Source organism: Rosa rugosa, chromosome 4 (genome assembly GCF_958449725.1).
Source record: "Rosa rugosa chromosome 4, drRosRugo1.1, whole genome shotgun sequence".
Lineage (NCBI taxonomy): Eukaryota > Viridiplantae > Streptophyta > Magnoliopsida > Rosales > Rosaceae > Rosa > Rosa rugosa.
The window spans coordinates 29,528,818-29,600,906 of NC_084823.1; the positions used below are offsets into that span (position 1 = coordinate 29,528,818).

The 72,089-nt window shown below is 43.4% G+C and overlaps 2 protein-coding genes across 8 annotated transcripts; one reads left to right on the forward strand and one right to left on the reverse strand.

The window, feature by feature from the left end:
- Positions 1–14,809: 14,809 nt before the first annotated feature.
- On the reverse strand, positions 14,810–20,662 carry LOC133707126 (DEAD-box ATP-dependent RNA helicase 42-like). 5 transcript variants are annotated; one of them, XM_062132667.1, is made up of 4 exons: positions 20,475–20,662; positions 19,632–19,720; positions 15,679–19,070; positions 14,810–15,091 (listed from the first exon to the last, which is right to left on the reverse strand). In XM_062132667.1, exon 3 carries the CDS (start codon positions 19,059–19,061, stop codon positions 15,705–15,707), a length of 3,357 nt encoding a protein of 1,118 aa, XP_061988651.1. In that variant the 5' UTR covers positions 19,062–19,070; positions 19,632–19,720; positions 20,475–20,662; the 3' UTR covers positions 14,810–15,091; positions 15,679–15,704. The 5 variants fall into 5 exon arrangements, with proteins under 5 accessions (XP_061988651.1, XP_061988650.1, XP_061988649.1 ...); XM_062132666.1 differs by having other exon boundaries at positions 19,599–19,720; XM_062132665.1 differs by lacking the exon at positions 19,632–19,720.
- An 8,131-nt stretch (positions 20,663–28,793) lies between these two features.
- Positions 28,794–38,009, forward strand: LOC133745463 (AT-rich interactive domain-containing protein 6-like). 3 transcript variants are annotated; one of them, XM_062173537.1, is made up of 14 exons: positions 28,794–29,248; positions 29,684–30,040; positions 30,235–30,365; positions 30,462–30,501; positions 32,987–33,039; positions 33,215–33,260; positions 34,191–34,283; positions 34,484–34,606; positions 34,722–34,773; positions 34,857–34,929; positions 35,574–35,640; positions 35,753–35,803; positions 36,885–36,977; positions 37,714–38,009. In XM_062173537.1, the coding sequence occupies exons 2-14, from the start codon at positions 29,714–29,716 to the stop codon at positions 37,816–37,818; spliced, it is 1,254 nt and encodes a 417-aa protein (XP_062029521.1). In that variant the 5' UTR covers positions 28,794–29,248; positions 29,684–29,713; the 3' UTR covers positions 37,819–38,009. The 3 variants fall into 3 exon arrangements, with proteins under 3 accessions (XP_062029521.1, XP_062029524.1, XP_062029523.1); XM_062173540.1 differs by having other exon boundaries at positions 29,691–30,040; XM_062173539.1 differs by having other exon boundaries at positions 28,794–29,243.
- Positions 38,010–72,089: the final 34,080 nt, after the last annotated feature.

Below are 72,089 nucleotides of genomic sequence, written 5' to 3' on the forward strand. Positions count from 1 at the left end.
TACACCACCACAATGTTACAAAAAATAACTAAACTACCGACAACTCTACTCCTGAGCATCCTCATCAACATGGGAGGAGGAACCTGGAACACGATCACTGCGACGACGCTTCTGAACAGGTTGTCGAACAGTTCCCTTCCTCTTCTCAGCTTTACTTGTCTGCGTCGGAGACTCAAGATTACCATGGGACCTGACGTCATCCTCCCCAAAAGAACCACTTCATCCACCACCATCAGAGGACCCTGCTTTTGAGGATTCGTTATCCCCGGACTCCTCAACATCTTCACCCTCAAAGGGACTTGGCAGAGCTCGGTCAGCGACAATCTTGTCAAAATTCAAATACCCACTCTCCTCAACTCCTTATAGTTGGCGGCGGCACCTTGCCTACCGGCATTTGTCAAAAGCTACGTGAACTCGCAGACTTTTTGAAGGCCTCCACTGCTTCCAAACCAACCTTTGTTTTCTCATCCTCCACCATATTCGCCACCTCATTCTGCCTAGCAGACTGGAAGTCCGCCAACACCTTTTCTTTGGCGGTCTTGCATTTGGGAGATGGTATCCTCCCTATCAACTTTCTCCGCTTTCAGGGCCGCCAACTCGAAGTTCAGGTTGGCGATGGTAGTGGTATCGACGATAGTTTTGTCAACCGCATGCTTGAACTTTTCCTTAACGTCAAGAAAGGCACCATCGAGCTTTGCAATGTTCCCCTCAGTTATTTTATTTTTCTCCCTCTCTCTCTGTCGCCAAGTCATATTGAGCTTGTAGAACCTCTTGCTTCAACTTGCGCTCCTTCGACGAACCCTGATAGAGGTAAAGCTCTTGGGCATCCTTCAAAATAAGATCCAAGGATGTTTCCAACTTCGACGCCGCCACAGGCCGAGAAAATCTCCCCTCACCACCAAAACCAAGTCACTCGCACACCTTGTATAGAAAACCATGTTGGCCAGCGAGCGTACTCTGCACCAATCCAAGAACAGGATAGTCAGAAACAAACCTGTCTCCCCCGAAACCTTAACTACCGCTAGCTGCCATATTCTTTTTAGTAACCTTGACCCTTTTCGCATGGTCAAGGGGAACGGTCGAGGCACAAACTTTCCTCTTCTGCAGAATAGATGATTACCCTTCAGACTCACCAATGGCGCTACCGCCAAAACCCAAAACCTCGACAACACTTTCACGAGCGTCTTTCCCATCATGTTTGGTCCCTTCTTTTTCCGCCGTAATCTTCTTTTTCTTCTCTTTCTCAACATCCTTCTTCATCTTTGCCTCCTTTTTACCGTCTTCATCCGCCACATCCTGTTCTTCAACGATAGTTGTAGTCTTTTCCTAAGGCTTACCTGCAGGAACTTCCAGAACCAACCCAATCTGCTCATTTTCTTGCTCAGCCTCATCCGCCACATCTTTCTCTTTGCGACCAATTTTCTTCTTCTCCAACTTTGCGCGATTAGAATGTAGGGGAGCTTCCAAAGTCTTCATCGTTACCACCCTTGTCTTAGGGTCGACCGTCTTCTTGCGCACCTTGGCAGACTCGTTAATCATGAAGTTAACATAATCTTTAATCCCGCCAAGGTCCGCCATCGCTTTCTTCATAACTTCGTTGGTCCTCTTGTTCGTTTGAATTCCGCTACAACAAGTAAAACATCACAATTCCGGCAACAGCAACAACGCAACAAAGTACAAAGGTCCAGTGACAAGCGTCGCTTATCGGCTCACGAGTAAGAGTCAAGCGAATTTGCAATGACCAGTGTGACAGAATACGAAGATCAAGGCAGTTCTTGTTCGTCTAGCAGTAGTGCACACGACACACCCGCTGTTGTTCGATGTCTGTCAACTTCGGTCTCCAACCCTCTGCAAACATACAGGCAAGTAATCAAATAACGAGGCAAACACAGTAGTTAAAGGTGACGGCAGATTCAACAACAAACACAAAAGAGACACTCAATGCAAAATTATATCCCAAGCTATCAAACAACAACCTTTTATCACTTGAAACTTCGACGGAACCCTGAATCGTCGAGCCTTGGCCCCTTTTGGCCTCATGTCGTATTCCCAACCTTCAGTGGCAACGCACACGGCGGCCCACCAAGTGGTAGAGGAGTCAAGAGTGTGTTCTAGAGCCACGCCGATGAGTTAGTTTCACGGTGCAAAAACCTCTGCCACTGTAGGAAATTCGCACCCCGACAATTCCCATAAGGCAGTCATAGCCAACAATATCTTCAACATATTTATAGAAACCTGGCCAACCGCAATATTTAGCTCCTACAGTAGGTATTACATACTCGGGAGCAACGTTAATTTCACACAATGGTAGAGGATGGCTTTGTGAATGGCGGCACAACCCTCTACTAAGTTTGTAGCCTTCTCATCCTTTTGTAATGGCCACAGCTTCATAGTGCCTGGTAGCCGAAACCGTTCTCTCATCTTATTTATTTTCCGCCACGGCATAGTAGAAGTGGGCTCTTCCACCCCGGTGCCGTCACTAAGGGTCCAGGAGAAGTTGGTAGGCCGAGAACCTTGCACCCCGCTTCGACGTCACTTCTTCATCGCTTTGGCCCGAAACACCGACACTATCCTCACTAATGTCCGTCGATGTTACGTCCTCTCTCTGCCGAACAGCCTCGTGTTCTTCACTTCGCAGCTACGCCATTCATGGCGGAGAGATTGTTTGCAATGGAATTAAATCTAGCGGCTCTTCAAACCTACCCCCTGCAGAACGATGCAATGAGTCAATAAATCCCCTCTCTGACGGTTTAAGTGATGACACATCATATGCCGAGTCTTTGCTACTTGAAATATTAAGGATTAATTTCAGTTTACCCCCCTGAGGTTTGGGGGTGTCATCATTTCACCCCCTGTACTTTCAATTTTGAATTTTTACCCCCTAAACTTTCCAATTTCAATCAGCCGTGTCCAATTTCTACTATTCCGTCCAAATTGGACGTTAAGTTTGACTTTTGAGGGCTAAAATGGTCATTTCAACATAAAAAAATTTTAAAAAAAATTATTTTTTTCTGTTTTTTAGTTTTTTTTTTTTCGGTTTCTTCACTTTTTTTTTTTGTTTCTTCGTTTTTTTTTTTTTTTTTTTTTTTTTTTCTGTTTCTTCGTTTTATTTATTTATTTATTTTTTTTTTGTCTTCAACCTATACACCACAAGTTATAATAGGTTTATGAAAACAAAAAAATACTCTAGGTAGTTGAAAGCCGCTCGCTGGTCTACGATATTTGTGACATATCTCCGATAAAGTGAAGAATTTAGGATATATCCCCAATAAAGTGAAGAAATATCTGTAAAAAATAATTTTACACTTTATCTGTAAATAAATATCTGTAAAAAATGATTTTACACAAATATTTCTTCACTTTATTGGGGATATACAGATATTTATAGATAAAGTGTAAAATCATTTTTTACAGATATTTCTTCACTTTATTGGGGATATACTGATATTTATTTACAGATAAAGTGTAAAATTATTTTTTACAAATATTTCTTCACTTTATTGGGGATATATCCTAAAATTCTTCACTTTATCAGAGATATATCACAAATATCATAGACCAGCGAGCGGCTTTCAACCACGTAGAGTATTTTTTTTGTTTTTATAAACCTATTATATCTTGTGGTGTATAGGTTGAAGACAAAATATTAAAAAAAAAATTATAAAAAAAAAATGAAGAAACAGAAAAAAAAAAAAAACAGAAAAAAATAAATAACTTTTTTTTTATGTTGAAATGACCATTTTAGCCCTCAAAAGTCAAACTTAACGTCTAATTTAGACGGAATAGTAGAAATTGGACACGGTTGATTGAAATTGGAAAGTTTAGGGGGTAAAAATTCAAAATTGAAAGTACAGGGGGTGAAATGATGACACCCCCAAACCTCAGGGGGGTAAACTGAAATTAATCCTAATATTAATAATGGTCGGCAAGCCCCACAAACGCTCTAACCTAAAAATTAGCGGTCAAGTTATATCTAAACCTACCCTATGCTATTAGTCACAAGAACTCACTTAATAACACAATCGTTCAAAACTCAGGGAAAAAACAAAAACAAAAAAACCCAACAAAATCCCAGAAAAACCAAAATTCTTAGACACAACACACATCAAACCACAAACATATCTGTACGACCCCTACAAAGCACATACATTCGCAAAGAAGGAAATTTAGCTAGAAACACAAAATCTTAGAAAAAGAAAGCATACCTCAACTTTGCCAAAACGAAGACTGAAAAACAACATAACAATGCAAGCAAAAACGATCTCTGCCTCTCCACTCGATCTTAGCTTCTCCTCTCGATCTCTGCTTTTCCACTCTCGATCTCTGTTACTCTAACTCATTCTCTGGTTCTCCCCCACTAGTCTCTCTCAACGAAGAAGACGAAGAAGAGTTTTGCAGAATAGGGAAAAGTGAGGAAAACTCGCCCAGGTTTCCCCCTTAAATAGGAATTCCCTTGCAGAATAGTAACCGCCCTGCAAGATCGCGCCACGTATCCCCACTAACCGAGACGTCGCCTCGGTAAAACCCACAAAGTCATAAATGCCGCATTTATGGCGAAACGACAATGGATGTGAAGTGACGCACCCACGCACTCCATCCCAGTCAAAAATCCCCACGTGTCACCTACCTTGTCAGAAGATCACTCCGAATCTTAGTGCAAACTCAAAATTCAAAATGCCACTGCCAGTCAAGGCTGCTTGCAGCTAATAAGCATCATTTTCTGACAACAACACTATCTCTCCACTAAAGTTACCCAATGAAAGTCCACCTTTAAGAAGCCAATATTCCAGAAAACTAGGCTCACCGCCGACATCCTTGTTTCATCACTAACATCCTAGTTCACCGCTAACATCCTTTTTTCAGCACTAACATCCTAGTTTCACCGCTAACATCCTGTTTTCACCAACAACCTTTGAACCGCCAACACAATTGTTTGTTGACTACGGACCTCCTCGCAGTAAACCAATTTCATTCCTAGTTCACACCCTGTTAACCGCTAATGAACCTTGTTTCCCGACATCATCACTCTATCCTCCAAAAGGGAACATAGTCGTTGTAACTGACATAATCCATACTTAACTGGGGGGTATCCAGCAATTGACACCCCCACTTATTATCAGTACACCAACTTCTACCTGCCGCCTCACGCTGTCAAGCAGCTCCCCTCACTAAACAATCACCCGAACAAACAGAGGTCTTTCTTAGCCGGGGAGTGGGAGACTCCTTGGAGGGCCTAGCAGGGGCCCACCCAAAAAGGCAAAAGCGCTCGCTCAGACGAAGTTCATGGTTGACGACGCACGCGCACTAATTACGCCTGACATGTAACCTAAGGTTCCTCCTTAGCAGTAATAACTCTCCAACCAAAAAATCCCTCCTTGACTGGGGACTTGGGGAACTTGTACATACATGGTACCTGCCGGCCATAATGATCAGCACTCATACCAGACCACCTCACTTTGTTGAATTGGCCTTGGCAGTGTGACCCCCGGGAACACAGCAAGCCAACCTTCACCGACAAACCAGTTCTAGGCCTAAACACGCCTCGACGCACCGCCACGCGTCACCCAAAGTCATCCCTGCAGAAAGGACCAAAAGTCATCAGACTGAAGCATATCAATCCCATATCGAAAACAAGACTGAGGTAACTCAGTATTCCACCTATAAAAGGTCCACTTCTCTCTCCTCATTCATTACGCATTTAATAGCTACCAACCGCTACTCTGTCGATATAAATACATTGTCTCGGAAGACTGGATAGCATCTGGAGTGCTCAGCTTTGAAGATATCCGCACAACGTTATACATGTAAGCAAATTTGATGAACCCGACATTGTATAGAACCTAAGTATATATTCATATATGATTTAGTTTTGAATTCAAATGTCAAGTATAAGTTAAGGACTTAAGAAAATCATTTTGGTCCAACTTATCACGTCTGTTAGAATTTGAAATTCGTAAATACAGTTATGAGTTTATCTGGTTATTTGAAAAAGCAGTTAGGAGGAAGAAACTGACAATATATACAATGCTTTATACAAAAGGTGAAATCAGAAGAAGACTAAGATGGAAAACTCAAGTTCTTCAAGTAAGTATGTTCTGTCTGTTTTCTGGTATTTATGTATTCTACAGATACAGGATTGATATAACAACTTCAATCCCAAGCCTAAATGCAGAATCTGATGATGCATGGTGATTTCATTTAAATTGCTTTACACATCATACAGTTCATACAATATGCATACATAGGATAAATACGATATTTCAATCCTATATGCTAATTACAATCACTGCTGCACTCCTACATAAATTTTCATAGAAATGTTTATTTACATGTATTCATGCTAAGATAGTTTTACAGCAATAGAACTGAGAGTAAGTTCTAACAATACACATATGTCCATCGATAAATGGCTCCTCTCTGAAGAAGTAAAACAAGTTTATTATGAAAATTAAAGACAGTTGAACAAGGTAGAATGTATTAAAAGAAAACAAAAACAGACATCATATCAAGAGAATTGAATCATAAGGGAAACTGTATGCACAGATCATATATGCTTGTCCAGAATTAGAGTTCTATACGTTTTTTCTTCTAATAAACACAGCACACACAATTAAGATTGAATAACAATTGGGTAATTGCAATTTTTATGTTGATTTGGGTTATACAGTAGGACTGAAAAAAGTTTCATTAACCCATTTAAGAGATTCTCATAATGTGGGAAAAATCCTCAAATGGTACCTGAACTATGATCCAATGCACATTTTGGTACCTAAACTTTCAAAACTACACTCGTAGTACCTGAACTATTGCTCCGTTTCTCCATATAGTACTTCCATCCGATCTGCCGTTAACTTTGCCTATTAATTTTTTTTTTTTTTTTTTTTTTTTTTGAGATGAATGTCATCCTATAAGAATGAGCCACGTAGGCAAAGTTAACGGCAGATTGGATGGAAGTACCGTATGGAGAAACGGAGCAATAGTTTAGGTACCATCAGGGTAGTTTTGAAAGTTTAGGTGCCAAAATGTGCATTAGACAATAGTCCAGGTACCCTATGAGGATTCTTCCCTACATACATATTAGTATATTACAACACATGCACACGCACATGCAGCACTTGCTCTGCACAATCATGAGTTCAAGTCCCAATGATAATTGCAACATCTCAATTGAATATTGAATTCCACATGTGATGAGAGAATCCAGTTTAGGTTTAGTTAAACCCATAAGCTAATATTCAAGAAGCTAAATATTAAAGGAAGAAAAAGACATGTGTGCGTACCGCCATTGAAAGTGAAGCATAAGCGACTCCATAAGTATCACAGGTGTCAGCATCCCCAAAAGGGCTCCCTGATTGCTCACAAACTGCTGGGATTTTTTTTTTTTTAATTAAGGGCTGGTGCGGCTGCCCTCACGCCTTAATTAAAGAAACTGTCGAATACACAAGGGGAGGGACATTGAGCCTAAACCCCTGATTACAATAAGCATCTAGAGTATGTCCCGAAATGATATCAGGAATCTCTACATAATACATGTATTCAAAGAAGCAACAACTAGCAAAGAGTGCTCTACTAACTACTCGATTTGCTTTGACATAACGGAAAGATAACTCGATATGTAACACGATTACAACGTAGCATAATTGCCAGCTTTAGCATAGCTTTCCTACTATGTTACCGTCGGAGAGACCCGGCGACACTTAGTCTCACCCTGCCACTAGGCGGTAGCGACCATTTGACGAAGCAAAGAACTCGCCGCCTACCTAAAGCAGACAAGGCACTTAGAGTGCACACACAGGCACAAAGCCCGACTAGCCCTACACAATAATTGTATGGACTTATTGCTCGCAAATAGCGCAAACAATAATTGTAGGGTGAAGCCCCAGGCCCAAGGACAGCCAGGCCAAGAACAGGCCCACAAGACCAAGGCCCGAAGTGCCTAAGCCCTGACCCCAGCCCAAGACAACCCTTGCACAGAGAGGCCTGCCACCACCATCGGACCACCATGCCTGCCACGCCGTTGCCTTTCTCGGACCCCGACATCATCGCCGACAAGGAACTGGCAGAGATCCTTCCTCACCACCACACTCACCACCAACATCCCACACCTCGTGAGCACCATTCCAGAAAGAAGATTGACACCACTCCCTCCGTCGCCGTCCCCAATCGCACCGCTGCCCTCCCGAGGAAAGAGCCTAGCCAACGCCGCCGTCGAGCCACCTGTGACAAGGTTCAGATTCACACAGCAACCAACCACCAATGGATCTGCAACAAGATCCGAACGAATCCAATCACACATCCAGAACCCGGATCGGATTCGCATCACAGCCACAAATCTGGCCACCACCGTCAGCCGCCAAGCCCCGATCTGTGCAGAAACCACCTGCGACTGAAAGTTAGGAAAATGGGATTCTCTCAAGCCCCCTCTCCAATCACCGGAAACAACAAACTCCCGTCCGGCCGCACTCGATGCACGCCGGCGAGGCCAGAAGCCAACGCCAACGTCGACAGGCAGCCGGAAAGGCACAGTCAACCTCGGCTTTTTTCTTCTGTTTCTAGCGACTCTCCCTATCTCATCCTTTTTATGTCAAACTGCTGGGATTACAATGAGGAAAATGTTCACCAAATTTCCTATCCACATCAACCCTCAGGAAAACCTTAGAAACTTTACAGGGTGCTGGTAGAAATGAAGTTCAGATAACACTTAAAAACGTAACGGGTGCCATATTCGTATCCGAATCCTAGTTGTGTCAGGTATTAAATTATTGGATCAAATAGTCCAACATTTTATATAATCCTCGATTCAATTATATAATAGAATCTAATCTATCAATTGTAACAGTTGATTTTTAAATTTCTTAATTGATGTTTTTGTCCTTGATGATTAAGTTGTTGCTAATAATTTTTCACTCTTAGAAGGTTACTAGGAAATAAAATCAGTTATAATTAAGGGAAAATGCTCATTTACCCAATTTTAGCTTAAAATGTGCCCACTTGCCCAACTAAGAGTTTTTAAACCCCATTTACCCAAAACACTCTAAGGGATTATTTCCCCTTTACCCAATTAATTCTTTTTATTAATTTTTGGGACTTTTTTTCCCTCTCCTTCAATCTCTCTACTCTCAGTTTCTCTCTCTCTCTCTCTCCCCCTCACCGATTTCTCTCTCCTCCCCCCTCACCGATTTCTCTATCTCTCTCTCTCTCCAGAAGACGTCGGATCTCTCTCTCCCTCCCTCCATCCCTCCGGCAGGTCGCCCACGACGCCTGCTCTAGCCATCGCCGCGCCGAAACTCGTCGTCGTGCTCTCCGCTGCCAGGCTCGACGCCAAGCCGACGGTCCTCGTCGCTGAGAAGCTCGGCGAGGCCGGGGTTGACCTTCTGAAGGAATCGACGACGGACTGAAAATGGCTATCTGCTATTGTGCAGTCATAACCATAAAAGTTGTAACATTAGTGCCCCCCAGTAGACTTTGTATTGGGGGCCAATGATGACTGCTTTATTTATTGACGGACTGAAAACTGCTATTCCAAAGTAAATGTAGTGTTAAATTGCAGTAGTTGATAAATGAAAAAAATTGTGTTGTTTGTGTCAGTCTAGTGGGGGGCAGTAGACAGAATATTGACCCTCATAATGTGGGTTTTTAGACATTATCTGTTGTTTTGAGTGTGAATAACTTGTATAATCTGCGAAACATAGGAAGCGGTGTAATGTTTGATGGTCTATTGGGGGGCAGTAGACACATTAGTGCCACCCAATAATGTCTTTCTTAGGAGACAGTAATCATCTCTTGTTGATTTGTTTGTGATAAAGTGCAATACACTGTGAATCCTTGAAACTGGTGCAAGTTTTAATGGTTTAGTGGGGGGCAGTAGACACATTACTGCCCCCAAATAATGTCTTCATACGAAGTCAGAACCCTTCACTTAACTGGTGCAAGTTTTAATGGTTTAGTGGGGGGCAGTAGACACATTACTGCCCCCAAATAATGTCTTCATACGAAGTCAGAACCCTTCACAAAACTGGGGCAAGTTTTAATGGATTAGTGGGGGGCAGTAATAATGGTTTAGTGGGGGGCAGTAGACACATTACTGCCCCCAAATAATGTCTTCGTGTTAAGTTTAGGGTTTAGGGGCAGCGTTAGGGGCAGTAGACACATTGCCGATGAACTGCGACGAGGACGTTGGAGTGGCTGGATCGCCGATCAATCGAACGGCGACGAGAACGTTGGATCGCCGACTGGAGCTTCATCGTCGTGTTCAGATTTGGACTGCATCTCCGGCGCGGCGATCAGAGAGAGAGAGACAGACCGGAGGTGGAGATCATGGGGAGGAGAGAGAGAGAGAGAGAGAGAGAGAGAGAGAGAGAGAGAGAGAGAGAGAGAGAGAGAGTGGAGGTGGAGATCGGGGGGAGAGAGAGAGAGTTTGGGAAGGAGAGAGAGACTGATAAGAGATGGATGGGTTTTAATTTAATTAACAGGGGCTAAAATGTCAATAGATGTAAGATTGGGTAAATGGGGTTAAAAAACTCTTGGTGGAGTAAGTGGGCATTTTTTGGGCTAAAAATGGGTAACTGGTCACAGCCCCTATAATTAACTTGTTTTCTCCTGATAATAATATAGATAATGTGAGTACTTACCTCCAGCACCACAATCGATAATGTTAGCCATCTGCTCCGCTCGTGGAGGGAAATCTATAGCTCAACCAATTGTTCAACGTAACCAAGCATGCATTGACTTGTAAGCTGTAACCTATCGGCAGATCCATTACGTCCTTGAGCAAAATATCATACCATATGGATGGCGGCTGTATTACGAATCTACCGTACAAGCTATCGAAATAGCGTAACTGCCAAAGAACAGTTTTTTAAGGACTAAAAACTGAGTGAATCTGACAGTTGAAAATAAATGTGCACTTTTAAATTATTATAATTTCAAGCTTAAATCCACATATCTATTACAATCCCTCAAAACTATCATTTAAGTGAGCATGATTAATCAAAATAGTATCCCAATTACATATTTGTCATACGTTTTTAGCACTTGATCCATTTTTGCATTAAACGTACATGACATTAGTCATCGAAAATCAACTATCGGACCAAGTGAATGATGGTGAATTGTTGGAGTAGTTTCAACCTTTGATGGAGAGGGTAAATGAATTTCTGAAAGTTTTAATGCTCTTCACCTTCAAACTGGCAAACTATAACCGCACGCTCTCTGGTGATCCATCATTTATGGCTTCAAAGATTAATTGTACTACTGTGCATTCTGAGAACATCATCATGTTCCAACAAGTGCGACTGGTAGCGAGAATATGACTCTTACGTTGGTGGAAGATGATGGACCACACCGCCCAGCTAGGTACAAGAAATTCCATCATTCAATGCAATTATGCAAATGCATATGAAAGAAATATCCATCAATAATTGCTTTTTGAGAGCACTCACACGCTCACCAGTCAATTTTATGATAAGTAGCCTCATCTGAAATTAAACAGAAAAATTCAGTCACTGTCTCCAAACTATGCTGCTAAAGCCAATTTGATATCCGAACTCTCAAAAGTATCAATTTGATACCCAAAGATATATTTTGACATCAACGTGATGCTTCCGTCCAAAATTTGTGACGGTTCCGTTAAAAATGATCACGTGTCATACATGTGACAGATTTTTAAGGGCAAAGTCGTACTTTTACACCAATTTTGTTATATATATATATATATATGGTGGTGCTATTCGCACACTCATTTTCTCTATTCACACACCCCCTCCATTTATCTATTACTTTAATTTAATTTTTTTATTATAAATTACTATAATTACCCTCTCTTGTAATTATGTTTCTTTTTCTTTTTTCTTTTTTCTATTCGGCAAGTCAATCATGAATTAAACATCATTATACAATAAACTAATTTTTCTCGTGAATGTCATTGCTGATTAGAAAAAAAAAATGATGGGCAAGACGAAATGCAATCTGTCAAAAGTTCTGCAACTAGTGTGGCAAAGTTTAGAGCTCAGATGAAAAATTACGATGTAACTGAGTTTGGGGATTTAGGTATGTCATCATGACTGCTATACAAAACTGAAGAAAGATATAAGCATATCACCTAAAGTTTGGGGATTTAGGTATGTCATCATGACTGCTATACAAAACTGAAGAAAGATATAAGCATATCACCTAAACTAAATAGGAGGTCCAAAACCTCTCACATCTGATAACTCAAGTCAAAACCATGATTAGCAAGCAAGCCATACCAAAATCAAACTAAGATGAACAGAACGCGCCAATTTAATGCTCCTAGTCCACCAAATCGCTGAGAAATTGGTCTTTTTAGCGGAGAGCTATGGATTGAAATACACTAAATAATTTCAGTTAGAATCTTACCAGGAATAATAGATTCAAAGGGGCTCGAATGATCACTAAATTCATATTTTTCTTCCATGTCTCAATTGCAAATCAGATGTAAATTTTTTTCCAAAGATGGGTCTAACATTGCTTGTTCTATCATAATTAAACTTTAAAGTATCACGTTAGAGAAATAGAATGACTATATATGCTAGAGAAATTTTTGATGGAAAAGAAAAGAGAAAATCGTAAAGAGTTTTGAAGTTCTTTGTGTCTGCAGGAAAATAAGGGTTTAGGATTTAAGGATGATTGACTTGCCAAATAGAAAAAAAGAAAAAGAAACATAATTGCAAAGGAGGGTAGTTAGGGTAATTTATAAAAAGAATTAAATTAAAGTAATAGATAAATAGAGGGGGTGTGTGAATAGAGAAAATGGGTGTGCGAATAGCACCACCCATATATATATATATATATATATATATATATATATATATATATATATATACAGGCGTTCTTGGTTGCGGACGTCCGTACCTAAGGATTAGGTACGGATTTCCATTTTTTCCCCCCTTTCCGATCACACATTTAGATCTTAACCGTTCAGTTTTTAGGTCCTAATGTATAGATCATCTCTGCAAAATTTCAGCCAAATTGGTGATCGTTAAGGCATTCAAAACTGCAATTTACAACAATGAATACGAACGGTTCCGGTTCGACAGATTCGGAACCGTTCGTATCCATTGTTGTAAATTGCAGTTTTGAATGTCTTAACGATCACCAATTTGGCTGAAAATTTGCAGAGATGATCTATACATTAGGACCTAAAAACTGAACGGTTAAGATCTAAATGTGTGATCGGAAAGAGGGGAAAAAATGGAAATCCGTACCTTTTGCTTAGGTACGGACGTCCGCACCTGAGAATGGTTGTATATATATATATATATATATATATATATATATATATATATATATATATATATATATATATGTATGCTTTTCATCTTCAACTTAAACCGAAGAATAAGAACCCCCAAAATTTCAACCCTCTCTCTCTCTCTCAAAATTAAACTGAATAAGCCCCAAAATTTCATTCTCAAATCGGAAACCAAAATCAACCATGGCAAGTTCCGTCAGCAGCTTCGAAGATTTCGAATTCTTGCAATTCGAAGACTCCGATCAAGACTCTTTGGGAATTCATCGACCTCTCCGACGCTGACTCCGACGACAACCTCCCCACCTCAACTCCGACGCCGAACCACCACAAAACTCCGAGCTCATTGGGCCCAACACTTCATTCGACTCCCCAATCGCTTCGCCCATCGCCGACCTGATCCGAGCCCACACCCGCCGTCGTCAGACCCCTCTCGTCCGCCTTCTCGATCTACCTTTCCTGAGCCCTCTCAATTTCGATGACCGTCGTGGCCGTGATGATGATGACGTCGGCGGTGAGCGACATGTTTTGGCTGGAGAGGATGAAGAAATTGGGGAAGAGGACATTTGCTCAAAGATTGCAAGGAGGTTTCCGGATTGGGTTTTCTCATGTGAAGGTGAGAGATTGAGCTTCAAGTGGTATAATATATTGGTTTTGTGAAGGATTTTTGGAATTTGGTTGATGCTATAAAGAAAAAAGGGTTATGTATGTGAGAGGTTTAATCGTGTTTGTGAGGGTTATGTATGTGGAGCTGGGGTAGTAGTAAAGTAGGCTTAAGCATCATCGACTCTCCTGATGATGATGATGTCAAGTTTTCTGGGAAAGTTCCCAGATGAAGATGAAGAAGATGAAGAAGAAGAAGAAGAAGAAGAAGAAGATGAAGAAGAAGGAAAAAGAAAAAGAAAAAAAATGAATTAACAAAAGAAAAGGGTACATCGGTCTTTTTCTTTGTTTTTGGTCTTCATGTGCTTGCCACGTCACTTTTTTAACGGAACCGTCACAAATTTTGGACAGAAACATATGTCTTTGGGTATCACATTGATACTTTTGAGAGTCCGGATATCAAATTAGCAACATAGTTTGGAGACGGTGACTGAATTTTTCTCGAAATTAAAATGTCGAGAGAAAATCATCAGAAAGCAATAATTGTCCTTCTGATTTTTCTGGAGGATTTTTTGAGACTGCATAACAGTATCTCGTTTCTTTATTGAGTAAAAATAAAGTTAGCAACTCATTCACTAATTTAATATGCAATCAGATCTAAAGTCAAATATATGGTAAAATGACTAAAATCAAGCTTCAGTACAGATGGTTAGACTCGATATTGGTTTCCACCCCCTGTAAATGAAAAATACCAATTCACATGATTCAATTCAATTCCCTCGGTATCCTAAATCATGCCCTTCTCTCCTTAAAACTAGTAATGATTTCTTACCTGTTTCAACCTTCATAAGCATCACTAATGTTTTGTTCCATTTAACATCTCCATTGCTCAATTACAGACACAAGAAAGCATCCATTCTAAGGTCCAAAACAAGGGAGGCAAATTAGAAGTATTAATAACAATACGAATTGGTTTACTACAAAGTAAAAGACTTCAGATCATAAAAGAGTTCACAACAAATAAAAATGATGGACAATGGAATAGCAATGAAGACAGTTAGAAGCATCCGTCAACTACAGATTTGAAACAGTGACGCAGCATGCCAACAAAGCAGAAGGCGCAGGGCTAGTGATCTCTGTAATAAGGAGTTCACTGATGTAGCAAGGAAGCACGTATATATAGTAGCAGTTGCCTCCAACAAGGAATTTCCAGACAGCCTAGTAAAAAGAAAACACCGAAAAAGGATTAGTCAAATGCATGAGTGAAGTAATTACAGATCCCCCAAACTCATTGAACACAACCAAAACAGAACACGCGCTGAACACATTTGTTTAAACTGAACAATAGCATCAGGAGCAGGTGTCGCACCACGGTCGCATCTCTTGGACAGCTTTGTAATTGGAAGACCATATGCATATAACATCCCTCGCGCCAGGGGAAATGATAAGCAAAAGAAAGAAAAGAAAAGAAAATCAAAAGGTGCCGATAAATTGTGCAAATCAAAACAAATTCATAAGAACTCACAACTTGAATCTAACATTTGATTACCCATTGACATATTAAAATGACTCCCAGAACAACAACTGTAAATCAAGTTAATTCATGATTCAGTATAATGAATTTCATTATAGATTAACACCAGAGGTCAAAAGTTGAATTTAATCAATAGAGTCCAGGAGGACAGATAAGACGTGCAACACATGCAAAGCAAGTAAACTAGAATAATTCCTATAAGGCCATTACGTGACCGACCACCAATTAACAAGTAACTCAAAGTGATCAGCATACACAAATAACATCATACCTAGAGTTGGGATTAAGTTCTCACGCTTATATAACTTGATATCTGCCTTGCTGATTTCCTCCAGGGAGTGATAATGCCTGATTTGAGATCTCTTCCAAAACACCTTTTAATTCTGCTTTAGCTCTCTTGACAGACTGTTCGGTAGGGCCCTCAATAAACAAGTAGAGCTTGCGATCTCCTGGTCCTGGAACCTTCCCTGGTGGGAAATACTGACCCCTGGTAGTAATTGCAGCTCCAGTCCACTCTGATATAGGGCCCAACGTTTCCTTGTGGGTGACTTTCCATCTAGCATTCTGGGGAAAATCATTTATCTCCAACTCTGCTTCATAGTGTTCAGGCATTGCATCAGCGTGGATCTTTGCCAGGTTATGCTGTAAGTTCATGGCAGCCGCAAGTGCTGCAGCCCGAGCTGCCCCATCACTGCCAACAAGAGGCAGACCAGTCCCAGGCACAACTGCTGCTGTTCCTGGTAATGCACCTACACCACCGACACCTGGAAGAGCGACAGGCAGTCCACCGTTGGGAAGCAGTTGGGCAGCAGAAGCAGGAGTCTGCATTGCTGTAGTAGCTTTGGAGGCAGCAGCAATAGCAGCTATCTGAGCAAGAGCAGCCTGCTGAGAGATATCACCCCCTGCTTTTCGAATACCTTCATCTTCATCTTCTGAATCTGACTTGTCTTCCTCAAAACCATATTCTTTGGCCTGTGCTTTCTTTGCCGCTCTCCTTACTTCATCTTCCTCTACATTAAATTTAAAGCCACTTCCCCCATAACCAGTCCCATGGGCTTGTGCAAGTCCCTGATTTACTTTTGACATAAAATTATCAGCAAGAGATTTCAAGTCATCTGGAACAACTTGCTCAGAAAGTTCCAATGCTTTCACAAGATCTGGAGCATATCTAGCATCTTCCTCAGAGACAAAAGTTATAGCACAGCCTTTCCGGCCAGCACGGCCAGTACGTCCAACACGGTGAACATAGTCCTCATAGTGATTTGGGACATCAAAATTTATCACCAGTTCAAGCTCCTTGACATCTAGCCCTCTAGCAGCAACACTGGTTGCAATCAACAAATTACAAACATTGCTCTTAAAATCAGCTATGGTGGACTCACGATCTGTTTGATCTTTGGCCCCATGAAGTGAGAGACAAGGATATCCATGCTTAAGCAGATCTCTAAATAAAGCATCACATTTGTCCTGCGATTGTACAAATATCAAAATTTTTCCTTTTTCATACCATTCTCCAAGTAACTCTAACAATCTCAAGAACCTTTCATGTTCCTGCCTCACTTCGACCAATTGCATGATGTCCTTATTCACAACACTCCTTCCGCCAACTTGTATTTCCACAGGTTTATCTAAGACTTTACGAGCCAAAACTTCAACCTGCCGAGGGAAAGTGGCAGAAAATAATACGGTTTGGCGATCTGGACGAATATTTTGAACAATTCGAGTAATTTGAGGTTCAAAACCCATGTCAAACATTCGATCAGCTTCATCCATGACCAAATAAGTTACTCTACGCAGATTTGTAATTTTTCCTCCACTTGTGCAAAGTATGTCAATCATCCTACCAGGAGTACAGACAACAATTTCAGCACCCCGCTTCAGTTCACTAATTTGTTGTGCAACACCTGAACCTCCGTATACAGGCACACACCTGAGACCCAGAACCTTGGCAAACTTTTTGATATCACTGTGAATCTGCTGAACAAGCTCCCTGGTTGGTGCCATAATAAGCCCAATAGGCCCATCCCCAGCTACCACAGGTGGCTGGTCCTTGATATGCCTCAGCATTGGCAGTACAAATGCAAGGGTTTTGCCTGATCCAGTTTTTCCAACGCCAATGCAGTCTCGACCACTCATAATTATGGGCAGTGCCTGAGCTTGAATTGGCATTGGCTTTTCATAGTTGAGCTTCTTTATTATATCCAAGATTTTACTTGTAAGTCCAGTTTGGTGCCAGTTCTTTATGGGCTTTGGCACATCCTTACCATGTATCTTCAATTCCAATTGTTTCCGGTATGCACCAACCTCATCTGGCGTCATCCTTGAGATCTCCTTCACCTCGATATAAAAATTTTTACGGAATGGTATATAATCTATCTTCGAGTGGTCAACTAAGGAAAGTTTCTCAGCTTTCGTCTTTTTCACCCTTTTTATGAACTCATCATCATCTTCATTTTCTAAAGGATCGTCATCATTCTCAAGGTCCCCGTAATCCGAGTCAGAATCCTCCCCAGGAATTATTCTGCCAATAGATTTATTTGAACCTGCCCTCAGCTTTTCACCATTACTTGTATCAACCTTTTTCTCCTTGTTCTTGTCATCAACAATTGAGGGTTCCACAGTAGCATTCAGCTTCGCAACTTCGGGCATCACCACAGATTGCATAAAAGCTTCTAATGGATCAACTTCCTCATTCCCTGCAGCAGCTGTTGTATTAATATCTGGCACGATGGCATCTACAACTTCTCCATCAGTAAGATCATCCCCATTGACCTCCCTATCAATGTCCATACCTGTCTCTGATTTGCCTGCTTCTTCGTCATCAGATTCTCCATCAAGAGTCCAGGTCTTTCCAGACTTGGTGTCATCAACATTATCTTCCCCACGCTTCTCTCTCTCATCTTCTTCCTTCTTTCTCTTTAACTCTTGCCACTCCTGAACTCTCCTCCTCCTCTTTTCCATTTCCTCATCCAATTTCCGTTGTTCGTCCTCTAACTCCTCCTCACGGGTTGGCTTCTCCTTTTTATCTGAATCATCTTCAACACTCCTCTTTCTTGGGCTCTCAATTCCATCATCCCTATGTCTGTTTGACCTACTAATACTCCTTTCCCGATCTCTCTCCTTGTACTCGCTATCACTCTTCTTATGCCGCTTCCTACCACGCTCCCTAAGATCATCCTCAGAATCAACAGTATCAACATCCCTATGCCTCTCCCTCTCCCTTATCCTCCTCTCTCGATCTTTTTCCTTTTCCCTCTCCCTCTTCTCCCTCGCCCTCTCTTCTGCCTCCCTTTCACGTTCCCTTCTCTCCCTCTCCTTCCGCTCCCTCTTCTCCTTTTCTTTGACTCTCTCCCTCTCCCTCTCCTTGTCCCTCTCTTTATCTTTATCCCTTTTCCTATCTTTGCTTCTCTCTCGTTCATCATCTCTGCTTCGTATGCTATCAACCTCCTTATCTCGATGCTTCTCTCTCACGTACCTCTCCTCAGAATCAGAACTCTTTTCTCGCTCATATCGTCGGCTGTCACGACTCTTATCTCCTCTATCTTTTTCTCTGTGTCTATCTACTTTCTTCTCCTTCTCACGATCCCGATCCCGATCTCGATGACTCCTCTTAGCTTCCCCTTCCTTCCTAGATTTATGTTTGCTCTCTTCCATTGCTTCGTCCTGTGTCATTCACAAACCACAAAAAAAAAAAAGTCATCACTGATCCCAAAATAAATAATGGAAGCAAGGACAAACAATAGCAAAATCAAAACCACTTTATGTCTGTGGAATCACAACAAATTAGATTCCTTTCAAAAGCCTATAAAAGTTGATACACCTAAATTTTAAAATAAAAAACAAATACAAAAAAGACCTTCAATTCATTAATAATCAGACCTCATTCAAAATGAACCCAAAAAAAATGTAATTTGAAGTGTAAATTTAATATGCAACCAATTAAAAGAAATGAGACTCTTCTGCCCCACAACCTAATTGTGTGTATTTGAGGATTGCAATGCAACGTCAATAAGCGAAACAAACCAACAATGTCAATAAGCAGTACCATTATCTGAAGAAACAAGGGTCATGCATGTGTATATATTTATCATTGATCAAATGGCAAGCCTGGCTGTACCCAAACCCCAAAAGGCTAGTATGTCAGGGCTCCATTCCTTAATATCTGGTGCACCCATTCTAAATCCTACTTACAATTCACAACGCATGGTTCATCCCCATCCATACCCAGTGAACTCTCTCAGACCAATTCAAATCAGCAGACCTACTTTATTCCCAATTTTGTGAGCGCCTAAGCTTCACCTACATACCTGTACCTAAACGATGGGATTACAGAACATTAAACTGCAGACACTGAATGAACAAATCATGAAGAATACAAGATGAGATGAACATGCAAACCAAAGGTAACACCCCATTAATTCTGATACTTTACTGAAAAAAAAGGTTCATTCTACACTTGTTAGTCATGTACTATTTTGATTTCAATATCAGGATTATGATGTGTTGAATATGCTCAGTAGTACAAGACAGGGTTACATTCCAGTTGCCTGCGTTAACTCACATAACTTTATTCACACTTCAATTTTCTTTTGTTTGGTTACATAAGGTGCCTAACCCCAAAACAGAAAAGAACTAAATACATATTAATCTCGGCCAAGTAAAGCCTTCTAAAGTCCTGATCCAACACAAAGCAATTACGGAGCGACCAAAAAGTGCTAGAGCATCTGCGACTAAGTTGCACTTTCTATTTGTGTTTGCAACACCATCTTAACTTGAATCAAATTATTTCCAAGGGGCAATTACACCAATTTCCATGTTAATTTTACAACCCTAGATTTACTAACCGTCAACAATTCATGATCATGCTAGAACTTGCTGATTTCCTAAAGATTTGATCGAGAATTTTCGATAACTCTCACAATTTAACACAATCGTAAACCTAATCCTGAAACCAAGACCGCTGGAACAAAACAGAAAACCAACTCAACATATATCAAACACCCAAATCTCAATATGAAGCAGTAAACAAACAGATATCAGAGAAGAGAAGGAGAGAAGGGAGCTTACAGGAAACCCTAGAAGGGGTGTCTAATTGCAGAACGAGAAATCTGAATTGAGAGGCGCTCTTCAGAGTTGGCGCTTCTGTTCGTCGAGGATAGATCAGAACAAAAGGAATTCTTCGACGAATTGGGGTTTCGTTTTCCCCACGCTGGCGAGGACGATATCAAGTTTTTCTTGTTTGTTTTTTTTTTATTGAAATACGAAGAGAATATATAGTTTTTCTTCTGTTATCGATCTGATAGAAACAACCGACTTATTGCATAATAAATTTTAAGACTAAAGATAAATAATTTTTTTTATTTCAAAAAAAAAAAAAATTGGTTAAAAAAATTTAAATAAACGACTAAAATTTTATATAACTATATTAGCATTTCGACCTCTCAATTTTTTTAAATCCAGTTTTACCCTTAAATCAAAAACTCTAATCTGTTTCCACCTCACCCTAATCTCTTTCCACCTTTGTTTAGCACTTCTTTGTGAGTTTGTGTGGGTAAAGAATCAAAAATTAATATGTCAAGTATAAAATTAGAAATGGATAATAAAAATCAATAACTGAGGATCTGTATTTTATTTTATTTAGTAAATAAAGATTTAATTGATAATCGCAGGCCATAATAGCACTTACAAATTTCCCAGAAAACGGAAATCATGCACCATTCGCTTAAGACATTGAAGCTCACTTAAACAAGGAGTCTAACAAACTACAACATTATCCTACAAAGAGATAACATTGTGTGAAAACTTCATTTGCCAATGCGCTCAATTGCGATGCGCCAGAAGCTTCCATTATCAAGATGTAAAGAGAAACATCATTATCTGTAGGCTAAAAAAGTCAAATATAGACGTAGTTTGTTGAATGAAGTCACCGGAGTCCCAAATACGAAACCCTAGGAAACTAGAGCCCAACTGAGGATCTGTATAAATGTATATATGTGGTGGTTAATTAAGATTTTTTTTATTTTTTTTTATATTTTATTTTAGAATTTCACATTAATTTGCATTGAAAAAGGGCATGAAAACTTGATGCTATATGACGACCTCATCTTGGACAAGTTGCTGGCACTGGTACCATGTCATCTATTCAGGTTGCCATTACAAGGCAATATTTCCTTCATAGCCCGCCACACGAAAACTTTAATTCTCTTAGGTGCCCGTAGTCCAAACCTTTTGCCATATTCCCTTCATTCTCTCGTTATCAGAACCTTCCCCAACTGCTCTTTCTTGTCTTTCAGAGTCCACGACCAACTGATAACCACTAGCAACCATGTACATTTCCTTTGTTATACAGTGCCAAACCCATTTATCAACATGTTGTCTTCCTGTAAAGGAATTGATAGAATAACATCAGCATCCCCTGGAAAGAAATTAGCACGTACATTCCAACCTACGGTCGCCGTCATCAATAAACTCACTGAATGATCCATAGCCAAATGAGGTGGGGAGTGAGGCTTAAAGTTTCTAGGCCTAGGGGTCCATGTATGACAGTATATCCCGATAGTTTCCCCGTTACCAAATCGTCTACGAAGGCCCCGACTCAATAACTCTCTCTCCCACAAAAGTGATCTCCAAGTGTAGGAGGTATCTTTTCCTTTGTTCGCTGCAAGAAGACATGAACTTGGAAAATATTTGAATTTCAATACTCTATGCATCAGACTCTGCTCATCATGAACTAACCTCCATATTTGTTTAGCTAATAATGCTTGATTAAATAGACCAATATTCCTAAGACCCAAACCTCCCTGCAATTTGGGTGTACAGACAAACCTCCAATTTAACTAGTGTATCCCTTTTGAGCCCTTTGAACCGCTCAACCAAAAGTTACTCATCAAAGAATTCATCTCTTGACAAAGAGTCGTTGGCAACTTGAAAACACTCATTGTGTAAGAGGGAATGGCTTGTGCTACTGACTTCAGAAGCACAAGTTTCTTGGCCTTAGACAACAAATTTTCTTTCCACCAAGTTATTCTCTTGCCCAATTTGTCTTTAACTTTCTTGAATCCAGATTTCTTGTTTCTTCCAACAATTGTCGGTAATCCCAAATAGCTCTCATGGAATGGAACTATCGGCATTTGCAGCAAACCATTATAAAATTATTTTTCTGATTCCCCCACTTTAGAATTGAAAGCCACTGCTGACTTCTCACAACTAACCATCTGTCCTAAAACCTTCTCATACAAATTAACTAAGAATAGCTTTCAGCTTCTGACAAGCCTGTTTTGAGGCTTTTCTTAGTACCAGACTATTATCTGCAAAGAATAAGTGTGTTATAGATGGTGCACTGTATGCCACTTTGATTCCACTTATTTCCCCCATAATCTTTGCCTATTGTAAATTTGTAATAATTAAGTGAGTGAAACCCTCCGTGCATAGTAAGAAAATGTAAGGGGATAACATATCTCCCTGACGGATTCCTCCCTTGGAGTGATATGCCCTGTAGCCCTCCCTTGACATAGTATAGAGTATGATACCATTGAAATACATTCAATAATTAGAGCTGTGAATCTCCTATCAAATCCTAGTTGATCCATCATTCGCTGAATAAAGCTCTATTCTACCCTGTCATATACTTTTGCCATATCAAGTTTGATTGTCATACTCCCTTCTCCTGCTGACTAGTCATCTTCTGCCACCTAGAGGATACAGCCGACCAGGTGACGCATCGGAGGATACTGCCTACCGGAATATAAGGAGTCGATGACTAGAGGGTATTGTCATCTGCCGACTAACCATCTCATGCCATCTGGAGGATAATGCTGACCAGGTGACCCATCGGAGGGTATTGCATACCGAAATAGAAGGAGGCAATGGCTAGAGAGTACTGCCGACTGACCATCTCAGAACAACTCCAACAGCTTCCCCATATTTTAGTATTTCTCTACTTTAGGGAAAAATAAGCATTGTTTGCTCCAACAGATTCCATATATATATATAGAGGTTCTGAAGAGGACGTCCGCAACCCAGAAAAAGTGCGGACGTCCGGGATTTCTGCGCTATCAAGCTCCGACGACGGCGCGCCTCTTGCCGGACGGAGGCCAACAGCATCCCAGACCAGTTTGCAGTGAAGACGAAGGCCAAAGAGATTGAGGTCGGAGGTCTGGGCAGGGTGGTTGACTGCAAAGTGGTAGTCCGATCAAGATCAACTGGAAAGTGGTAGGCGGCGAGTCCACCCGACTGCAAACTGGTCTGGGATGTCCAGAGGGTTCGTCCGGCAACCGCAACGCAGCAATCGCCGCCTTCTCAACGCCGGAAGAGGGACGTCCGCACTTTTTTTGGGTTGCGGACGTCCTTTTCAGAACCAGCCTCTATATATATCCCTATTTTAGGGATAGTGATGAAAGAGAAAACAGAATTCTCTAAATTTACAACAATCACTAAAATTTTAGGAAAGAATATGAAATCTATAAAGTAGGAAATTTATTGAAGTTGGAGCAGAAAAATTATGGAGATTTTATTTTTGTTTTCCTATAATAGAGAAATTATAAAGAAGCTGTTGGAGTTGCTCTCATGCCATTTGGTGGATACTGCGATCAGAATTAACAGAACCCAAATCGAATTTCACATTGAAATCCGAAATGACCCTGCAGGGCCCACCTTAGAAGAAATTTCACAAAAAATTTGGCGAAACTTCTCCTAAAAGTGGACTATTCAAAACCTGTAAAAACATTTGAGCACGACTCAATAAACTTATCCATTCTCAACTCCAGGAGCATACCTGCTCCCCACAATTCATACCCAACTCTCCAACAGGAAACATAAAACAAATCTGAAACTCAAATCTTGAATATCAAATTATTTTTCTACTAACACAACTGAAATATGGTCATCAGAGCAATCTAGACAAATGAACTGGAATAAAGTACAAGTAGGTTAACATATAACCTACATGGGAGATGGAAGAGGTGCTCACTATGCCTCGATTTCTACGCAAGCTCGACCTTAACTACTTTGCAGACTGGGCACGAGAAATCGAAAAGCCCAAGGAAAAGCATTTGAAAACTGTTAGAGTGAGTGGACAAAAAATAAATGATTTCATTGGAAATAAAAGAAGATTTAATGCCTTCCTATTTTATTAACTTAAAAACCACGCATGCAGTAAGGTCTCGTGAACTTAATCTACCACTTTATTGAAATCTCAAAATGAATTCAAGTCCTCTCTAAATCATCTTAAAATCATTTCAAAACCTCTCATAAAGAAATATCTCGATCAAATCACTTTATAAGTCTCAGAAATCTCAAACATGTATCGTAAAACATCTCGAAAATCGTCTCAAATCATGCTGCAAATCTCATCTAATAAAATAACTTTAAATCATCAGTGAAATCATCTCGTAAAACTCTTGAAAATCTCATAATCTCAATAAATATTCAAATCTCAAAATAGGCTATGACTAGAGGGAACTGCCGACTAGTCATCTCATGTCACATTGAGGGGACTGCCGACTAGGGATGCATCAGAGGGTACTGCCGATTGGACGTGGAGGTGATGGCTAGAGGGTACTGCCCTCTAGCCGACTAACTATAGATAGTTAGAGGGTACTGTCGACTAACTACCTCATGCCATCTGGAGAGTACTGCCGACCAGATGACACATCGGAGGGTACTGCCGACTGGAATATTTTGGAGGGTACTACCGACAAGAATATTGTCTGGAGGGTGCTGTCAACCAAACTATTACCTAGAGGGTACTGCCGACCAGGTAATAATGCATGTATGCGCTAACATATTTACCTCCTTAAATAAACTGAAATCACTAAATCATAATATAGCTCGTGATAAATCCATACTCAAATATCATCATCAGTAAATCATCGAAACCATAAATCAAATACTCGATAAGTCAAAGCTCATAAAACTCAATATCTCAATAAATCCTCGAAAGTATAAGTCAAATACTCGATAAATCAATAAATGCTTTCAGAAAGGAAACTCAATATAAATTCAAAGCCGATAAATTCGAAGCTCATAACTCAAGATAAATTCAAGGCCGATAATAATATTTGAAAGGGAAATCAATATTAAACCTCGACCATTATCATATCAATACTCAAATCTTTTTTTTTTTTTTTTTTGAATAAATCAATACTCAAATCTTAACAAATCATTGAAAACATAAATTTCGATAAATCATAAGTAGACCATGAAACCATTATAAGTCTCAAACATTATTAACTTAAATCAACAGAAAAATGTAATAATTGAAAGTATAATACTGCATGCATAATTATTTAAAATCAAATGTCCACTCGTATAATTACGCTATGACTTCTGTCCAACAATTTCCTCCTCAAGCTCTCTCTACACGTCGTCCTGAACAAATTAATATTATAAATAACTATTTTTCGATAATCAGAATTAAATGGACGATAATAAAATCGAAACCCTAAAACCGATAACTCAACTGAAGCTCGAAATCATGTTAGAATGAGCTCAAACTTCGTACGTTATATTGACTCAATAGTTATAACAATCTATCGAAAGCTAGGGTCGATCCAAACGGTCGGATCTTCCTGAATCGAAACCCGAATTTCCGAAGTTTTGGGAATTCCGATCATTTTCAAAACTTGCACCGATTGATACAAAATCCATGTCTACACGCTCCTAACGATATGCTCGACCCAACAAACCAAAATAAGACGCTGGGAACGGCCGGACGCGCCCCCACGAGCCGCTACAGGCGGCAGCGCGTGGGGAGCCACCAGTTTCAACCTCGAATTGGGTCACCAAATTTCATCACCATGATCCTCTCATCATCCCCAACAACTTTCTCAACTATGACAAAGCTCAATTTCAAGTCTATAGATGGGAATTTACCTCAGAAACTTGAAAACCCTAGATTTTCCTCTCGCCTTTGATTCTGCTTCCTCCAATTGAATTGGAGCTACCCACTGGTTGGCTTTGAACCACGAAGAAGAGAGCTTCAAGATGTGAGTAGTGGCGAAGCCTGAGCTGGTCGGAATAACGAGATTTGGCCGGAAAACCTCAAATGACGTCATTAGAGTTCTTTGCTTGCTGTGCCTCCTACCGTCTGATTTGACGTGCGCTACCGCCACAGATAGGAAGAGGAAGTCAAGGCGGTCTAGATGGGACCAGTTTCATGGCCAGAGGTGGCCGAAATCGACGCTGGCGAGGCCAAGAAAGTTTATCGCCAAAACTACTCTCTCTCTCTCTCTCTCTCTCTCTCTCTCCGGTTTCTCTCTCTTCGACTTCCCTAAATGGAAGTCCCCAAAATAGCAAGTTTCCCCTTCGGGAAACACCTAAATATGCTTAAACCAATTTCTAAAATTTACAAAACTACCACTAAGTTTTAACCTTTATAACTTCTTCATTACAACTCCAATTTTAACGTGCCGCATGTCTACGAACTCGGTTTGTCGTGCTCTACAACTTTCTAGATAAAAGTTTCCTCAAAAACTGACCCAAACAGCAGTCAACTCTTGAAACCCCTAAAAAGTCTGAAACGAAGGTAAAAAGTAAAGATAATTATCGTTTACCATCTAAATGACTAGTAAACAGGTAAATTTAGATACGGGGAGTAATAATCTACCCACTTTATAAAAATTTCGTCCTCGAAATTTCGTGCTTGTTGACTGAAGATATAGGGAGACACGAAATGTTGAGTATATGTATCGAAGAGAAGGAACATACAAATCCTAAGAAAGAAATGAAGATGGCATAATGAAGAGAAGTGCAAGTTACCAAAGATAGAATGGAAGTATCACTTGGCTCAAGCAAAGTATAATAGTTTGTTCGGAATTAAATAATATACTCATACTAACCTTCGATGAAGGATGACTCCCCTAATGAAACATACCATGAAGTCTGGTTTGAGTTGCTGGACGTCCCCACTGACCTCTACCTCGTCTAGTGTTAGATCTGTCTGCTGTACTAGTATGGGTGCCATTGCTCGATAGACCACCAAATGCACTACCAGATGCATTACCAGAAACACCACTTGATGCCTGACTGGAGTTTTGCCCAAGTCCCGATGTATTCCTCTGAATCAACTACGGACATTCTCTCATATAGTGACCTAGCTGGCCACACTGATAACACTCTCTACTACCTGCTCGACATTGACCCTCATGGTATTTGCCACAAGTCTGACACTGCGGAAAGTAGCTGTGACTCACGTAAGTATCGTAGGGATCACTAAAGTCACTAGTGTGGTCTTGGAAGTGCCACTCATCTATCTGTTCATACCTCGTGTCATGACCACCAAAATTTAGTCTAGCTCTGGAATCAAAACTGGTAGGTCTACTGCCGCCCTCAGACTCAGATCCCAACGTACAAGCAGCTTCGACCCCCACGTGCCAAAACAAAGGGCCTAAAGGTGGCCGGAGGCGTGTCCCCCACGCGCCGCTGACTCCAACCCCGAATTGGGTACCAAAACACATGCCAAATTGTTCATTACAACAACCCCAACCATTCTTAAAACTACAACAAAGTCAAAATCGAAGCCATTTGACCAGAATTTACCTTGAAAGAAAACGGGGTCCGATTTCTTCAAATCTTCGATTGGCACTCCTTGCTTGGATTCGAACCACGCCAGTTGGAGGGTTTGCTCTACAATGAATGAGCTTCAAAACCCAATTTTTTTCTTCGCCGGAGATAGCCAGAATTGGAAGTTCCGGCTAGGTTGGCTCGTGCGAGTTGCCGAGTTGGAAATTGCTTGGAAACTCCTTCTCCAGTACAAATTGAGCCAAATCAACACCATAGACCTCAAGAGGAGGAAGAGGTGGTCCAAAACTGACCAGTGCCACCTGACGGCGGAGATCATGTCGAGTCGAGGTGCGGGTCGAGTCAAAAATCCGGGTCGTGCTAGAGAGGAACAAAAATAGGGTTTCTCTTCATACAAACTCCGATTTTTGCATGTCGTGTGTCCACGGACTGGGTTTAACGTGCTCTACAACTTTTCAGAAGGAAATTTTCTAAAAAATTGGACAGAAGAAAAAGTCAAACTTAGAGCCCTAAAAGTTTGAAATGAAAGTAAAAAAATAAAGATTTTAATTGTTTACCGTCTAAATGACCGGTAAACAGGTAAATCTAGATACGGAGCGTAACACATATTAACATATAGCTGTTTCAGAGTTGTGTTCTATTGTATAAAGACAAATTATTGGTGTAGTACACTCTCTGGTTTATTCTGCTTTACCTCTATTGTCAAGTCGGCATTGACTTTTATATGCTCCCACTTTTATTTGGTATTCCATGTTGAGTGATTTCTATCGCTGATATTTCAATGAATTATTTCTTTTTAAGACAAAATAATAATTGAGTGTAATTAACGGAGCGTATAATTTCATCCAGTAGACTTGTTTCTAAAAACAGGTTTTGTTGGTTCCAAATCCAAAAAGAAAAGAAGGGAAAACCCAACCCAAGCAACCGGGTCGGGGCGTCAGTTTTCGTCCAGGTATTCAGCTCAAGTATGAAGTGTCACTCTTTGTCGAGTCAGAAGCGCTTTTAAGTCGGAAAGGAGTGAAGAGCAGAAGACTCTGTGAGCCCCTGAGAAACCCGCCTTGGTGAACTTTTGTCTTCTTCCGTCCACCGGCGTTAAACAATTTTTTGGACTCGGCCTGACGGAGACCCGCCGCTGCCGTTTCCGAAACGGTTCAACGTTTCCATGTTTCCCGGGTAACAAATTCAGTTCCTTTCCATCTATCTCTGCGCTTCCGTTTTCGACTTTCCACCTACATTTCCAGACCCAAAGCCCTAACTCTAAAACGACGCCGTTCCCCCCTTCTAGCTTCTCCACCGGCTGCGAATTTACCCTCACAGGCAAGGCAAGCTTCACTTCACTTTTCTCATATATGCTTCGCGTCTCTCTAGTTCTTCTTGGTATTATCGTTAGTTTTGAATTTCTTTCCTATGCTTTGATCCCAATTTTTAGAACCATGTTCCATAGGAATACACCTTAAAATTTTGGCGCTATTCTGCTTCGCTTCCTGTGAAACAATGAAAATTGAGATTTTTTTTTTTTTTTTTGGTATAGTACTCACTCTATGCTGGGACCAGACTCAATGTTAGGGTTTGGATTTTCAAGAAATGATTTCTCATGAAGAGGGAAACAAAAAGAGTGTTGCTTTTTGTTTAATTTTTTTTGCTAGATCATCCATTTTGTTAATCTTTGTGTTTACTTAAGAGAGCAGTATAATAATGTAATTTATTAGTATATAGATATAGGTTGAGGTAAATTATTTGTATTTTATTTCATTCAGATTTCAGATTGTAGAAACAATATAATTTAGATGGAGGGCAAGGAAAAACTGGGCAAAGATCCGCAGAACGGTTCTGATGCTAAGGAGGAACCTACTGGGCCCAAGGAGGAGCAGCCACCTCAAACAGAAAATGATGCAGACAGTAATCCAGGTGATGACCAAATTATGAGGGACGCATTTCAGGATCACATGGCTATTGATGAGCTAAAGGTTGGTGATGTTAAAGCTAATGATCCTCTGCTTACTGAGGTGCGCATAGGAAGAAAGGGCAATGGCAGTAGTGCCAGAGTCGCAAACAAGCTCAAAACTGTAGATAAACATGTGGGGGAGTCAAAGAGTTGGTTGTCTGATTCCGAGGTACTTTACTTCCAGACACAATGTTTTATATATATATATATATATATATATATATATATATATATATATATATATATATATATGCATGATTGAATAAAATGAATACTGTCTGTCATGGACTAAATTTCTCAATTGGATTTTCCTTTTCCTTCACTTTTTATTTTTATTTTTTAATCTTTTCTCTTTTAATTTAGGGTGAGGAATCGGAAGATGGGACACCGTTGCAGCAAGCAGCTTTTATGAGGGAGCTGGAGAGTTTCTATAAGGAGAGGTCTTTGGAATTTAAGGCCCCTAAGTTTTATGGAGAACCACTAAATTGCCTCAAGTAAGTTTTTGTTGATAAGTAGTGTTTTTACTGTTGGAATTATGTGCGTTTGAAATGAGGAGTGGACTAAATTTCTGCATTCTTTTTTTGCGATAGGTTATGGAGAGCTGTCGTTAGAGCTGGTGGTTACGATGTGGTATGTATTCATACATTTTGAACTTGGTACTTGGTAAAACCAATGTTACCCCTGTTTTTGGCCGTAGTGAACATATTTACAGCATTGCAGCTTGCACTGAGTATCTTATCACAAAAAAAAAAAAAGGAGAAGAAGCTTGCATCGATTTTAAACTGAATTGAAAGTTTGCATACTTCACTGGATTATTAATAGAATTGTTCACCAAACTATGACTAACTTCTCAAAATTTTGTTGGCAATTAAAATAGTTTTCTGACATAATGCATTAAGTTGATGGCAAATGTTGTATGGTACATGAAAATGAATTCATTATTTTTTCTCCAAATTTGATCTAATCAGTTAGAGTTATATTGGTGACAGTAGGAATGTAATGTGGTCATTTATTGTATATAAAATATTGTCTAAATGTATATGTGAGGGAAACTTTGAGCAACTTTATTCAATGTTTTTGGTAAGTTTTGGTTGCTTTGAACAAATCAGGATACTATTTCATTCTTTTAACTCTCAATCATGGTTGACAAAAGAAGCATAGGAACTAGGAAGAAAGAGTAAGGAATGATTGTCCATACATTGTGGTACCTTATCTGTGTTTCTCTTTCTGGAGTCCATAGGCTTTGACTTGAAATTTTTTACTCAACTTCAAACGCTGCAAGTTAACAGGAAAAAGAAGAAGAAGAACAAACTTCTGATGTGATTCTGAGAAAAATAGAAGGGTGTAAAGTTCCAATTGGTATTGGTTTATTTTGTAGTATTGCCTTAAAGCTACATCAACCAATAAGTTAGGCTTTACATTAGAGGTTATTGATTACACTTCACAAGCATTTGCTTGAACCAAAATAACTTGAGACAACAAATATGTTTTAAGCTGATTTTTTTTATAAAGCCAGTATTTAATCTTTTAGATTGGAAAATGTTACATCCTATTTTGGGAAGCTTCCTTCAGTGTGTTTGATCCTAGAAATTGATCTTGGATGGTAATGGGGTGTGCGGTGAAGTGGGTTTTGTTGCTGTGGTGAAGTTCTTGTTATAAGTGGTGTTTGGGGTTTCAATTTTATCTTTGAGTTCTTGAGAGAATATTCTCTTAAAGTTGTTGTTACCCCTTGTCTTGGCTGTCTTTCCTGCATGGGTTTTTGATGGTGGTGGTTGGCAGTTTCCTAATTCTTTTCAAGAAAACTGGGCTCAGGTTATTACGTTCTTGTGTGTGACTGTGTGCTAAACTGCTAAAAAAAATTGAAAGTATTTGACAGATCAAATTCACCAAACAATTGCCACAAAGTTCCTTTTTTTTTTTTTTTTTTTCTGTTTGGGATGTATTACTGTGATCAGTAGGGATGGCAAAAATACTCAGCCGGGTACCAGCCAATCACCATTAATCTCTCCCTTCCCCCTCCCTATAGGGAGGAAGCAAGGTGGGGGGAAGAGAGATGTGGGTTGTGGGGGAGAGTTAAAATTCTCGTATTCTGTTTTTTGTTTCTTCCCTTAATTTGTTTGGGAAATTTCATTATTCTAGATTCTAGGTATGATGGGATTTCATTTGATTTTGGTTTCCTGTTAGACTTGGTCTGGTCTCTAGCCTTCTGGTAACTATTTAGAGAAGCTTCGGTATGCTCCCTACTGTTCCTTACTAATTCAGGGAGAAAGTTGAAAAATTCATGCTCCAGCAAGCTGCTACAGGACTCTTGTATTTACAAGAAGAGTGACTCCCTATTTTATTTCACAAACTTAAAGTATCCCATGTTAAGTTGCTTTTTTACATTATGTCAAGTAGTCTCTCCCTCCCTTCCTCCCTAGTTGCTACGTTTTGAGGTTTAAATGGTAGCAAACCCCCTCAATTTGGCCGAAAATGGCGATTTGCAACCTGGCATTCCTAAATGGTCAATTTGTAGCCTGTTCTTGGTTAAAACATGTCAATGTTCACCCTTTCCATCAATTCCAACTGTTGGAATCCTCTACTTGTCTCTTAATCTCCCTATTCTTTAAGCCAGCTGGCCCCTCAGAACGAAGTCCTGGATCCCACACTCCATTAAATATACAACATAGTGAAGTGATCTCTAATTTTGCGTTTTAAACTAGTTAGCCACACACTACATCACCTTGCCATTCAGCATTAGAGAATCTTGAGCTTAAATTCAAAAATGCTAGGCTTGTATGGAACCGAAAACCAAGCTCCTAACTCATTGTTTCACACTAAACTTGATATGGATCACATATGTCCTATTTAATTGGCCTTCTTTACAAATTTGTGCCTAGGCTTGATTACTTGACTAAACCTTGGCCTTGATGTTGCGTGAAAATGTTCTTGAATTCTGTGATTCCTTCCCTTAATTCCTCATGGAGGTGTAAAGAACTTGTCCTGTTTCCATGCATGTTATATTGATATGAACGACTACCAGGAATATATATATTTTCATCCTTTTGATAATGTGATCTTGGAGCAGATTATTCTGAATAACAATTTTTAATCGGATATCTATGGGTAAATGTAGGTGACTTCATCAAAGTTATGGCGGCAAGTAGGAGAGTCCTTTCATCCCCCCAAGTAAGGAACATATTGTGACGGTTGTTTTCTAGCAATCATTCAGAACCAGCTTTCCTCTCAATAAATTTTTTTGAACCTGCATTATTTTCTAGTAATAATTCGAAACAGAAAAGAAGTTGCAAACAACTAATGCATTGTTCCATGTTATGCACCTGTTTCTCTTTCCTTCCTTCAGGACGTGCACAACAGTATCTTGGACGTTTCGCATCTTTTATGAGAAGGTAATAATTGTTTAGGGATGAGATGATCTTGTTGGTATACTTTAACTCATGATCATTGTCAGCATATGTGTGCTTCTATTTCTATTTGATGAGAAACAAACTTTTAAATAAAGTGAGAAGTTAACAAAATAGGGGACAAGGGTTTCTCTTAAACTCTAGTAAACTGAAAGTACCTTTTGAAAACAGAAAAAAGCATCAGACTAATACATGAAATGGAAAAGAGTCATCTTTGTGGTCTGAAGAAACCAATGCACAAAGTGGAGGCAAAGGACCACAGCATTCCAGTCCAAAAATATAGCTTGGAAAGAGCCATCTTTGTAGTTTGACGAAAACCAAAGCAAAAATCGAAGCCAGATATTAAACTCTGCCCACAAGTGTTCTACCTCCTCACCCTAGATTCCTCTCCAACAATCCTCCAATTTGGTTCCATCGGCACCACCCAAAAATTTGCTAACACAGCATGTCTTCCACCAGCATTCCCCTCATACTTTCAAAAGTAGAATAAGGCATTACAAGAAACTGGAACATCCCATCTACTTTGGAGTCCATCAACAATTTCTTACATAAAGTTATTGCAATCAGGCAATGGAGTAGCAAATGATCTGAACTTTCACCACCCTAAACCCTAAACTTTCATCAGCCTTTTGCTTCTATTTTCCTTCAGGTATGGGAAATGCTAATTCAAAAGTGGTTAAGTTGCACAATAGTTGCTTAATTGGCTTGGAGAAAAACTGGATTCATTATTTCATATGATTCTTGTATTTTTGCCCCATAGGCAACGTGACCCCACTGAAAATCTGTTGCAAGCATCTTTTCTTATCAGACCCTCTTCCAGCTATGTAGTTAAAGCGTGTTTCAGTTGTATAACAAGATTACTTTTCTATTATTTTGCTGTGTCTTCTATTCCCTAATGACATCAACTTTGTGCAGGCACTTTTGGAATATGAAAAGCATAAGAGGCAAACTGGGGAGATTCAGACAGCCATTGGATCGCTCACTCAGTGTACAACTGCTGTGAAGGAGGTTGAATTTGTAATTTAGTTCTTTGATGTGTCAATAATCTTTTTAGTACTAAGTTTATAAGGTTCTTGCTTATTTTACCAATGCAGAAAAGTTTCATTGTGCCTTTATGAATAGTCAGAATATGGCTGTACTTGCAGAGCTATATGCATGAGACCTCTCCTTCACCCCGCTCTCTGATCATTTTTTTAATTTTTTTTCAGGCAAGTAGTCATCAAGCACCTGGATCAGGTAGGGCACGGAGGGATGCTGCAGCGCGTGCTATGCAGGGTTGGCATGCACAGCGTCTTGTTGGATATGGTGAGATTGCTGAGCCTATTGTTAAGGTCTGTTGAAACTCTTTCTTACTATCCCGACTACTTATTTTGTGTTTTGTATGTCTGAAAAATTTGTACGTCATTCAGTCTAGTTCAACCTTTTCCCTTTCATTTACTTGGATAGGACAAGAACTTAAGTACTACGCCAAAGCGTGAAAAGAATCTTAAAAGCATTGGTATGTTCCCCTGTAATTAAAGATCCTTCCTGCCATCTATGTTTAATATCAAGATGTATTTACTCTCTATATTCTCTTGGCAGGTTCTATTAAACACAAAACACCAACCAGCCTGGATCATGCTGAGAAAACTGCAATCGTTGAGGCAGATAAGCAGTTAAGATTGCTACTTGCCACTCCAATTTCTTTATCCCAGATAATATTTTTTCTCTACTAGTGTCAGTTCATTGTTATTTTATTTTTACCGTCACACACTGCTACAAAGGTAACTATGTCAGCAGTGTTAGAGTTCTTTTGGAGTTCTTGTTATACTTGAATTTAGAATAAATGTCCTTGAGAAAAGTCATGTATAGTTTTGAATGTAAATCTCCATTTGCCAAAAACAGCACATAACCTTAGTAAGAAATGAAGATTTTGCCCATTGGTATTGACTGCCCTTTGTCCTTTTGTGCTGAATAGTTGACGATTAGTTCACCTTTTAGAAGGTTGTAATATGTAACACTTCTTGATTGCCTCAAACGTCCTCACCTAAAAAGAAGGTTAAGGTTTGTTCAAAAAAAAAAAAAATGTGCTGAATAGTTGACGATTAGTTCACCTTTTAGAAGGTTGTAATATGTAACACTTCTTGATTGCCTCAAACGTCCTCATCTAAAAAGAAGGTTAAGGTTTGTTCAAAAAAAACAAAAAAAAAAATCCTTCAAGCAACAAGTCTGTAACTCTGCATGCACATTGAAAATTTATTTTCTTTTTCCTTTATTATTTTCTGATCAAGGCAAGACTACATTGTTTGCATCTCATAGGGTAGTCACGAATATTGTGGATCTTGGACCGCCAGCAGATTGGGTGAAGATCAGTGTACGAGAAACTGTAAGTGCATTTTATTTTCCTGTTCCTGCTCTCATTCCGTCTAAAGTAGATTTTATGCAATTTCTGAGTGTTTTTTTTTGGTCCTAATTAATTTCACTGTCTATATGCTCAGAAAGATTGCTTTGAGGTATATGCTTTGGTACCAGGTCTTCTGCGTGAGGAGGTGAGTCCTTGTAAAACCGTCTTCGTCTTACCTTTATACTCACGTCTCCTTTGTGCTGATTTATACAACAGTAATATGTCAATTTCCCCACTGAACTAGGTGTGTCAATTTATCCTTGCACATTTTCAGTGGTTAATTTGCACCTGAAAATATTCTGATATAGCCAATTAACCTCATATCATAATATTTTTTTTTCCGTCAAAAAGTTGCACAGCGCCGCACATGACTCACTTTTTGAGTGCAAATTGGTCAGCCTATGCCTAAAATAACTATTTAGCTAAACCAAAGATATGTTTCATCATCTCTATTCCGGCTCCGAATGGAAAAGACCTACTGAAGTAATTCCTTACCGTTGGAGATGCTAATGGAAAATCGTATCCAGCTGGTTTTAGTTTAGCTAAATGTAATTTAGGGGTTGGCCAACAAATTTGCCTTCCAAAAGTTAGTCATGTGACTCACATCGAGATCACCTGGTCACATGCCATTTGATGGGAAGTTAGCTATGCAGTGTAATAGGGGGTAAATTAAACATTAAAGACGTATAAGGGGGAATTTACACACCTCATAGCTCAGGGAATCAGGGGTAAAATGCATATTACTCTCTCTATAATGAATGGTAAAATGAGAATCTTGGCACTAGTTATGATAGTTAAGGTTTTTTTATTTTTTATTTTTTTATTTTTTATTTTTAGAATGTATGATAGTTAAGTTTTATTACTACACTTCTGACAATAATCAACTTCACAATTGATATGGCTATCTGTAATGAGTTCTATTATACTTTTCAATCTGTCGGAATATAGTTGCTGATTTTACAGAATTGCAGTTATGTGGAGCTTGTGTCTGAGTCTGCATGTGCTTAATATGCTTATATCTATGTGTATTTGAAAATGTGTGCAACACATGTTTCAATGTATACCTCTAATCTCTATAAGTATTTATGCATTTATGTAATGTGTGCCTTCATGTGTGAGACTACAAAAACAATGAATGGCAATGTGGGTAACTTGTCATCGGTTGATTTATTGGAAATTCTTACATCTTCTAATTGAATATACTAACTTGTCATACTCATCTCCAGGTGCGAGTACAATCAGATCCTGCTGGACGTCTGGTTATAACAGGTCAGCCAGAGCAGCCTGACAACCCTTGGGGCATTACACCATTTAAAAAGGTATCTCTTTAACATTGACCGGCTAAACTTATTGCTGATTGCTTAAGGTTTCATGGCCAGAGGTAGCCTGTGGAAAGGCATGGGTTTGGCATTAAGAAGCACTTGTGCCACACTACTAAAAAGAAAATGATGTCCCCTGTTGGAAGTTCAATGTCAAGCCCCGTGTATGCAAAACTTTGGGATTGGTTGGTCAATTGGAACCCTTAATTTGTTCATTATTCCCACAAAAAAAAAAGAAAAATCCTGTTTATCCCTGAACAAAAATTCTATTTTTACTTCACTTCAGTTTTCTTTAATTTTCTCCTAAAACTAGTGATAGAGTGCAAGCAAGGCGCTGGTACCCCTTTGAACAAGAGAGTGGGTCCCTTTGTTTGATGCTCCTTCTGAACGAGGGGCTTCTAAATGAAAGATATGATAGAGAATATGGAAGGGGTAGTACAGAAGAGAAAGGGGATAGCCGAGATTGGTCAGAAGAGAGGAAGATGAGCGTGAGCTTGAGGAAATAGAAGTAGTAGACTGGGCAAACTAAGGGGTTCAAACCAAGCTACTTTTGATACATTTTCTCTTTACAAGCATTTGTGGTCTTTAGACCATTCATTCTATGGGACATGAGCATTTGGCTTGTTATAATATCTTTAGGATATCAAATTTTATTCTTATGAGCATATATTCTTTATAAGCTCGTAAAACTACAAAGAACAAAAATTCATAATTACAGTCGGCGATATGATTTCAGGTTGTGAGCTTACCTGGAAGGATTGATCCAATACAGACATCAGCTGTGGTTAGCCTACATGGCCGGTTATTCGTGCGTGTTCCTTTTGAACAGGGATCATTTTGAAAAGGGACCGCGTTGGAAAATTCCTCTCATGGGTCTATTGATCAATTTTGAAGGATAGGAATGACAATTTTTCCTTCGGGGAGAAATTTAGGATGTATGTTAAAATTAACCGAGCTAATGTAATAGCGCATGATCAGTAATTCATTTAACATAATGTACCGACTTTAATGCAAGTTATGGCTATTTTAGTCCATGCTGTGCCTTCATGCCTGATGGGAAGAATTGAAATATGTACTGCAACTCAAAAAAAAAAGAAAGAAATATGATGTACTGAGTTGTACTTCTCATCAGCAAAAGTGCGGCAGATTTCCATTTAACAGTTGAAATTCTGTTTCTTCACCATTTCTTCGACTTGTATTTAGCAGTGATGCTTCATCTGGGTTGATAACTCTGGGGCTTCTGTGGATCCATCCGGCTTTGCTCGAGAATCCTGTGATATGTAGTTGACTACAGTGATTTCTACTGACTACACTACTGATAGTTTTGTGCCGCGAAAACAGAGTTTTGATTTTTCTGCACCTGGTTTTGCACCAGAAAGGATGCGGAATACATGTACATGTTTGGTTTGAGCATGCTATTATTAAAAATAATCATCCTTATCTTCAGAGAATAGAAAACCAAGCCAGAAATTCCGGAGGAACCTGGTTGGACTCCAGAAGCTCAGACCATGTCAATTATTGCGTTATGATAGCAAATGCTGGATTAGTGGATTTAATAGTGCTGTCTAGTGTTTGCCAGATAGTCTGATTAACAAAGATCTAAAATGCATACAATGTGCTTGGTTTAAGATCCTGTCAATAATTAAGCTTTTAAGTTTGATTATTACATATATGACACCTTTAAGAACGTTCAAACCACTGAATCTGTTTGACCTTATTTTAAGGGGACATTACTGTAGTCCACTGGTTCTTTTATTTTTTATATTTTTTTAAAGTGTCTTTTCTATTTTTAAATGTGGTTTGCTTGGCTAGAGGTACAATTTTTTTTCTCTATGTTAATGCAACTGTTGATTTCCCTTTCTGGCATTATCAGAATAGGATAAACTTTGTATGATCTATCCTTTTCTTTTATAGTGTATACTTCTTTCCTATTATACTAAAAATGATACCCTATAATTCTCCATGAACCAAAGTGAACTTTTTAAAATGTCAACAGCAATAGCAATAAATTTTCGCAATCAAATTGTAACTCTTCCGTGAGAAATTCACATTTCTATCACTTCACATTTCAATAATAATGCTCTTGCGCTTCACTTTTTAAATAGTTAAAATTGAGTGCGTATGTAAAAGCGGAGCGTGAAAATCAGTTAAAAAAAAAGAAAAAGAAAAAGAAAAAAAAAACATCTATATGCTTTCTCCTAAATTAGATTATGAAGTTTTGGGGCAATGAATTATGACAGTAGTCCACGATGGTATTGACAGGGTCCACTATACTCCACAAAGGGCACAAGTATCATCCTTGGGATCTATCAACTTTTTGCTTTGGGTACTTTTGCAGTACTTCTATAATCAAATCCAGACATATATATGATCAGGCTTGATTTTAACACTTTGATGAAGTTATAGTTGTGCGATGAAGTTATAGTTCTGCAATATATATGAGCTACGACATGATAACCAGCAAAAGGTGGCATCATCGAGCAAGAGGTTTCAAGTTGAAGACAGTTAGAAGAAAAAGACTGTGTGTTCAGTGGCATCGAGTGAGGTTCCTTAATTACTTCATCAGCTTCTTCTATAAGGTCAAGTGGAAGTTTCCTTACGTTGATCGAGTTGCAAACTTGCTCAAGAAAGGTAGACTCGGAATTAGAAGCAGTAACTGCAGCAGCAGCTATCGAGACAAGGCCAACAGCAGGAATTCCTTGAATTCATTTTATTCGGACTCAATTTCTGACTGCTTAGAGTTCATCAAATTGTCTGCTGATTCTTCTGCGAACGAGCATAGATTTGATTGCATAGATTTGTAGTACGTTACTACATTCATTAAGAAGCTAGCATGCATGGTTTAGTTTTCGATCCTTTTGTAAGGTGTGTGGTGAGATTAAATGTGTAAGTATGCCAAATGAACAATTTGTAATAATGTTTTGGCTTGTTACAGAACGATCGAGGTGGAAAAATTTTCCCAGGTGGACCTAATGAGTCATCACTCGAAATTGATTCCATTGTTTTCCCATTAAAGCATGGACTCCATCTTTTGTAATTTGTTCTAAGTTAATTAGATGCTCTAAAATTTCTAGAAATTTAGTGTATTTTTAATTTTTTGTGAGCAAATATTTCATTGATATTTCGACATTTGGAGATCAACCCAATCAAACAAATAGGTGCGATCGGCATATGGCATCCATCTAGACCAACAAGTAAATCCCTTTATCCTATTTCTGGAGTGCCAATTGAAGAAACTATGCAAAAAGTTGAAAAGGAAACAGAAAGAAAACTAGTACTAACTCAAACCGATGAATCTCACAGTCAAACAGAGATGGGTGAGGCAATCCACAACGTTCGATAACCAACGATGAGAAAGAGTCACAAATGTGCAATGTGCCAGGTCTCGCTCTGGTTAATATACCTATTTCAGCCTCAATCGATCTGTACTAGAGGAAGCAAACCCTAACTTAGGTTTTGCCACTACCGCTCGAGAAAAACTCTCTCCTTTTATTAGAAACTTTTCACTGTCTATGTATCAACAATAACGTTAGTAAAGATCCATGATGTTTCGATCGGTTGATCTTCGTGTTTTGTGCCCTAATTGTTGTTACTTATTTGTTCATGGGCCGCATGGATGTCATGTTCCTAGCCGGGCAATGATTTTAATTCCCCTTGGTGTCGATAATGCAGCTAGCTGTAGTTGTGACCATGCCTTGTAATCCTTCCACAACCAGCTCTGCTTTTGCTTATGGGATTGGTATTTTTATATGGCCAAACTATGTGTTTCAAGCTCGTGGCCTGATCTCTCTTATGGTGGCATGACTGATATAGCTGCTCCTTTGTCGGATCAGCTGGATGATGTTTTCACTTGTTCTTTGAAACCCATGTAGCAGAACCAGTTGAACCCAAGGTACAGTAGAGATCAGGGGATATCATTCGGGTAGTAAGAATAAGCCAAAGGAGAACATTGATTATATGCTGAAGATTAAAAACTAGCTTGATCTTCTTATAGAAAATAGGGTAACAAGAAGAATGGAAGCGGACGGACAGTACAGTACTTGTATCCATGTAATTCAAGGGGAAACATGTATGTGACTGTTGTAACAAAAAAAAAAAAAAAAAACATTTATGTGACCAATTCCTAGAATGACAAACAGTTGGGAATTGATGCATGAGATATGCACGGAAAGAAAGAATCCATGAGTAATGATTTAAGACCAGCAATTAAAGATTCGAGGGAAAATCTCGCGCGACCAACGAACCACAAAAAATGTAGTCGTTTATATGCTTGTACGCCACACCTGTAAACACCCTATTGAGAGAATACACTTTTCGATTTTTAGATTTTTGGTACAAAGATTAGTATTAAATAAAAATAATATATTAGCCTTCCTAAACTCTTATGGCCATATATATATATACAGATCCAATCCAGAGCGGAGCTCCGCTTTGAAATTAACGTGTGAAGTTCGAGTTTTCGGTCACTTTTCGGTCGCATATCCACATCTCGACCGTTCAGTTTTTAGGTACTACTGTATAGATCATCTCTGCAAATTTTCATCTAAATTGATGATCGTTAAAGTATCTAACTCGCTTAAACCAATGGACGGACTGAATCTGTCAACCTGAAACGTACTAGCTTTAAGGCACTTATCAATGCCTTAACGATCATCATTTTGGCTGAAAATTTGCAGAGCCGATCTATACACTAGTACCTAAAAACTGAACGGTCGAGATGTGGATATGCGACCGAAAAGTGACCGAAAACTCGAACTTCACACGTTAATTTTCAAAGCGGAGCTCCGCTCTGGATAGGATCTGATATATATATATATATATATATATAGAGGCCCGATCACAGGCGGACGTCCGCACTGTCGCTAAAGTGAGGACGTTGACGCAGCAGCAGCTTCCAGGCGGCGACGGCGGCGCGCGGCTTGCAGGAGGGAGGCCGGAGGCATCCTGGACCGTTCTGGGCAGCGATCGAGGTCTGAGGAGATCGAGGCTGCACGTTCTGGGCAGCGGACGTTAAGGCCGGAGGAGCGACGTTCGCACTTTTTCTGGGTTTGCGGACGTCCGCTCTCGAACGGCTATATATATATATATATATATATATATATATATATATATATACAGTCCGGCTACACTAAGGACGTCCTTAGTTTTTCTTAGGTACGGATTTCCGGTTTTCACCCACTTTCCGATCAAATTTTCACATCTTAACCGTTCAGTTTTTAGGTCCTAATGTATAGATCACCTCTGCAAAATTTCAGCCAAATTGGTGATCATTAAGGCATCCAAAACTGCAAATTACAACAATGTAAACGAACGGTTCTGGTTCGACAGATTCGGTTCGTTCGTGTAAATTGCAGTTTTGGACGCCTTAACGATCACCAAATTGGCTGAAATTTTGCAGAGGTGATCCATACATTAGGATCTAAAAACTGAACGGTTAAGATGTGAAAATGTGATCGGAAAGTGGGTGAAAACAGTAAATCCGTTCCATAAGAAAAACTAAGGACATCCTTACCTGAGAAAAATCCTATATATATATATATATATATAACTTTTTGACCCACTTTTCGATCATATTTTCACATCTTAACCGTTCAGTTTTTAGGTCCTAATGTATAGATCACCTCTGCAAAATTTCAGCCAAATTGGTGATCGTTAAGGCATCAAAAACTGCAATTTACACGAACGAACCGAATCTGCCGAACCGGAACCGTTCGTGTACATTTTTGTAAATTGCAGTTTTGGATGCCTTAACGATCACCAATTTGGCTGAAATTTTGCAGAGGTGATCTATACATTAGGACCTAAAAACTGAACGGTTAAGATGTGAAAATATGATCGAAAAGTGGGTCAAAACCTAAAATCCGTACCTAAGAAAAACTATGGACGTCCGCAGTGGAAAAGTGCTGTATATACATACATACATACATACATACATACAACGATCCAGAGAGGACGTCCATGAGTATCAAAAAGTGCGGACGAAACGTTCTCAGCTGTTGATTGGTTTAAATGAAAAGCAATGGCTCTGATCATTGCTTCCAATAACAATTGCGGGTCGAGTCTTGTACTTCAAACCCGACTGTTGAGTCTTCACTCTCAACGACAAAACCAAAGTTTCTCTCCTTCTCCACCCAAAATCCATGTCTTCTCACCATTCATGCTTGAAACTCGTCTCAGGTTGCCCGATTGTTGCAACCCAAGCTTTCTTTTTTTTTCCTCTCTCTCACGAAAATCGTCACCGAACCTCGTCATCTCCTTAGTCCTCTTCACTGCTGCCATTTGGGTTCGACGATGACGTGGTCACCGGAGTTCATCACTGGTGAAGACCTCGATGAAGGTCCCCAAGTCGTCGTATAAGGTAAAGCTTTGAGTTTTCTGAGTTTGAAGATTTGGGATTTTTCGGACCTCCCTTGGAGTTTTAGCCCCAAAAGTTGGAGACTTGGAAGCAGAGAAACACATCTAGAGTGTGGGTTCTCTCTCTTTTCTGATTTGTTTGATTTCCAATTACAAAATTTAGGGTTTTACCATATTTGGGACTTTTCTTCTTTCTGTTTCTGGGTTTCTTCTTTCTTTCTTTTGTCGATGTTATGGTGTTTTCATTGATTGTCTTATGTATCTAATTAGTTTTGGCCAGCAATGAAAAACAGTCATGGGTAATTTTTTTATTGACATTGGTTGAATTTCTATCTTTTCTTTTCATCGGCACTGCTGACTGACAAATTTAGGTTGGGTGTATGTGTACTTTTGCTCATTTATGTAGACCTGCTATTGATGAGTAGGAGGTTTCAAGTTCCACTAGTATGGATGAGGATAGTTGTTCATCAACAGGTGAACTCAATACATGTATGATAATCCACTTTTTTGTTTAATTGGTTAGTTGTTTTATTTTTATAACTGATCAGTTTGTTGACATCTTATTTTGCAGAATAAAGTCCCAAATAGATCAGTTAACTACCACCAAACATGCTCTCTAAGGTAAGCTTTGGATCTGATTTGGTCCTTTTCAGGGTTATGGATTTTGTGGTGTGTTTGATTTTTCAGGTTTTGGATTTGCAAGATGATATCAGGTTGGGTATTAGCTTTATTAATTAACTACTGTGCTGGTTTTGACATTGTTGAGAAATTGTTGCTGTGATTGGTGATTTAGCTTATGGTTTTTGTGGTGTGTTTTATTCTTTAGGTTTTGGATGCACCGGCCTTGCAAGACGATTTTCGCTAATGCTTTACTGATTTAGCCTCTGTATGGATTGTAGGTTGATCGATGTTTTGGAAGATATAGAATTCATTTCAAGATTATATGGCAGTCTTGTTGATAGTCAATTTTGTATGTAATGGTTTCAATTGTGAATGGTTGGTTGGACACTCAGAAGATTCTTGGAAGATTGGTTAGATACGGATCATTGAAATTTTGTACATGATCATTATGATCTTTCTTGTTTTGTTTATGAATGCCAAACTTGGATTTATAATTAAATAAGAATCTAATGATCATCATTTCAGTAACTAGCTCTCTCTTAACTTGTTTACTATAACGATAATATTGAATTTTAGCACTTGAAAGTGAGTTGATTTACATGAAAGAAGATGGAATAAAAGCTGGGATATGATACCAGCTTGAATATACACCTAAAGTCTGAGATTATTATGGGAGATATAACAAATAAATGTTGATGTTTTTGTTTACAGGGAGATTTAACTTCTTTCATCAGCTCATCTTGGTTTTCCAGAGTTGTCATGACTTGATATGTAATGATTCCAAAAAATGAATGAGGAACTATGGGATCAAAAGTTCAATTCTGGAGCTATATGCAAATTTAGACGCAAAATGGTTCCAATAAATGTCTGTTGCCAAAGTAAACAACCACTTTGTCAAAAAAGCCTTCAGACGACAGTCTGATGAAGTAAAAATCTATTGTCTAGGTGGTTGCCGTCTTTAAGCTATTCAGACGACAGATATTCCTTGTCGTTGATAATGCACTCAGACAACAGATTTAGTTTAAGGTACTGTCGTCTGAAGTACCTAATATTGAAGAATTAGGGTTAATTTGTCGTTTGAAACATCTTACTACTACATATTAATGTTGTTGGGAATTCACTTCATCGACGGGTTCAAAAAATAACCGTCGATGTAGTTAATCTAACATGACGGAGTTTTTCTTGTTTATATCGTTTGATTGAACCAATATTGAAGCTTAGTTGATGTTTCTGTTGTCTGATTCAAAGCACAATGACAGTTATATGTCGACTGATTTTGTATGCAACAACATTTATACTGTGAGTTATGTTGTTTGAGATTGTTTGAACTATAGATAATTTTGATTGTTGTGGTTAGATTTGATTTCCAGCTACAATTTTAGTTTTTTTATGTTGTTTAAATCTCACTTGGAGTATAGTCTTACTCAAATTTCTGTTGTCTGAAGTAGTATTCAATCTCATTTTTCTGTCGTTTGTTTGGACTTTCAACCGTTGTTTTAGTTCTGTTATGTTGTTAGAGTGTTAATAGAAATACAGGAGCCATTTAATTATGTTGTTTGAGAGTAATTACAAGTATACTTTTATGTTGTTTGAAACAAGAGATTAACCACCTAATTCTGTTAACTGGGTGTTATTTGACCTCCATTTTTCTGTTGTTTGAAGTAGTTAGAAACAAGAGATTAACCACCTAATTATGTTGTCTGGGTATTATTTGGCCTCCACTTTTATGTTGTTTGAAGCTGGTAGAAACAACATATCAACCACCTACTTCTGTTGTCTGGGAGTTGTTTGAACTCCACTTTTCTGTTGTTTGAAGTAGGTAGAAACAACATATCAACCACCTACTTCTGTTGTCTGGGAGTTGTTTGAACTCCACTTTTATGTTGTTTGAAGTTGGTAGAAACAACAGATGATCTATTTATTTCTGTTGTTTATATTTTCTTGATACAACAATATTCATTGTGAAACCTACATATATGTGTTGCCTTTCAACCACATCATTCATTTAATAATCATCAAAACCATAAAATTGGACTAAAATCAGCATTCAAAATGATGCCTACGTTTCATTGCATCAATATCATTCAAAATACAATCCATAGTTCCAACTCTAAACCTAGCTAACAGCTACATTATGATCGAGAGAACCAAAAAACCATCTTATATCTCGATCATTTACCTAGTGCACTAATAATTAAGTCAAAAACCTATAAGGTAAAAGAAAGAGTAGCTAGATAGAGCAAGTGCATGCATAATTTAGGTTCATCAACACTTTCCATCAGTTATATATAATGCACAAAAGCAGTTCCAAGTGCTACTCATCTATGTTAAATAGAACCAAAGTTAGAACTGTATAACATGATTTGCCCATTCAGCTCGAACCACATCAATATCCTTCTGTTTGTAAGCAAGATTTGATTTCCTTTCCCACTGAAACAAGCAAATGCAGCAAGTTATTATGATACTCATCAGATTTTAGATTATAGGCATATTTCAGATTTGTACATAATAAAGTACATTAAATTTAAGAAGCAAATGCAGCAAGTCCATTATATGGAAATACTTATGATGAAATACCTCAAAAGCAGCAAGTTATGCAGTTGATCATTCTTACCTTGGTAGCAAACTCCAAGTTCTTGTCCTCCACAATTTCTTTCATATAACGCATGACGAAATAACCACAAGTCTTTGAATCAGTTTGCTCCAGAATACCCTAAAAATAATAAATTAAGATTAACCATAGTGAAATATACCATACCATATGAGGAAGTACGACTTAATGGAGACTACAAAAATTCCAACCAACTTACAACAAGATTCTTGCATTGGATTATTTTCCTTCCTTTCCTACCCTTTTGGGCATTGAAGATTTTAACGGAGCTTGAAAATGATGATCACAATAATTATAATTAGTAGGCAGCAAACTGATCAATATAGTAAAAAAAATTGGGAAGCAGACTTACTTGTCGACAATAGTTTTCCATTCACCAGCACATAGTCGCCTTTTTAGCGGATCCATGAAATGCACGGCTTCTTCATCCGGGTTCACCACTGACAACATCCAATGTGCATACTATAGGAAAAGATGTAATTTTTTTTTAATAAGTCCATTAAATCTATACACAGTAGCTACCAACAAGCAATATAACATGCCTAACATTGTAGTAATACTGATTACATACCCTGAGTTATATGGAACCAAAAATATCTGCCCCGGTTTCCCTAACATATACCGATTTGACATAGACCGTGCCCATTCAGTGGAATTTCCACACCCAATTATACCGGTGTGTGCAGGGTCGATAAAGCCAACCATATCAAGCATCTTAGACTTCTTCAGGACTCCATAAAGGTAGCTACTAATAATATTGTAATATTAAAGGTCTAAAAGTATTTCAACCACAAAAAAAAAAGCTTCTGATTATGAAGATTAAGCAGTATTGTCAATTACTGAAGATAAGAATAAGAAAATTGAAAACTGATCTGTATCTCATGTAAAAAATAATGACTCCTCCAGATACTTCTAGCATGTTAGCCATGTTATAGATATCCCTTCTAAAGATAATGACTTTCCTAGAATGGCCAAAAATTTCTCCACCAAATGTTGTGTGGATTGTGGCACCATCCGTCAATTCAGTCTTGGCCCACATACACAAGTCCTTTATTGGTAATGGCAGATTCATCGGCAAGTTTTCCAGGTCTTCATTGTCATCATGAAATGAATCACTGATTCTCTTTCTAATTTTGTAACAATAAGACTGCATGTTATTAACCCTTCCAATATTAACATATACTATATTGTTAGGTCCATAATTACCTACTAATTATTCCCCTAATCTTGCACTTTTGCTTAAATTTTTTTGTTTATTTATATATATATTTATTATTTTTTCCTTATCATGCTAGGAAATGATGGAGAAGCTTTGAAATGCACTAAAAAGTCAACTTTAGCACATTTTCCTACTCCGGCTAGGAGAAACCGAGCTAGGCAAGGAAGGAGGAGTGGCAGACTGATCAAATGAACTCCGAATGAGTTGAAAATTTCCATATCCATTCTAGACATCCTAAGGATCATTTTTTATGAAGAGTTTAAGAGTTAGTTCGGAGTGGAAGACCTTCAAAAGATCGGTCCAATTTTCTGCACTAGAAGACGAAAACTGCAAAACCGGACCTATAAGGATTTCGGCAGCATTTCTGACCAAACCACGGTGAACTAAGCTCTGAAATTTTACCAGGATGATATTCACTCATGGAGGAACATTTGGTATGAATAAGTCAAAGGCCAATTCCGAACTCTCGGTGGAGATTCAATTGAAGGAAGAAATGAGAAGAAAGTGAGCAAACGGACAAAAAATGGGTCAACGGTGGTCAATGCCGGATTCCGGACATTTCCGGCCGAGTTGGCCGGTTGAGAACATGTACGGAGGACATGGAAGAGCTGATTAGGGTTAGAGACTTTAGGTGGGAAGACTTTAGGTCTAGGTTATTTTGAAATTCAAAATTTGAATGATGACAATTGATCTCATTCTTACACCTTACACATTTGTCTCCCATTTATTACCTTGTTCCCTTACACATGACCCTTCTATCCTTACTTTTTCTCCACCACCAAAATATCTATGGGCTTTCTAGGTCATTTCTATGTGGAGTAAAAAACTATATCCACATTTTGTGCTTACACATTTGTCAATCACATCTAGCCCTTCATTCCTTTTGATCTCCACCCTTGATTTGGATTGTCTTGGCCTTTAAATAGCCCTTCCTCTCTCCCAAAACCGTGCTCCCCCTTGGCTCCCTCATTTTGGACCATCAAAATCTCTCCTTTCTTTAGTTTTAGGTTAGTTTTTCATACCTTGTACATAGCTCTTTGAGTTTTGTGTGAGAGAAAGGTGTGTAGCCACTTGGGTTTCACCAAAACCAAAGTTTCTACACACTTTGATCAATCACTTCTCTTGTTTCTCACATATTCAAGCCTTGTTCTTACTTTGTTCTTGAGATTTTGTGGATTTGTATAGTGATTTGGTGGCGTTACCAGTTGCCCTCGGTGCTAGACTTGGGAACAATGGTTTGAATAATTCCTCGTTTCATTGATAGCTGATTGATCAGCGTGTACAAAAGTGGGGTAGTACCCGTTGGGTAGCTTCCCTTAGCTAAATATTGAACAAAAATTTAGCTAAGTCAAGATGCTCCTGGGTAGCGGCATGACTATTTGTAGTAATACCGAAGGTGTTCGGTATTCCAAGGGTGGGTCGTTGTGACGCCATCCCTGCCCATTAAGTAGAAGGTGCCTGGGCTAACGACTTCCACAATTTTGTATGGACCTTCCCAAGTTGGGCGAAGTTTTGTTGGCGGTGGAATGACTTCCTTCATTACCCAGTCCCCCAATTGGAGGTTCCGGGCTTTGACTCTAGCGTTGTAGAAACGCGATACCCGCTGTTTGTTTTGCAAGTTGTGCAAATGGGCCTTGTGTCGTTTTTCCTCCAAGAGGTCCTTGTCTAGGCTGACGCCGTCGCTGTTGGTCTCTGGGCAGTAGCCTTCGATCCTAGCTGTAGGCTGAGTTACTTCAACAGGTAGGACAGCCTCTGTTCCGAACATCATACAAAAAGGGGTTTCGCCGGTGGCGGAAGTTGGAGTTGTCCGGATGGCCCATAGAACTTATGGAAGCTTCTCCGCCCACAAACCCTTGGCGTCGTCGAGTTTCATTTTTAGCAGCTTCTTGATTATCTTGTTTGCTGCTTCGACCTGGCCGTTGGTTTGGGGATGGGCGACAGACGCAAAACTCAACTTGGTGCCAAGGTTGGCAGTAAAAGAGATGAGTTCTTTGTTGTTGAACTGCGTGTCGTTGTCTGTAATGATTGTATGTGGGACACAATAGCGGCAGTAGATGTTCTTCCAGAGGAAGTGAATTACCTTGGCGGTGGTTATTGCCGTCAGTGGCTCTGCCTCTATCCACTTGCTGTTGTAGTCGACAACGACAATGATGTATTTGAACTGGCCCTTGGCGGTTTGGAATTTTCCCATCAAGTCGAGGCCCCACGTGGAGTGAACCCATGGGCCGATGATGATTGACAGTGGCTCTGCCGGTGCATGTGGGAGATCAGCGTACTGTTGGCATTTGTGGCAAGATCTCGATATCCGCCGGGCGTCATCACCGAGTGTGGGCCAGAAGTAGCCTTGTCGCATTGTACGATTGGCCAAGGATCTAGCACCTGAGTGGTTTCCACATTCTCCGCCGTGGATTTCCGCTAGGACGACCTTTCCCTCCTCTGGGGTTAGACAGCGGAGGTTGGGATGGGTGAATCCTTGGCGGTAAAGCTTGCCATTCTGGATGTTGTAGTGGATTGCTCTACGCTTGAGCTGTCACGCCTGGATTTTGTCTGCCGGCAATGTCCCGTTGCGCTTGTATGCGATAATCTCGTCCATCCAGCTGGGATTGACTTCAATGTTGAAGATCTCCGCCAGGGTCTTTGTGATACTTGGTCTGTCAAGGCACTCCACTCTTGTGTCCGCTGGACTTTGATGTGGTCGGGCGGTTGCCAGTGTTACACCCCACACCTGATATACCTTTTTACCGAGTTACATGAAATTCTTATTGGTTACCGTTCACGATTTTAATTTTAACATTTAGGGGGGTGGTTAAAAATTGACTTTTTATGAGTTATTAATTTGAGAAAATTTCCTTCATGAAAGTTGTAGAGGACGTTAAACCGAGCGCGTGCATATGTGGTACGTAAAAATCGGAGTTCGTATGTGGAAGTTATAGCTTAAAATGTGAAGTTACTGTTCATGGTAACAAAAATATAAATATGGAAAGTTACCACTGTAGGTTTCCATTTTCGGAAACCCGGTAACTCTCCCTCTCTCTTCTCCCCCGACCCTTTCCCCTTTCGGCCCGAACTGGTTACCTCCGATTTCTTCCTCCTCCGGCCGACCCACGACGGAATCCGGCTACCCCCAAGCTCGGTTTCTTCCCCCGGTCACGTCTGTGGAGGTATCTTTGGACGATTTGGCCGGAAAAGCTCGGATCGAAGGAAATTCCTCCCCGGTTGCAGTTTTGGGACTTCGCCGATTTCCGGCCATTCCGGCCACCTCCGGCCGCCATATTCCCATCGAAGGTACGGTTTTTGATGGTGATTATTTTCCCTAAGGTGGTTCGTTCCAATTTGCATTGTAGAAGCCGAATTGATAATTTTCCATTCTAGGGTTCTTGGAGCTTCGGGGCTTTCCTTCACCGGCTCGATTCGGCCACTTAGAGGTAAAATTGATCAATGTTGTAGTTGAGAAGTTGTTTGGGTCTGTTGAGATGATGTTGTTGCCGGAATTTGGTGGTCATCGGAGAAGGTCGCCGCCGGCGCGTGGTCCCCACGCGCCGCCACTGTAGGTAGCGCGTGGAGGCGCGTATAGCAGGGTTTTAGATGTCGTTTTAATCCCCTATACCAGTTAATGATTGTAGAATGTAATGTGTGAAGTTTGGTTGACATCGGAGGAATTTCGGATTGAGTTTAAATTGTATAATTAACGGTTTGCGTGAATTCGAATGCCGGAATTATTTCGAATTCACTCGAGAATTAATTTATTGATGAGAGATTATTGTGGGAGTAAGGATGGATGTTGTGGAGAGTTGAGGAGTTGGATTTTAGGAAAGGGGGGGATGTTTTGAATTTCCAATTATAAGTATTGTAGAGTTAATTCCGTCCTGTGAATTATATATATATATATATTTATGAATGTTATTCGTACAGGGCGAGAGGAGTCTTCGTACGAGGAAAATACCGAGCGACGTCAGGATTGAGCATATATTGTGAGTGGACTTTTGTTTTTAAGTAATTGATGCATGCATTATTTCTTAAAGTATGCTCTATTTATTCATCAATTTACATTTCGAGTATGAGATTATAAATTGATTTCGTATTATCTCATATAAATACTTTCATTATTGATTCGTTTCCGAAATTGCTTTTGATTTATAATCTTAATGGTGAATTATCTTATTTCCGAGGTTATTTCCGGAATTATTCTCTAATTATATTTTATTTCGATTTGAGACTTTTAAAGGAGTTTCGAAATGGGATTTCGATGGAATTATTTCTTGTTTATTTATTTGATCTTTGGTTTTGGCATTGGGAATGCCTTAGTAATGATTTCGGTTTGAGAATTGTGATTTTGTTTGATCTCGCTTTTCTGCTATTGATTTGGAGATACTTTTGGCGTGTGGGACACGTCGTTGGAAATTCTTTAACGAGAGATGGGGGAAGCCTTATGTATTTTGGATTTACTGGATTTTCGGTTATGTTTCCCTGTGCCATACTGAGGGGTGATTTTATCATGCTAGCATTGATTTTCCGCCTTTGTGGCGCGGTGATGGGATCACCGTAGCCCTTCCGCCTTTGTGGCGCAGGTTACTGTCTCTGTGACAGTAATTCTGTAGCCCAGTATCCTATCGCTACACTTAGTGGCGTAAGGGTATATTACGGGAGTTATGGGAGTTCTTTAGCCTGGGAGGCTATCACCCAACCAAGCCTGAGTGGCTTATTCGTATGGCTATCATCTTCCCCTACTTATACTATTTTTGGACTAGCGGGGACTAGTCTGAGTTTCCTTAACCAGCGGGGCTGGACTTATATTTTCGAGTATTGAAATTTCAATCTTTTACTCTGTTGTTGTGACTAGCGGGGCTAGTCGGTTTTCTGGAGTTCAACGTTTTTCGGATTATTTTCTTAAGTGTTTTATAAATGTTGCATGCATCCGGATTTTATATATATCGAAAATGTGGGAAAGTATAAAATCCATTTGGTTTATATTTGTTTATTTTTGTCCACTCACGCTAACGTTTTTATGTACTTTCCCCTGGGCCCTTCGGTTTTAAATGCCCAGTTTTCAGTGTTGCTGCTCGGCGTTCTGAAGTGAGCCATAGTGACCGCATCCGCTTCCGTCATCATATTTTGTAGGTTATTCATTTAGCCTACTGTACTCTATATTAAACTTATATTCCTAGAATGCTCTGATTACTAAGGGATATGTGACCCAAACTTGTATGAATTATATTTGAGGTCTATGACCTAACTTTGGTGATTGTAGTAACTTGTACCTTTCGGAGATTATGTGTGATGTTGTTAGCTTTGAGATGAGATTTGTGGAATTTGGGAGCAGGGTGGCTCCAGGAGTTTGTGGTTGGATTATTTAGAAGTGAATTTTGTTTTCCGCAGGATTTTGGGTTATCCATTTTTAAGGGAGGTTATGCCGAAATTTTTGGTAAATCTCCTTTAAAGGTGGGTCCCGCAGGGCCACTTCGGATTCCAGGGTGGAATTCGGGGCGGGTCTTGTCAGCCAGTCTCGCCAGTGAATCAGCCTTGGCGTTCTTTTCCCTGGGGATTTGTGTGATAGTGTGAAATTTGAACTTTTTGAGCAACGTTTTGACGTACCCCAAATATGCGGCTAACTGCTGGTCCTTGGATTGGAAGCTGTCGTTGACCTGGTTAACGACTAATTGAGAGCCACTGAATATGTTGATGCTGTCAGCACCTGAGTCGATGGCAAGGAGTAGGCCGGCGATGAGTGCTTCGTACTCCTCCATATTGTTTGAAGCTTTCGTATTCCGCGTTAAGATGACTCCGGCGCTGCTGGCCTTGGCGCTAGCGGAGCCATCCACATGCAGGTTCCAATCCGAGTGTGGGGGAGTTGCTTCCTCAGCGGTTACCATTTATGTTCCGGGTTCTGTCTCGGTACCGGGTTCTGGCTGACGCTCGGTGAGTTCAGCGATGAAGTCCTCCACTGCCTGGCCCTTCACGGCGGTTCTTGGCTTGTAATCGATATCGAACTCACTGAGCTCAATGGCCTACTTGCTGAGGCGCCCCGAGTGTTCAGGGTTCTGCATCACTTGCCTTAGCGTTTGATTGGTTAACACATGGATCGTGTGAGCCTGAAAGTATTGGCGGAGGCGCCTGGCGGCAACGATGAGTGCGAGGGCTAGTTGCTCCAAGGGAGGATATCTTGTTTCTGCTCCGTTCATGCCTCTGCCGGCGTAGAACACTGGGAGCTCGTCTTGGCCCTCCCGCCGGACAATGGCGCAGCTTACCGCCGATACAGAGACAGCTAGGTAGATGAACAGTGTCTCTCCTTGCACAGGGACAGAAAGGAGAGGGACTGCCGCTAGATATTCCTTTAGGCCCTGGAACGCCGCCTGACACTCTAGGTTCCAGTTGATGACTTTCTTGTGAGTCGTTTTGAGGAGTTTGAAGAATGGGGCACACCTATCAGTGAGTCTGGAGATGAATCGAGAAAGGGCGGTTGTCTTGCCCTGGAGGCATTGGACGTCCACCTTATACTCGGGGTCCGCCAGGTCAAGGATGGCCTGTACCTTGTCCGGGTTAGCCTCGATGCCTCACTCGCTGACGATGTAACCCAGAAATTTGCTGGCGGTGACTCCAAAGAAACATTTTTCGGGGTTGAGGCGCATACCATAGGCCAGGAAAATGGTTACTATGATCTTGAGGTTTGCCACATGTTCGCTGGCCTTTATGCTCTTAACTAGCATGTCGTCCACGTAGACCTCGATGATTTTTCCCAGATGCTCAGCGAACATGGCGTTCATCAACCGCTGATAAGTTGCAACGGCGTTCTTCAGACCGAAAGGCATGACATTGTAGCAGTAGAGGCCTTTGTCGGTGGTGAAGGTGGTGCACTCCTGGTCGCCGGGGTGCATCTTGATCTGATTATATCCGGAGAAAGCGTCCATCATGCTGAGGAGCTCATGTCCGGCGGTTGTATCGACTAGCTGATCGATACGAGGTAGCGGGAAACTATCCTTTGGGCATGCCTTGTTGAGATTTTTGAAGTCGACACACATCCACCACTTGCCGCTGCGCTTCTTGACCATTACCAAATTGGAGATCCACTGGGGATAGATGACTTGGCGGATGAATCCAATGCCCTGGAGCTTGGCAACCTCCTCTCCTATTGCCTGGTACTTTTCCTCATCAAAGGCCCTCCGCTTCTGCTTGATGGGATAAAAGGAGGGTTTGATGGTCAGCTTGTGAGTGATAATTTCATGAGAGATACCTGGCATGTCCACGTAGGACCATGCAAAGACGGCGGCGTTGTCACGCAGGAATTGAGTGAGTTCTGCCGCCACCTCTGGGTCTAGTTGGGCGCCTATGCGGACCGTCCGCTCAGGGTGCTCGTCCGAGATGCAGACAACTTTCAACGACGTCTCCGGGTTGACCGGCTCCTTCTTGACATACTTCTTCTCCTCATCTCTAGGATCCTCAAAGATGTTTGGTGGCGGTGCCTGATTACCCACCGTCAGAATTTCATGGCGGCGTGTTGACCGCACTATAGTCGTTGAATAGCATTTTCGTGCCAACTGCTGGCTTCCCCTCACACAGCCCGTCCGGTTGGGCGTAGGGAACTTCATGAGAAGCATGTATCCGGCACTTGAGCTTGTTGAGTGCCGGCATCCAATGATGGCGTTATACGAACTGAAGCAATCGACAATTATGAATTCCGTGTGTACCTCCGCCATACATGGACTAGTGCCAATAACCAGCCGCATGTATTCCGACCCCAGCGGTTGTGTGACGTCGCCGGAGAAGCTGAGCAGTGGCTTGTGATCCTGGAGTAGTTTCTTGTTCCGCTTGAGGTGGTTGTAGCACCCGCTGAAGATGACGTTGACAGCGGACCCGCTGTCCACCAAGATTCTCCCCACTGAGAATTTGCCAAGAATGGCGTCGACCAAGAATGGGTCGTCATGTGGTAGATGCACCCCGCGCTCCTCCTCCTCTGAGAAGGTAATAGGTTCCCAACCTGATTTTGGGAGCTTGGCAGACCTCTCGTAGCGGATGTTGCAGACCTCATTTGGATGATTAGCGCGTGCATGGCGCTTTCTTGCCCTGTGAGACATGCTGGTGATTGGAGCACCGCCATCGATGGTGTTGATGCGGCCCAAGGTCTCAACGTTGGCAAATGGCAATTACTGGTGGTGGTTGGCGCACCTTGAACTGTTCCATCTTGCCGTCACGGTACAAAGTCTCAATGGCCATTTTGAGAGCATTGCAGCCATTGGTGTTGTGACCGCTGTCCTCGTGGTATTTGCACCACTTGCCGGTGTTTCTCGGTTTACCCGTTTTTGGGTACCTTGGAGGGGGTGGCGGTGGGATCTGATCCTTGCATTGATTGTAGATTTCTTCATACGAGACCGTGAGGACCGTGAACACTGCATACCGCTACGAGGACTCCGTTTGCTTGTTGCGGTTATCCCCATAGGATGGGTGGTTGCCCCTGTTGTGGTGTTGGTCCTTCTGCCTCTTGTTCTGGTGGTGGCCCAGCTGCCACTCCCTCTTTTTGTCAGTTGGCGGTGCTGAAGGGGTCTTGTTAGCGGTTTCCTGATGACAAGAGGATGGCTGTGTTGACTTTGTTGGAGTTGCTGGTGGCGGTGGGGTTTCTCCATATGTGATGAATTCCGCCTGGGCGTGAATGACCGCCTCACTCATGACGTGGTCATATGCCGCATTTGGATGATTGTAGTTGAGGTGATAGAGGAATGGCCCATTGAGGAGTCCCTGCTTGAAGGTCGCCGATGCCATTGTTTTGTCTAGGTCGCGGCAATGAGACGCTGCCGCTCGCCATCTCGTGACGAATGCCTTCAGTGATTCGTCTTCCCCCTGCTTGACGCTGAACAGCTGACTTGTGTTGTGATGTCCGGCGGACAATAAGATTAACCGAGAAAGGAAGGCGTGTGATAGTGCATGGAATGAGCTGATGGACCCCGGCGGACATTAGAAGAACCAGTTCATTGCCTCACCATCCAGCGTTTCGCTGAATAAGTGGCACAGAGTGGCGTCATCAAATCCCTTGTTGTTCGTGACCTTCTTGAAGGTGTCCATATGGACGAAGGGGTCGGACATGCCGCTGTAATGTGACATCTTTGGGGTTTTTGCATACGCTGGCCTGATAGCTTGCAGAATCGCAGCGGTGAAGGGCCCAGGTCTGGAAGCGAAAAGTGGATTTTGAGTTGGCGCTGGGGCGCCTGACTCCGCCCGGATCAACCTCTGCTCCAGTTGTTGCATCCTTTCCAATATCTGGGTGGTTGAATCGCCGGCGGAACCAGCCTGGATATTCCGCTGGACCTGCCTGCGCCTCGGCGCAGGCGGATTGCCTTCAGTCCTCGCCCTAACTTCCGAGCGGTTGGTGTGCGGTAGTGATTCTGCCTCCTGCTCTAACATTAGTTGGGGGATGGGCGGTGGTCCCATCCCCAACAACTCAGGTGGGTCCAGCGGTACCTGCATCTGTATGACTGGCCCCGGTACCAATGTGCCAGTGCCGGGTCGACTACGCCTGGTCCTACGTGACTGTTCGCTTTGCGCTGGATTGGCGGTGGCCTCCAGCGTCCTCTTCAGTTCCTCAAAACGTGACATCAGCGTAGCCAACTGTCTTTGGGCCTCAGCCTTTTCTTTGCGCTCCTCCTCTCGCTCTCTGTTTGCCTTGTGAAGATCCGCCAGCGCCAGCTCATACATAGAAACTGAGTGAGTTCCGCCGCTACCTCTGGGTCTAGCTGGGTGCCTATGCGGACCGTCCGCTCAGGGTGCTCGTCCGAGATGCAGACAACTTTCAACGACGTCTCCGGGTTGACCGGCTCCTTCTTGACATACTTCTTCTCCTCATCTCTAGGATCCTCAAAGATGTTTGGTGGCTGTGCCTGATTACCCACCGTCAGAATTTTATGGCGGCGCGTTGACCGCGCTATAGTCGTTGAATAACATTCTCGTGCCAACTGCTGGCTTCCCCTCACACAGCCCGTGCCGTTGGGCGTGGGGAACTTCATGAGAAGCATGTAGCCGGCGATGATGCACTTGAGCTTGTTGAGTGTCGGCAGTCCAATGATGGCGTTATACGAACTGAAGCAATCGACAATTATGAATTCCGTATGTTCCGCCATACATGGACTAGTACCAATAACCAGCCGCATGTAGTCTGACCCCAGCGGTTGCGTGACGTCCCCGGAGAAGCTGAGCAGTGGCTCGTGATCCTGAAGTAGTTTCTTGTTCCGCTTGAGATGGTCGTAGCAACCGCTGAAGATGACGTTGACAGCGGACCCGCTATCCACCAAGATTCTCCCCACTGAAAATCTGCCAAGAATGGCGTCGACCAAGAATGGGTCGTCATGGGGTAAATGCACTCCGCGCTCCTCCTCCTCCGAGAAGGTAATAGGTTCCCAACCTGACCTTGGGAGTTTGGCGGATCTTTCATAGCGGATGTTGCAGACTTCCTTTGGGTGATTAGCGCGTGCATATCGCTTCCTTGCCCTGTAGGACATGCTAGTGATTGGGGCACCGCCGTCGATGGTGTTGATACGGCCCAAAGTCTCAACACTGGCGATCACAGGTGGCGGTTGGCGACCTTGAACTGCTCCAACTTGCCGTCGCGGTACAAGGTCTCAATGGCAGTTTTGAGAGCATTGCAGCTGTTGGTATTGTGGCCGCTGTCCTCGTGGTATTTGCACCACTTGCCGGTATTTCTTGGTTTTCCCGTTTTTGGGTATTTTGGTGGGGGTGGCGCTGGGATCTGATCTTTGCACTGATTGTATATTTCCTCATATGAGGCCGTGAGGACAGTAAATACTGCATACCGCTGAGAGGACTCCGCCAGTTTGTTGTGGTTATCTCCCTAGGTTGGGCGATTGCCCTTGTTGTAGTGCTGGTCCCTCTGCCGCTTGTTCTGGTGGTGGCCCTGTTGCCACTCCCTCTTCTTGTCAGTTGGTGGCGTTGAAGGGGTTTTATTGGCGATTTCCTGATGACTGGAGGATGGCTGTGTTGACTTTGTTGGTGTTGCTGGTGGCGGTGGGGTTTCTCCATATGTGATGAATTCCGCCTGGGCGTGAATGACCGCCTCACTCATGACGTGGTCGTACGCCGCATTTGGGTGATTGTAGTTGAGGTGATAGAGGAATGGCCCCTTGAGAAGTCCCTGCTTGAAGGCCGCCGATGCCATTGTTTTGTCTAGGTCACGGCATTGAGACGCTGCCGCTCGCCATCTTGTGACGAATGCCTTCAGTGATTCGTCTTCCCCCTGCTTGACGCTGAACAGCTGACTTGTGTTGTGATGTCCGGCGGACAATAAGATGAACCGAGAGAGGAAGGCGTGTGATAGTGCATGGAATGAGCTGATGGACCCCGGCGGACATTCGAAGAACCAGTTCATTGCCTCACCATCCAGCGTTTCGCTGAATAAGTGGCACAAAGTGGCGTCGTCAAATCCCTTGTTGTTGGTGACCTTCTTGAAGGTGTCCATATGGACGAAGGGGTCAGACATGCTGTTGTAATGTGACATCTTTGGGGTTTTTGCATACGCTGGCCTGATAGCTTGCAGAATTGCAGCGGTGAAGGGTCCAGGTCTGGAAGCGAAAAGTGGATTCTGAGTTGGCGCTGGGGCGCCCGACTCCGCCCGGATCAACCTCTGCTCCAGTTGTTGCATTCTTTCTAATATCTGGGCGGTTGCATCGTCGGCGGAACCAGCCTGGATATTCCGTTGGACGTGCCTGCGCCTCGGCGCTGGTGGATTGCCTTCAGTCCTCGCCCTAGCTTCCGAGCGGTTGGTGTACGGTAGTGATTCCGCCTCCTGCTCCAACATTAGTTGGGGGAAGGGTGGTGGTCCCATCCCCAATAGTTCAGGTGGGTCCAGCGGTACCTGTATCTGTATGACTGGCCCCGGTACCAATGTGCCGGTACCGGGCCGACTACGTCTGGTGCTGTGTGACTGCTCGCTCTGCGCTGGATTGGCGGTGGCCTCCAGCGTCCTCTTCAGTTCCTCAAAACGTGACATCAGCGTAGCCGCCTGTCTTTGGGCCTCAGCCTTTTCTTTCCGCTCCTCCTCTCGCTCTCTGTTTGCCTTGTGAAGGTCCGCCAGCGCCAGCTCATACATAGTGGAGAGGTCTTGGCCCGGCGGGCGGCTGCTGCTTGGGTTTGCCTCACCGCCGGGGTTGTTGGTTGGGGTCTTGAATAGTGCGCAGTTAACGCCTACCGCTGGGTCAGGGGGTTGGGGAATGGCGGACTGATCTGCCTGCACTTTAGCGTTTCCCCCGCTACCGCTAGTCATGGTGATTGTGGTGGGATGACCTTTTGTTCAAGGATTCCCACAGACGGCACCAATGTTAATGTCTAAAAGTTCAACGGTAGCTGAACCTTTGTTAACGCTGATCCGGTAGGCGGATCAATACTTGTGACGTTCTCAAAGCTTCCGCTACCTGTCAAGTAAAATACAGAAGGCGTCAGAGGGAGACCGCGTTGGGCGGTCTTCGACTCTCCGATGCCTAAGTTAGTCAATGTATTTATGTTGACAAAGTAACAGTAGGTAAATATTAAATGCGTAATTAATGAGGAGGGAGGAGAGAACCTTTTATAGGTGAGGAAGAGGTTGATCTTCTCTTTGTTTTCGATGTGGGACTGATGTGCTTCAGTACCCAGCTCTGGGAGCTACTGACGCTATCTTGGCACGGCGCGTCGGCGGTGATCTGGGGGTGATCCGAGGCTCAGGCTGTTGCCCGCTTGGCCGTGTATCTGCATGTTATTCCTTTGGCGGGAATTAGTACCTCTGGCGGTACAATGAGCGTAGCCCATTATACCTAATGTTAATGTCTAAAAGTCCGGCGGTAGCTGAACCTTTGTTAACGCTGACCCGATGAGCGGATCGGTGCTTATGATGTTATCAAAGCCTCCGCTACCTGTCAATTAAAATACAAAGGGCGTCAGAGGGAGACCGCGTTGGGCGGTCTTCAACTCTCTGATGCCTAAGTTAGTCAATGTATTTATGTTGACAAAGTAACAGTAGGTAAGTATTGAATGCGTAATTAATGAGGAGAGAGGAGAGAACCTTTTATAGGTGAGGAGGAGGCTGACCTCCTCCTTGTTTTCGATGTGGGACTGATGTGCTTCAGTTCCCAGTTTCAGAAGCTTCTGATGCTATCTTGGCGCGGCGCGTGGCGGCGCGTCGGAGGCGATCTGGAGGTGCTCTGCCGCTGGGGTTGTAGCCCGCCTGGCGGTGTGTCTGTATGTCATTCCTTTGGTTGGAATTAGTACCTTTGGCGGTACAATGAGCGTGGCCCATTATAGCTAATTATGCTTGCAAATGTACATGTATGTACAAGTCCCCCAAGTCCCCAGTCAAGGAGGGCAATCTTGGTTGGGGAGTTGCTCGGCGGTTTGGAGCGTTTTGTTCCGCTAGACTTGCAAGAGCATAATTAGCGTCAGTGCGTTGTCAACCATGGATTTTGTGAGCAAACGCTTTATACCCTTTCGGGCGGGCCCCTGCTAGGCCCCCCAGGGAGTCCCCCACTCCCCGGCTAAGATAGACCTCCGGATGGTCGGCAAATTGTTTGTTGAGGGGGAGCTGCACGGAGCAGAGGGTGTTGGGTAGCGAACCCAATCTTAGCACCCGAGTGACGGGGGTCAACGTGCCTGATCAGGGCCGTCGTAGACTGTTGACAAGTCCCCGTGTCCCGTAGGGACGGTCTGACCGTAACGCCGCGTGGCGGTCGTTGTCAGAGTGAGGCGTGGCCTCGGTACTTTATTGAGCGATATGGCGCTGAACAAAGCACGCAATTTGCAAGATGAAAAGGAGGTCCGCCAGATCTGTGTGGCGGAAGACGCCCCACTTGCAGGGTGGCAAGGCAGAAGTTTCGCTGGCGGTGTTTCGCTCAGCGGAGACTTCGTCTCTTGGAAGATGACAAGGGAGAAGTTCCGCTGGCGGGGTTTCGCTCAGCGGAGACTTCGTCTCTTGGGAGATGACAAGGGAGAAGTTCCGCTGGCGGGGTTTCGCTCAGCGGAGACTTCGTCTCCTGGGAGATGATAAGGGAGAAGTTCCGCTGGCGGGGTTTCGCTCAGCGGAGACTTCGTCTCCTGGAAGATGACAAGGGAGAAGTTCCGCTGGTGAGGTTTCGCTCAGCGGAGACTTCGTCTCCTGGAAGATGACAAGGGAGAAGTTCCGCTGGCGGGGTTTCGCTCAGCGGAGACTTCGTCTCGTGGAAGATGACAAGGGAGAAGTTCCGCTGGCGGGGTTTCGCTCAGCGGAGACTTCGTCTCTTGGGAGATGACAAGGGAGAAGTTCCGCTGGCGGGGTTTCGCTCAGCGGAGACTTCGTCTCTTGGGAGATGACAAGGGAGAAGTTCCGCTGGCGGGGTTTCGCTCAGCGGAGACTTCGTCTCCTGGAAGATGACAAGGGAGAAGTTCCGCTGGCGGGGTTTCGCTCAGCGGAGACTTCGTCTCCTGGAAGATGACAAGGCTCAGCGGAGACTTCGTCTCCTGGAAGATGACAAGGGAGAAGTTCCGCTGGCGGGGTTTCGCTCAGCGGAGACTTCGTCTCTTGGAAGATGACAAGGGAGAAGTTCCGCTGGCGGGGTTTCGCTCAACGGAGACTTCGTCTCTTGGGAGATGACAAGGGAGAAGTTCCGCTGGCGGGGTTTCGCTCAGCGGAGACTTCGGGCGGTTGGGGAAGTCATCCGCAGTGGTTACTTCCATCAGACGCTTCGTCTGGTGGTGGTTGACACGTGTTCAACCCGTAGAGGGTTAGCGTGCGGAGGTTTTTCTCCTAAGGCTAGCCGTCTTCTCGCCATAAATGATAGTAATTATGGATTTCGTAACCGAGGCGACGCCTCGGTTAATCCGGAGAGTAAGCGGGGGTTTGCGACACGTGTACGGCTGCTGTGAGATGTCGTTTTTGAGCGGACGGCTAAGGACGCGCTGATGTTGACATAAAAGGGGGGGAAACTCAATGAGATTTGACACTTTGGTAAAAGCTTCAAACTCAGTCGTCATCTTCTCACTCTGTTCGTCCTAGACCGAAGGAAGAGGTTGCCAGAGCCTTGAGATTCTGTTCCCGGGGAAACGACGATCTCATCAATCGCAAAATCGCTGCGCACCATCACACCGTAGGTTTCGACACCGAGGTTGGTATTTGGGTTCCTTTTTTTTTCTGTTTCATTGAATCTGCCGTTTTCTGGGTTTTTGTTTTTTTTGGGTTTGGGATGGTTTCTGTTGTGGCGTGTTCTGGGGTGTGAAGTGAGATTTGGGGTTGGGTTATGGTGGTGGGGAGGGAGTTGGCGTTTAGGGATGAGGTAGATGGTCGAATCTGGGTTGAGTGTGTTCTTATTTTGGCATTTTCTGGGTAAATTGTTCTTGATGTTCTTGGCTATAACTGATCTGAGAATAGGCTAGATTTGTGTTTGTGCTAACTGGTGTGGGTTTTAGGGTTTGGGATGGCTAACGTCATAGAGATTTCGAGCAGTGAGGATTCCGGGTCTGACGTGTCATTCAGCGCGGCGGATAGGATATTTATTGACTCGTTGCATCCATCTGCCCATGCAGGAACCTCACTGCCGGGACCGCTAGAGGTAGAGCCGCTACAGACCATACCTTGGGAAGTAGCCATGGGTCGTGGTCCACGTCCAGAGAGCTCTAGGGCGGGTGAGGCCGCTGCTGCCAAAGCTAGGCGCGACGAGCGTTTGGCGAGCAATAGCGCTGCCAGCGGCTCCGCTGGGGAAGAAGAAACAGCAGGGGAGGATGCTGAGTCGGCGTGGTTCCTCGAGGATGGCACCGCCGTTGACGAGGCAGGAGGGCGGATGAATGCCGCCGCCGTCACTCGAATGAAGAAGACGTTCCGGTTACCGGGGTCGGTGAAACTACGGCCGCCGACGGTAGATGAAAAGGCTCGATTCTCCCAGCGGGGTTTGTGGCAGTGCATGAGGCGATATTCCGCCAGGGAGTGACACTCCCGCTGGTGCCCAATCTTCAAATCCTGGTGTGCGAGTTTGGCCTTGCCTTTGGTCAGATTTGCCCCAACATGTGGCGGTTGATGCTGGCGATGAACTCACTGTGGCTGTTGTCCGGGTGTGAGGGGCCTACTGTGGCGGAAGTGCTTCACTTCTACGAGTTGGTCTACGTGAAGCGCCAGGGTTGCAGAGGGCAAGTGAACCTGAGCCGCCGCCAGGGAGCACCCAAGCTGATCGAGAATCTAAGGGATTCAATGTCCTACTGGCGGGGGACCTTCTGCGTCGCCACGGATGGGTGGGAGTATCGGGCTAGGGCGAACGAGGAAGGGCCGACGTTTAGGATTAAGTCGGAGTTCCAACCTATTCGAGGTTGGCAACCAGTTTCCGCTGAATGTAGCTGGCGTGGTTTGTATTTTGCAAATGTACCTTTACTAATCGGTTTGTGCTTGTGCAGCGGGATTGCGGTACAACTTAACGCGCGAGGAGGAGTGTCGCGTGGCACGGATTAGAGGTTGTTGGCGGAACCGCAACTTGCTGGACTTCCGACTTCTGACTGGCTGGGAGTTGCTAGTCGATCAGAAATTAACTCGGTCCATTAGTAAGAAATTGCCGCCATATTGCTCTCCCTTTTTTTTTTGTACTAAGTAGCTGACTGACTGGTTGAGTTTTTTTTTAGAAACGCCGCCAGGTAACAAATCGAGCCGGGACGCTTTCGAAAAAGCCATGGACCGCGCGGAGATTGATAATTTCCTGGAGACAATGTACGCCTAGCGGTTGGTGGCCCAGCAGACCGTAGTGAACCCCGAGACACTGGCGCTGAGCCAGTCAGAGGTTCCGGTGGTGTTGCAGATGCCGCTCCACTCTCACCTTGGCGATGATGGGCTGCCCGTCGTCCAGGCGGGGGTCACCGTAGCAGGCGGCAAAAAAGGGGCCGCCACAGCTGCTGCTACGAAGGAGAGGGTACCCGCCAACAGGCGTGGTTCCCAGAAAGAAAAGCCGGTGCAGCCGGCAGGGACTGTCACCGCCCCAAGGGAGGAACCGCCGCCGAGGGTGACGAGGGCTGCTGGCGGCAACACGAGGGTGCTTGAGAGGAAGCGCCGGCAGACAGACTCCCCCGACGAGGAAGAGGGGGAGGACGTGGAGATTGTCAGCGCCCGCAGCAGAAGAAGGCCCGTCAAGCCCCGCTCAAAGGGGCTGTGGTGGAAGGGGAGGCGCCCGCCGTCAGTGACCTGGACTCCTTCGCTGCCTACGCGGAGTTTATGACAGATGGCGAGAGGGAGTTCCTCTTCCACCTGTGTGAAAGGCTAGGGTTTGGCGGCCTAGCGGGGATCTCACGCCCAACCGCGGTTGACCAATCGCCCTACAGCTCGGCGTTTGGTCAGATTTCAGCTGGCCTCCACGACATGTTTGAGGCAGCAAGGAAGCAGCCTCTGGTCGAAGGGGAGCTGAGGGAGGAGATTCGAAGCCTCCAGAGGGATCTGGCGGAGGCGAGGGAGAAGCTGGCGGATGCAGAAAGGCGGCTGGTCAAGGCGGAATGTGACTTTGCCGACGTCCGTGGTAAGCTTAACGTGGCCATCGAGCGGGACCTGGAGAGGAATGACCGCGTCTCCAAGTTGGAGGAGGACATCGCCCTGCTGGAGGAGCGGATAGCCGCCAAGGACAAGAAGCTTATCATTGTGCAGCGGGAGTCTATCGCTAGGGCGACGGAGCTGAAGCGGCTGGAAGGCCAGGTTGTCCGCCTGAGGGCTGAAGGGGAAACTGCCGCGGCCGCCTCCATCGAAGCGTTCAAGCAGTCGGCAGAGTACACGAAGGCGATGACCGAGTCCGCGAAGGCCGGGGCCTTGGCGAACATAGACATGCTGAAGCGGAAGGGCGCCATTGACTTCGTCAAAGCGTCACAGCCGGATGCGCCGCCGGCCAAGAGTGCCCCGCCGGAGAAAGAAGTCGTGCCTGCCCCAGCGGGAGGTGCCCGCTCAGGCAGTGGGGAAAGCGGTGCACAGCCGGCGGAAGGGTCCCAGCAGACCCCCAATCCCACACCGTCGGAGGTGTCGCGTGCTGGATTTCTGGCGGCGCATACCCGGGCGGACGGTACGATAGAGACCCCCAGTCCGACAGCTCGAGGGTCCAATCAAACTAGTCGAGCGATCGTGCCGCCGCCTGCTGAAGCAGAAGATGCCGAGGGCAACTCCTGAAGCCAGCTGTGACCGTCTGAGATTCTCTTGTTTTTTTTTTTTTTTGTGTAGCCGTTGAGGCACAATAAGTTGTAACAAAAATTTGAAATGGAATGAATTTTTCGACGTTGTGTTTGCTATGATGTGTTTGCACCGCTAGTATCTTGAAATTTTTTTTTTTTTTGATCAATGAAACATTAAAGGAATTAAGATTGGTCCAAGTGCACTACGTAGCGGAAGAGGTCTGCTGACGATTGCTGGCGTTGCCAGTTGCCCTCAGTGCTAGACTTGGTAACAATGGTTTGAATAATTCCTCGTTTCATTGATAGCTGATTGATCAGCGTGTACAAAAGTGGGGTAGTACCCGTTGGGTAGCTTCCTTTAGCTAAATATTGAACAAAAATTTAGCTAAGTCAAGATACTCCTGGGTAGCGGATGACTATTTGTAGTAATACCGAAGGTGTTCGGTATTCCAATGGTGGGTCGACGTGACGCCATCCTTGTCCATTAAGTAGAAGGTGCCTGGGCTAACGACTTCCACAATTTTGTATGGACCTTCCCAAGTTGGGCGGAGTTTTGTTGGCGGCGGAATTACTTCCTTCATTACCCAGTCCCCCAATTGGAGGTTCCGGGCCTTGACCCTGGCGTTGTAGAAACGCGATACCCGTTGTTTGTTTTGCAAGTTGTGCAAATGGGCCTTGTCTTTTTTCTTCTAGGAGGTCCCTATCCAGGTTGACGCCGTCGCTGTTGGTCTCTGGGCAATAGCCTTCGACCCTAGCGGTAGGCTGAGTTACTTCAATAGGTAGGACAACCTCTGTTCCGAACATCATACAAAAGGGTGTTTCGCTGGTGGTGGAAGTTGAAGTTGTCCGGATAACCCATAGAACTTCTGGCAGCTTCTCCGCCCATAAACCTTTGGCGTCGTCGAGCTTCTTCTTTAGCAGCTTCTTGATTATCTTGTTTGCTGCTTCGACCTGGCCGTTGGTTTGAGGATGGGCGACAGATGCAAAGCTCAACTTGGTGCCGAGGTTGGCGGTAAAGGAGATGAGTTCCTTGTTGTTGAACTGTGTGCCGTTGTCTGTAATGATTGTATGTGGGACACCATAACGGCAATAGATGTTCTTCCAGAGGAAGTGAATTACCTTGGCGGTAGTTATTGCCGTCAGTGGCTCCGCCTCTATCCACTTGCTGTTGTAGTCGATGGCGACGATCATGTACTTGAATTGGCCCTTGGCGGTTTGGAACTTTCCCATCAAATCGAGGCCCCACGTGGAGTGAATCCATGGGCCGATGATAATTGACAGCGGCTCTGCCGGTGCATGTGGGAGATCTGCAAATTGTTGGCATTTGTGGCAGGATCTCGAAATCCGCCTGGCGTCATCACCAAGTGTGGGCCAGAAGTAGCCCTGTCGCATTGTGCGGTTGGCCAAGGATCTGGCGCCTGAGTGGTTTCCGCATTCTCCGCCATGGATTTCTGCTAGGACGGCCTTTCCCTTCTCTGGGGTTAGGCAGCGGAGGTTGGGATGAGTGAATCCTTGGCGGTAAAGTTTACCATTCTGGATGTTGTAGCGGGTTGCTCTCCGCTAGAGTTGTCGCGCCTGAACTTTATCCTCCGGCAATGTGCCGTTGCGTTTGTATGCAATGATCTCGTCCATCCAGCTGGGGCTGACCTCAATGCTGAAGATCTCCGCCAGGGTCTTTGTGATACTCGGCTTGTCAAGGCATTCCACCCTTGTGTCCGCTGGACTTTGATGTGGTTGGGCGGTTGCCAGCCTCGCCAGTGAATCAGCCTTAGCGTTCTTTTCCCTAGGGATTTGTGTGATGGTATGAAATTTGAACTTTTTGAGCAACGTTTTGACGTACCCCAAATATGCCGCTAACTGCTGGTCCTTGGCCTGGAAGCTGTCGTTGACTTGGTTAACTACTAATTGGGAGTCGCTGAATATGTTGACGCTGTCAGCCCCTGAGTCAATGGCGAGGAGCAAGCCGGCAATGAGGGCCTCGTACTCCGCCATATTGTTTGAAGCTTTGAAGTTGAATTTCAACGCGTACTCCGCGTTCAGTCCCCCGGGTCCTGTTAAGATGACTCCGGTGCCGCTGGCCTTGGCGCTGGCGGAGCCGTCCACATGCAGGTTCCAATCTGACTGTGGGGGAGTTGCTTCGCCAGTGGCTACCATTTCTGCTCCGGGCTCTGACTCGGTACCAGGTTCAGGTTGACGCTCGGTGAGTTCAGCGATGAAGTCCGCCACAGCCTGGCCCTTCATGGCGGTTCTTGGCTTGTATTCTATGTCAAATTCGCTGAGCTCAATGGCCCACTTGCTGAGGCGCCCTGAGTGTTCAGGGTTCTGCATTACTTGCCTCAGTGGTTGATTGGTTAGCACATGGATGGTGTGAGCCTGGAAGTACTGGCGGAGGCGTCTGGCGGCGACGATGAGTGCGAGGGCTAGTTGCTCCAAGGGAGGATACCTTGTTTCTGCTCCATTCATGCCTCTGCCGGCGTAGAACACCGGGAGCTCGTCTTGGCCTTCCCGCCGGACAATGGCGCAGCTCACCGCCGACACCGAGACCGCCAGGTATATGAACAGTGTCTCTCCTTGCACAGGGACAGAAAGGAGAGGGACTGCTGCCAGGTATTCCTTCAGGCCCTGGAACGCCGCCTGACACTCTGGGTTCCAGTTGATGACTTTCTTGTGAGTCGTTTTGAGGAGCTTGAAAAATGGGGCACACTTATCAGTGAGTCTGGAGATGAATCGAGAGAGGGCGGTTAACTTGCCCTGGAGGCACTGGACGTGCACCTTATACTCAGGGTCCGCCAGGTCAAGGATGGCCTGCACCTTGTCTGGGTTAGCCTCGATGCCCCGCTCGCTGACGATGTAACCCAGAAATTTGCTGGCGGTGACCCCAAAGAAACATTTTTCTGGGTTGAGGCGCATACCATAGGCCAGGAGAATGGTTACTATGATCTTGAGGTTTGCCACATGTCCGCTGGCCCTTATGCTCTTTACCAGCATGTCGTCCACGTAGACCTCGATGATTTTCCCCAGATGCTCAGCGAACATGGCGTTCATCAACCGCTGATAAGTTGCACCAGCGTTCTTCAGACCGAAAGGCATGACATTGTAGCAGTAGAGGCCTTTGTCGGTGGTGCACTCCTGGTCGCCGGGATGCATCTTGATCTGATTATATCCGGAGAAAGCGTCCATCATGCTGAGGAGCTCATGTCCGGCGGTTGCATCCACTAGCTGATCGATACGAGGTAGCGGAAAACTATCCTTGGGGCATGCCTTGTTGAGATTTTTGAAGTCGACGCACATCCGCCACTTGCCGCTGGGCTTCTTGACCATTACCAGATTGGAGATCCACTGGGGATAAATGACTTGGCGGATAAATCCAATGCCCTGGAGCTTGGCAACTTCTTCTCCTATTGCCTGGTATTTTTCCTCATCAAAGGCCCTCCGCTTCTGCTTGATGGGATAAAAGGAGGGTTTGATGGTCAGTTTGTGAGTTATAATTTCAGGGGAGATACCTGGCATGTCAGCGTAGGACCAGGCAAAGACGGCGGCGTTATCACGCAGGAACTGAGTGAGCTCCACCGCTACCTCCGGTCTAGCTGTGCGCCTATGCGGACCGTCCGCTCAGGGTGTTCGTCCGAGATGCAGACAACCTTCAACGATGTCTCCGGGTTGACCGGTTCCTTCTTTACGTACTTCTTCTCTTCATCCCTAGGATCCTCAAAGATGTTTGGTTGAGGTGCCTGGTTACCTACCGCCAGAATTTCATGGCGGCGGGCCGACCGCGCCACAGTCGTTGAATAGCACTCTCGAGCCAACTGTTGACTTCCTCTTACACAGCCCGTGCCGTTGGGTGTGGGGAATTTCATGAGAAGCATGTATCCGGCGATGATGCACTTGAGCTTGTTTAGCGCTGGTCATCCAATGATGGCGTTGTACGAACTGAAACAATCGACAATAATGAATTCCGTATGTACCTCCGCCATGCATGGACTAGTACCAATAACTAGTCGCATGTAATCCGACCCCAGCGGTTGTGTGACATCGCCGGAGAAGCTGAGCAGTGGCTCGTGATCCTGGAGTAGTTTCTTATTCCGCTTGAGGTGGTTGTAGCAGCTGTTGAAGATGACATTGACAGCGGACCCACTGTCCACCAGGATTCGCCCTACTGAGAATTTGCCAAGGATGGCGTCGACCAAGAATGGGTCGTCATGCGGTAGATGCACTCCACGCTCCTCCTCCTCCGAGAAGGTAATAGGTTCCCATCCTGATCTGGGGAGCTTGGCGGACCGCTCGTACCGGATGTTGCAGACCTCCTTTGGGTGATTGGCGCGTGCATAGCGCTTTCTAGCCCTGTGAGACATGCTGGTGATTGGAGCGCCGCCATCGATGGTGTTGATGCGGCCCAAAGTCTCAACGTTGGCAATTACTGGTGGTGGTTGGCGTACCTTGAACTGCTCCAGCTTGCCGTCATGGTACAGGGTCTCAATGGCCGTTTTGAGAGCATTGCAGCTGTTGGTATTGTGGCCGCTGTCCTCGTGGTATTTGCACCACTTGCCGATGTTCCTGGGCTTGCCCGTCTTTGGGTACTTTGGAGGGGGTGGCGGTGGGATCTGATCCTTGCACTGATTGTAGATTTCTTCATACGAAGCCGTGAGGACCGTGAACACTGCGTACCGCTGCGAGGACTCTGCCTGTTTGTTGCGGTTATCCCCATGGGTTGGGCGGTTGCCCTTATAATTCTGGTCCTTATGCCGCTTGTTCTGCTGGTGGCCCTGCTGCCACTCCCTCTTCTTGTCAGTTGGCGGTGTTGAAGGGGTCTTGTTAGCGGTTTCCTGATGACTGGGGGATGGCTGTGACGACTTTGTTGGAGTTGCTAGTGGCGGTGGGATTTCTCCATATGTAATGAATTCCGCCTGGGCGTGGATGACCGCCTCACTCATGATGTGGTCGTACGCCGCATTTGAGTGACTGTAGTTGAGGTGATAGAGGAATGGTCCCTTGAGGAGTCCCTGCTTGAAGGCTGCCGATGCCATTGTTTTGTCTAGGTCACGGCACTGAGACGCTGCCGCTCGCCACCTTGTGACGAAGGCCTTCAGCGATTCGTCCTCCCCCTGCTTGACGCTGAACAACTGACTCGTGTTGTGATGCCCGGCGGACAATAAGATGAACCGGGAGAGGAAAGCGTGTGATAGTGCATGGAATGAGCTGACAGACCCCGGTGGACACTCAAAGAACCAGTTCATTGCCTCGCCATCCAATGTTTCGCTGAACAAGTGGCACAAGGTGGCGTCGTCGAATCCCTTATTGTTGGTGACCTTCTTGAAGGTGTCCATGTGGACAAAGGGATCAGACATTCCGCCGTAATGCGACATCTTTGGGGTTTTTGCAGACGCTGGCCTGACAGCTTGCAGAATCGCAGCGGTGAAGGGCCCAGGTCTGGAAGCGAAAAGTGGATTCTGAGTTGGTGCTGGGGCGCCTGACTCCGCCCGAATCAATCTTTGCTCCAGCTGGTGCATTCTTTCCAATATCTGGGCGGTCGCATCGCCGGCGGAATCAGCCCGAGTACTCCGCTGGACCTACCTGTGCCTTGGCGCAGGCGGATTGCCTTCTGTCCTCGTCCTAGCCACCGAGCGGTTGGTATGCGGCAGTGATTCCGCCTCCTGCTCAACCATTAGCTGGGGGATGGGCGGTGGTCCCATCCCCAACAATTCAGGTGGGTCCAGTGGTACCTGCATTTGTATGACTGGCCCTGGCAACAATGTGCCAGTGACCGGTCCGCTACGTCTGGTGATATGTTACTGCTCGCTCTGTGCTGGGCGGGCGGTGGCTTCCAGCGCCCTCTTTAGTTCCTCAAAACGTGCCATGAGCGTAGCCACCTGTCTTTGGGCCTCAGCCTTTTCTTTGCGCTCCTCCTCACGTTCTCTGTTTGCCTTATGAAGATCCGCCAGTGCCATCTCGTACATAGTGACGAGATCCTGGCCCGGCGGGCGGCTGCTGCTGGGATTTGCCTCACCGCTGGGGTTGGTCGGTGTTGTGAATAGTGCGCGGTTAACGCCTACCGCTGGGTCGGAGGGCTGGGGAATGGCGGACTGGTCCGCCTGCTCCTCAGCATTTCCTCCGCTACCGTTAGTCATGGTGGATGTGGTGGGATGACCTTTTGTTCAAGGATTCCCACAGACGGCGCCAATGTTAATGT

Bases quoted from the DNA above. Each gene is read 5' to 3' on its own strand.
- LOC133745463 (XM_062173537.1), top strand. From the start codon at position 29,714: ATGGAGGGCAAGGAAAAACTGGGCAAAGATCCGCAGAACGGTTCTGAT. The intron at 30,366-30,461 runs GTAAGTTTTTGT...TTTTTGCGATAG, and splicing joins GAACCACTAAATTGCCTCAA to GTTATGGAGAGCTGTCGTTA. The intron at 34,930-35,573 runs GTTAAGATTGCT...TGCATCTCATAG, and splicing joins ATCGTTGAGGCAGATAAGCA to GGTAGTCACGAATATTGTGG.